This window comes from Corvus moneduloides, chromosome 23, assembly GCF_009650955.1.
Source record: "Corvus moneduloides isolate bCorMon1 chromosome 23, bCorMon1.pri, whole genome shotgun sequence".
NCBI lineage: Eukaryota > Metazoa > Chordata > Aves > Passeriformes > Corvidae > Corvus > Corvus moneduloides.
This window is the reverse complement of record NC_045498.1, coordinates 3,292,702-3,353,649: the sequence shown is the minus strand read 5'-3', so window position 1 is coordinate 3,353,649 and position 60,948 is coordinate 3,292,702. Positions and strand designations below refer to the sequence as shown.

The following is a 60,948-nucleotide window of genomic DNA, read 5'->3' as shown; positions in this document are numbered from 1 at the left end:
CTCTGGGCATCCTACTGAGCCCAGTACCAGCCCAGCCCAGCTCCAGGTGGGGCAAGGAACTAACATCTGCCTGACACAGCCTCATCCCAGGACAACCTTCCCCCCAGGCAGGGAAAGAGCCCACAGCATTGACTCACCTGTCTGCCTATTCCCGAAGCCCCAGCGCACCTGCAGGCAGTGCCAGCACTGGAGCACCTCTGAGCAGCTGCTGGGGCACCTGCCTCACAGCCCAGCCCCATCCGTGTCAGCCACCCCCCCAGGGAAGCGTCACATGCAGCTCCACAGCAGCAGAGACACAAACGGCCCTGTACAGCAATGGAGAAAGGGCTTGCGAAGCTGGAGATGTCACACAAGCCACCACTGCTCTCAGGGGACTGGAGGGCACAACTGCCACTGCCACACGTGATGTGAGTGGCCTCTGGACAATGGACCTGCAATTCTTGAGGCAGCATGAATCCATGGGGTATGTACAGACATCTCCGAGCGTGACACCAGGGGCCAAGGATGCTCCTGAAGCCACAAGAGGCACCTCTAAACACACTATCTTGTTCCCATCTCCATCCTCCTGCACCACAGAAGGATCTGCACACAAATTATCTACCAGGTCATTCAAGCCAACAGCAGTGCCAGAGAAATCACCACAGAGCCGAGCCCGAAGCTCATTTGGTAATTCTCTGAAAAAAACAATGGCCAAAGCTCCCCAGGGGGACAGACCCAAGGTAAAAGCAGGCCTCTAAGGCAAGTGAGCTTGTTTTGTAAAGGAGTGCAAAGAAAACCACAAGTTCACAGCAAGATCTAGAAACAAGACCAGTAGCCATCAGCACAGTGTCCACGTGTTTCAGAGAGTCAACCCTCACCATAAACATTTCCATCAGAGTGGAAATGAGAGAAGGAATTGTTTCTGACAGCTGTGTAAAAAGCATTTTAAACATACTGTAATCAAATCCTTCCAGCACACGAAAGAAGACAAGTCTCTCAGCACTTCCTAAATTACAGTGACTTTATTTTTCAAGGTATTTTTTAATATAAAACAATGTCACAACTCTAAGGGGCTTACTAGAAAGTGACTCTATAAAGTATTCTTGAAATCTGTATTCATGCACATATAAAATCCAGACAATGAAGGAGTCAGAGCTGCTGCCACATCCACTCTCTCTGCAGACACGTGATCCTTCACCCGGGGACAGCTACAGCAGCCCTTGGCGCTTCAAGTCTTCGTAGGTCTTTTTATTCACCACATTCCCGCTGGAATCCTCATATTCCTCCTGGAACAGAACCAAGAGTTTAGAGATAGCACTCAAATTTAGCTCCAAGAGCAGCCACTGAACATAAGCACCCTGCCAGAACCTCTGTGGAGAAGGCAGGCAGTGGATCTGCCAGCAGGTTCTGGGAGAAGAGCTCACCCAGAGCCAAAGTCGTTACAGGTTATACTACAGATTTTACTTCCCACCATTGACCTGCACACTGTTGAAAAATGGCTTTGGAACAGAAGTTTAGGAAAAGGCACCAGCATAAGTGAGGACACTGCTTACACCCAGGAACAAAGGGTATCCATGAACACAGGAGTGGAGACACCGAATGCCTCTCACTGCTCACCTCTGTATCGGGCTGCCACCTCTCTGAAGCCTTCTGCTGTTTCAGCTTTGCCCACACTGCAAACACAAAGTTAAACAGGATCTATGCCACTTCCCTCGAGATACTTGTTTTTAATCCAGTAAAAAATATACACATGAGCTTTTTTCCCTCCCTTCTTTTGAAACACCCTCACGTCAGCAGTCCAGGAATGTATCTAACATTCATTACAAAGTTACTGTTCCACTGTGCGGCTACTGAAAGGCACTGAACTGCAGCAAACAAAACTTAAAACGAATTGTTCATGATAGGACAAGAGACCAAGATCCAAAGCCACTCCTTCAGGAAAGGTAGTGTTCTTTAACATGTTTCCTGTTCTGCCATCACCACTTACACGAGACTGCATCCTCAATCTGTGTGACGTTGGCAAAGTGTGCTGTGTTGGGAATGCCCAGGCACCGCATTCCATGGGCATGCCTCCACTCCTTGGGGAAAGAGATGAGAATCAGTGTGAGAGGGAACATCACATCCTCCACAATGCCAAAGAGCACAAAAGACATTAACATCTGAACAGGGTGCAACACATACTATCAAAGTTCAAATCTACCAGTCCTCTACAAAAATATTATTTTTTTGTCCTGTAGACAGTTAACACCATACCAGCCATCAATAGGCACCCTGTACCCATCAGACCTGAGCACTGGAATGGGTGATCAAATGGGCAGGGATGGTACAGCATCAGCTGTATGCCCAACACAATCTCTGGGTCCTGCTGCATAGTCCTGCAGCACCAGCTCAGACCCACACCGCAAAAGTGCTGCTCGGGGACCCTAGGGACTCACCAGTGACTCATTACAATGACTGTCTGAACCCAGCAGGGCTGTTCCTGCAGTGAATGTCACTTACTGCAAAGTGCCGCTGGAATGCCTTGGGCCCTCGGTAGGTGTAGTTACCACAAATCTCACAATTGTAGTTGATGTTCAAACCATGGAGTTTATACAACCAGTACGGGATGGGCTGCAAGCAAGGAGACATGAGGATTAGGTCGCATAGCAAAGCAGCTCAAACAGAGGAGCAGTGTGGAGTCAGTGACCTCTCCCACTTCTTCAGGCCTGATAGTCTCAGTTACCTTCCCATCCCAACCAAGAGGCAGATTTTTAGGATTATAAATGATTTCATTTTCTTCATCTTCACTTTCACTCTCACTGATCTGCTCTTCCTCCTCCTCCTCTCTCTCCTCCCCTGTCCGTGCCTGCTTACGCTGCACGTTCTCATGGGTGAGGTGTCTTTGCTCCTGGAGTGAGAGAAGAGAAGGAATTGTCCACATACCATTGATGCCATGAAGATTTTTTGCCTTTTCTTTTATACCCGTTATACCTTTTTGTAACTTCTGTATTCCTAGTGCTTTTTGCCTACATTCTTGGACTTGTTTGTCAAGCTGAGAGACTAAACATTTTAGAAGCTTCGTGGCTAGGGATCAGTGTGTCCCAGACCCCAAGGTCCTCTCCAGAACACATTCTGTAAACTAAGATAGAACCATCCAGGGGAAGGCTCCTTGGGGAGGGGGGCTCACTTGAGCCTCTCATTGGAATCTTTGATAGATCTGCTAATTAGTAACACCTAGAATGTTATACCCGATCTATTGTGTGGGTGCATTGCAGGGTGCATTTCGGTGCATTCCACCTGGACGTGTGCACCTAAGGATCCTTAAAATAAATACCAAGGTAAAATCCCTTTTCCCCTTCTAACCGTGTTTGACTCTTGATTTTAAAACCAGGAAAAGGCATCACCATGACAGCAAAAGTCAGGTCAAACTCTTGTCGCGAAAAACTTCCTCAGTGTACAGAGGGAGGAAACAGAAGACGAGTGTGAAGCAGAGAATTCCCACCTTACTCAGCCAAACAATTTCAGTTTTTAGTATCCTGACATCTCCTATTTGCAAAGAATGAAACCTTGTATGACCTATTAGCACTTCCAATGTTACTACAGCAGCAGCCATCCTCCTGAAAGCAATCCCCCAAAACTGAAGGCAAGGAGCAAGGCAGATCAAGTAACGGTTTGCAATACTGTGTGACTTACGCACAAAACAGATGTGGTGCAGCACACTGATGTGCTGCTGTCTATGAAAGCACTAGTTAAAGATTAGGACAACCTTCCAGTCACTATTTGACAGCTCTGAAATAAAAAGCTCAAAACCAACACAAAATCCTTACCCCGAGAACTTCCACATACTCATAAATCTGAGCTTCCAGGAATGCAAGATCTTTATTTCTTTCAGTGTCTCTGAAACAGATGAGGTATCTTCATTAAACGCACAAGTTCAGCTCTGATACCTTCCATTTGGTTCAGCACTATTTGGTCCAACATGTAAAGCTTCTAATACTCCAGAATCTCTGTCCTAACTACACAAGAGTGGTGACTACAGAACACTCCTCATCCAAGAGGAGAGAACATTGCCAGCCTCAGAATGACCTCTAAGAACTCACCTTTTGCTTCCTTTTGTCTTTGGATTCTTAGCAAACAAGGAAGGATCAAGTGCTTCCAGGGATTTGCCTTTAGTGCTAAAAAGCCTCTGAGCACGCTCCTCCAGAGTCCTGCAGAGAAGTAGGGAGCGGATTAGTCTAGACCACAGTTTTACATTTCCTGAGAACTATTTGAATTCATGCAACAAAATTCTAAATGTAGCTTTTAGGAAATCATGAGATTCCCTTTATCTTTGTCTTCATTCCTCAAGTCGAAGTCTACTGTACCAGAGACTCCCATACAGGACCGGTTCAGAGCACCAGATCCCACTGCTTGGTTCTTAAAGTTCTAGCTTTCAAACAGCACTAAGGTAATTCTAGTACAACAGAGAACCACACAAGTATCCCAGAAAGAAATGTGATACAGGAAGACCTCAGAAACTGAAAGGAACTCTACAAAGACTGCACCTTACCCACCACACTTCAGCCCAAGAGCCAGCAAAGCTGATTTTAACCTGTCCAGTCCCAGGGAGGCCAACTCCTGTTCAATTAAATAAACTACTGTAAGAGACAAGCTGTTCAACACATACACTATGGATTTAGTCCACTTTAGCTTATTAATGAAGAAAAAACCCTGGTGAACAGTATTCAAGAAAGGACTGTCAACAGTGTACCCCTCCTCCCTGGAAAATGACGGATGTGACAAATCTAACCAGGTCTTTCAAGTTACATCCCCCAGTGGGAGAAATGACACCATCAGCACCATCAAAGTTTTACTCAGAAAGCACAGACACAAAGACGAAAACAGAGTACTAAAATTACACAAAAAACCCAAATGACTGAACTTCCACCTGTTCAAAACGTGGCAATAAGTGCAGAGCACTGGAAATGTACCTCCCAGGAGGAGAAGGCTGAGAGGTCCAGGTGGGCACCAGCATGGGTGAGGGCACTGCTGGTCTCTTTCTGCCAAAAAAAAACCACATGAAAGAGCTGCATGACATACTACAACACTTCTGGCCATAGAATATTTTAACCTCAAGAAAAGCAGATCATTTCACAGAGAAAAATCCTCTTAGTAAACTGAAAATGGAACAATAGTAAACATGCAAAATAAGCCAACCTGAAACAATGCACGCTTTAAACTGTTACGCTGGGTTTTAAATTCAGGTCAGTATCACCCTGCACCCTGGTGACACAGAGCTGCAGCCCTCACTGTCATGATCAACAGTGACTACACAAATGACTCACACAACCCCCTCACAAACACAGGAGCATCACCCAGGCTCAGGCTACTCACTGGCCAGCCCGGGAATGTGCCGTTCTCCCACTTCTTCTCAAACTCCGTCTGAATTTTCCCAAAAAGTTCATTCTGGTCCAGTAATGGTTTCACTCGATCTGTGTAATCTTGCAGGTACTCAAGGAGCATTTCAAGATACCTGGCAGGGGAATCATGAGCACAAGTAATTCACTATCACCCTCTAACCACATCTTTGGACAGTCACTACCCTCCAGTACTGCAGAGGGACGTGACCAAGGTCAGGCCAGTTTTTCCACACAGGATTTCTTAACATAGCAGTTCCAAGGGTACATTAAAGCTCTTCCTCAGAGCCAAATGTGGCTCTCCACATCTCTGCTGCGCTGCAAGTTTTCTTGGGGCTCAGACACATGACTGAGCTCAGGCACCCAATTTATGTGAGTTAAGTTTGGCTGTTAATTATAATCTTAGCAGCTGAACACTTCAGAAGCAAATTCCTTCTCACCAAGTGCCATGAAGGAAGCAGGCAGGCACACAGGCTCACCTCTTATATTCAGCATTTTTTCTCTCCTTGGGAATATCGAAGAGTTGGTCAAATGTGGATAAGTAAGTGATATAATCCAATTTCTAAGAACAGAAGGTCTGAGTCAGAGTTCATATACAGCCAAATTAACATCCAGTTCCCAGAAAAGAGAACCCTCAGCCTCTGCAGGGCCTGGGGATCCCTGGGCCCTGACGTACCAAGTACTGGAGGTGCCCACACACAGCAGCCACTCACCTCTGATGATTTCAGGTTAATGTACTTGAGGTAACAATCATGCAAATCCAAGTATCGTCCGTACCCTTCCTCATCTGTGAACTCCACCAGATCTGTAGGAAAGATCATGAAAACCTTTATTATGAGCTTAGTATTCCCTGCTTATTATACAACTGTTTTTGAACTGGAAAAGGATTAGCTGTAAAGTCATTTATGCTTAAGGAAAGTGCTACAATGCCTTCGATACTCATTGAACAGCCCCAACTGCTGCTCTGTCCACAACATTCCTCAGGAACAGCAGCCTCACTGGGGAACAATCCAGGGACTGCAGTTCAGAAGAACTTAGATGACAGAAGAGTTTTCAGAATTCTTTTAGTAAAAGGGGAGGTGAAGCCCTGAAACATGCAAACCAGATCAAACAACCTATTAAATAATGTCAGAGCTCAAGCAAACTACAAACTTACTCTGAGCTTCTTCACTTGGGTTGTCTCTGGCCTTCAGCAGCTCCTCAAACTCCACTGACATAGGAACACAGATCTGCATGGGCAGATACAAGCCACACAGTGATTTACTTCAGCTCCTGTCCCAGAATAACTAATATAAAATCACACAAGGTGGCAAATAATGAAACTGCAAACAGAAAGGAGACTCAAAGCTTTGTCACCTTTTTTTCCACACAAAGGCAAAAGTGTGGCTTTAACCAACATGAGAAAGGTGAGATCTGACCCCAGCTCAGCTGAACATTCCCTTGCAAGGAACAGGGCGAGTGTCCTGCACTGCTCCCTCACATGTTGCCTGACCCTGAGCAGCTGTGCTTAAATGACTGCTGAGTGTTCTCAGTACTTGTGTGTTAAGGCTATTAAACTGGGGAAACAAAAGCTCTGTTATATGTAGGAATGAGATCCAACAGAGCACATCTCACCTGTTCCTATGGAGCAGGTAACTACTCACCTCATTTGGGTGCTTCCGGTGAAATTCCTTAATTTGCTTCAGTCTGTTGTAAAACTCCGCAAATTCATTTGGCCCGGAAATGGCACTGAGTTCTTCCTTACGTAGGCTACGAGTTCATGGGCAGCAACAGATTATGAAGAGAAGGGAAAACAAGGTGATGCTGACACAGCCTTAGTCCAGGTCTATGCTGCAGTGTCTAACTGCAGACCTACGAGTCATGGGGGACCTCGCAGCCCAGCTGGCTCAGGGCCTCCCCACAACTCGAACCACATGCATAACAAAATGTCCATCCAAGACGAACACTTCCCATGTGCATTCGGGTCCTGCCCTGCATTTAGTCACCACATCTCTATTCGTGTGTTATTCTTTAGACATTTACACTGACTTAAAACAGCCCCAAGCTCCTCACCAGCAGTACACGCTCAGGCACACGAGGGCCCCAGGCACACTCACCCGTCCTTGTCGTCGTACAAGTCCCGCAGGTTGCCGCTCACTTCCATGTACCTCTGCGGAACAAAGGAAAGGCCCGAGCGCCGCAGAGCCCGTTACTGGGACGGGCCCCGTTCGCTCCCGGGAGCCCGGCCCGCCCCCAGCCCCGCTCGCGGCCCCGGCCCCGGCCCTGGCGCACTCACGTCCTGCATGGCACGAGTCCGGTGGTCCGAGTTGATCTGGTCGCGGAGCTGCGGGGAGAGGCGAGGGGGTGAGCGCAGGCCCGGGAGGCGGCCTCCCCTACCCCCCAAGGCCCCGGGCGCACCGTGGACTTCTTGGTGAGCATCTCCTTCACCATCACGTCCATAAGCCGCTCCCGCTCCTCGTGGTACCGCCGCTGCTGCTCCAGGATCGTCTCCATCCCGCGCCTGCCTCGCGCACCGCTTCCACCACCGCCGGAAGGCCGCGGCACAGCCCGGGTGTGCCGGCGGGAAGGTTCCGGACCCGCCCGCGCCCCGCGCGGCAGTTCCGGTGCAGTGCGCGGTGCCCCGGGGCGGCCGGCAGGCGGCGGCTGCGGCCCGGCCGGGCCCTTTCAGCGACCGCTGCGGCGCGGCCTCGTCTGGCACCGGTGCGCGCGGGGCCGTGTCCGAGCGCGGGGCCGTGTCCGAGCGCGGTGTCCGAGCGCGGGGCCGTGTCCGAGCGCGGTGCTTGGTGGCACTGAGTGGCCCGAGATGCCGGTTTGGATTTGGGGCCAGGGCTGCCCCAGCCTGGAGGCACAACGGCTTCTCTGGGGTTGCCCGTCTGCAGCAGCGTTACCCGGTGCCGAGCCCCGGCCGAGCTGGGACGTACCGTGTGGGACGCGCCCGCAGCTCCCCGGGTCCGGTGTCTCGGTGCGGCGGCAGCTCAGACTTTGCTTTCAGCAATACGGGTGCGCCCGAGCGACACGATCGCGGTGCAAGTCCTCCCGCAGACACCCCGGCTGCAACATTCCACTTGCGTTTCAACTGCCTTCTTCAGATCCACCTTAAATCCAAGGACGGATCATACCCGTGCCTTGCCCCCACATTGCCAAATGCAAAGCTGTAATTAAATTTTAAGTCACTAATAAATTATTCGGTTTTTTCTGCCATGCACGATAAATTACTCTAAGCCAAAAGCAAGAAGAAAATTTATCTTAATTAATGGCAGACAAAGATGATCCTTCACTGAGGAGAGGATGATGCAGCAGTAAGAATACTGTCTTTAATTACTCCCTTGCACTATAGGCTGCCCCAAGGTACATCACCTTTCTTCAGGAATGCCTGTCTAAAAATAAAGACAGAGATAAGATTCTGAACTTAGTGTTCTTCCATTTCTCTTTGTGTGAAACTTCATCTCTGGGAAGGAAAGGAGTTGAAATCCAACAATGTCCCATCCAGCCACATGGCCTCCTTATTTTGGGCTGCTGGCATCAGGAGGATCGAGGTGGGACCTTGCATGACCTTCCTCCTCCTCACCCCACAAATGGCAGTGTACATAGGAGGAGGTGGGAGAAAGTAGGAGACGGTTGGTCCAAGAGATGCCGTTTCATTCCAGGGCAGCAGCACAGCCTGTCAGGGGCTGGGAGCTGAAATTCATAGAATCACAGAATATCTTGAACTGGAAGGGACCCATGAGGATCATCAAAGTCCAACTCCTGGCCCTGCACAGGACTCCCCAGTCAGTGACTTGGACCTGCCTATGCCCATCGGGGCTGCAAATGCTGTCCCTGATCCACAGTGGTGCAGGAGACCAAAGCTTGGGCAGATTTGGTCAATGCCAGGGTCTCTTTCTACCCCTGCAGTGCTGCCCCATGTCCTTAGCAGCTTCCCCACTCCCACCTCACCAGCACAACAGCCCTGGCCTGACCCCCCTCACACTGCTCCTTGTGCTTTATAAAATTTCCATGACTATTTCAGACCCACACTCCAGAGTCTCGGGGGATGTTTGTGCATGACATCACCCTCCCCCTCCTGTAAATCAGGCACTGGGCCATGTACAGCCATGACCCATTCATGACAGGGATAAAATCCAGATGTTCCAGTGCTACGTGCAGCTGGATCATTTCCTTTTTTGGCTAAAAACGTGAGGCTCTGGAGGCTGACTGAAAGAGGAGCCCGGGGGCCCTTTGTACAGAAACCTTTTGTGGTTAATCCCTGGAAACAGCACTGCAGAAAGCCCGGGTTGTGGTGCTGCCACTGGAGGACAGGCTCAGCTGGGAACCTCTGGGCTGGAGCTGCTCACTCACCCTCCAAGGCCCAGCACAGCAGCAGAGCCCAGTCCAGGTCACAGGGCAGCAATAGCAACAAAAATTGTGCTAGAACTCCATCAGCCACCAGAGCAGGAGCCTTTGAAGCAGCCAGGAATGTGTGCATGCTGAGCCACTGCCACGGTCCTACACAGAGGCACCCCCTGCATTGTGCCTATCCTGCCACTGGACCAGCACCCACGGGAGCCCAGCAACTGCGCCGAGGGCGGGGCCCGGAGCCAGCTGCTGGAGCCATAGCGGGCAAGTCCAGAGGAAATCATGGCAGCTGTTAGTACATGTAAAGGATCTGCGGAAAATAGTTTCATATGTTAGGGAATAAATGGCTCCCTGGCTGATAAACATGAGTAATGAGCATGCAGCACTTCAAGGAAGGCTGCAAAGAGAGACCATGGATACCCTGGCTGGAGGCTACAGCAACATCTACCCGAGCTCCCTTGGAATGTTGTGGCATGGCCAGGCAGTGCACACTCAGGGCAGGGAGGCTGGTCTGCACAGCAGGAATGGCTCGGTACTGCAGCGATCTGGACAGTCCCGCAGCCAGCCTGGAAGCATGGAGAGGTGCCCACTCAGGACCAGCACCTCGAGTGCTGCTGGGGCCTGTCCCGCACAACTGCCTGCCTGTACAGACAGCAGGCATGGATAGATGGGCACCCCTAGCCCCAGGAACCCACTGCAGCCACCCAGCAGGAGGAGAGGAGGGAGATGCTGTTCCTCTGCCACAACCACAGGACCGGCACAGCTGATGTTGGGCTGTGGTTTGGGAAAGCAAGCATGAGCACTGCAGAGGTTGGCTGTCCCCAGAATGATATTAGGAGTGCAACAGGGTTGAGCAGAGCCCAGCACCAACTCAGTGCTCTGCCCTGTGCCTGCTGTTCAAGAGACACAGAAGAGCAAGTGTCACGAAAACGGTTTATTGTATAAAGCAGTAAGAAATACAGAGGACGCTGAGGTTTAGGACAATTCGTTCTGGAGATGGCTCCAAGCTCCTCATAATAGCAAACACACAAACTGATTTGCTGTCATCAAAGCTTCCAAACAAGGATTCAACAAGGATCTGAACACAGAGTAATAACACCTCAACATGCATAACATTTTCTGTTCCTAAATGAAGCCCGGGCAGGGGGCTAGCCCCTTCATCCTGTAGTTGTGTACAAAATGATGGATATTCATGACAAATGAGTACAAAAGGGAAAAAGCCTACAAGAACAAGTTTTCAGAAAAGCATGTGGCTGACTAAGCAGGAAAGCAGGCTTGGCGAAAGTGCCCCAGCGAGACAGAAGCAGAAGGATGTAGAGACAAGGCAGGCATGAACAGAGGGGCCTTAGCCCAGGGCCAGCTCAGCCATTGGGCAAGGATTGGTCAAGGCCTCATGTGAGTCTGAGATGGCTCAAGATACCCTATTTTGCAGTTAGGGCCAACTGGGACCTGGGCAATGCAAAGTCCCCCCCCCTACAGGTGCCACCTTTGCTTTGGTTCTTGTTTGGGACACAGTGAAGGATGAGTGTGGCTGGAGAGAGCCACCACTCCCTGTCTACCACTGGGGGACACAGGCAGCCCTGGAGGAGCAGGTTGTGGACATCCTGCTGCCCCCTCAGCTGCTCTCTATGCTGTGCTCCTGCAGACCCTCTCAGTGCTCCTAGCAGCTACCAATTGCAGGCACAGTCTGTGGGCAATGCTCCCTTACCTGAATTAATGGAGGTCTCTGGTGTTTCCAGTGCTGCTGGCAGCTGGGCTCTGTATAGCAGTGCCCATCCCATGGATCCTCATGAGAGGGATGGAGCAGGAATAAAGCCCTGAGTGCTCACAGCCTTCAGCATGCCCTTCTCTAGGGCTCAGCCAGATGCATCTGAGCATCAGCAGGCCAACGCTCCTAGCTCCAGCTCAGCCACCCCAGCCATGGGAGGTCATGGCACAGGTGGATGGGAATGGGGTAGGTGTGGGTAGGCAGAATGCCCCATACCTACAAGTGACTTGAACTCCTCATTCACAGCTAAGAGAGCACCTCTGGCCTGCAAAGAGCGAGATGCTATAGAATTCCAGAGGTGGATCCCATCTGACAGGATATATGCTCTTCTCCTGGCTACATTCCAGCCTGGTGTCTCCAGAAGAGAGTGCCCTTCATGCCTGGGTCAGCTGTGCATATGGGAAGGCTGTGCAAAGCCAGCTGCAACACAGGCCAGCACAGCCAAGCTGCACGGCCCTGAGCTACTGCCTTGGGTCACACAGAGCAAGGGAAGCACATAGAGAAAAAGAGAAGTCAGCGCTGTGCTGAGGAGTGAATACATGCTGCCAGTGTGCAGGTCCAGCAGCCCAGTGCTGAACCCGCTCCTGCCCTTTGCTCAGCTGGGGCCCTGGGCTTGTGCCTGGTTAGACTGGAAGCAAAAAGAAAGAGTAAATAATGGGGGGTCTTGAAGCTCCTTTTTCAGCTTTGTTTAGCTTTGACTGCTCAGAGCCATAGCACAGCGTATTCTAGCCTTCAGGGAGGGGGCACAGGAACCCCCTAAACACACTGCAGTTTGGGCTCAGCCCTCATCTCCTGCGCCTTGTGTTCCGCCCCTGAAATTCTGCTGGGGAATCTGACACAAAGGCCCTGAAGAATAGAGGAAGCCCCTGCCCCACGGTGTCCTCGGGGGCTCATAGGTCGCTGCTGCAGTCGCGGCACAGGATCTCATCGTTGTCGGGGATGAAGCCTTTCCCCACCAGCGAAGTGCTGCAGCGAGCGCAGTTGAAGCAGTTGTGGTGCCAGTGGCGGTCCTCAAAGGAGACGTATTTGCCACCGCCAAAGCCTGTGGGAGGGACAGAGGGCAATGTCAGAGTCTCTGGGGAAACTGGGCTGAGCTTCCTGCACAGACCAAGTCCTGGCCTGCTCATCTCCAGGTCAGGTCTTCACACATGGCACTGGTGGTGGCACCCAAAACACCCTCCAGGATCAAATACATCTGAAATGCAAATCTCCACTCTTGTGGGGGAAAAGCACTAGAATTGCTTCAGAACAGACTTTGCAGGGTTGACATATTTGGACCAGAATCACGATTTTCTCCCCTGGGAGGAGCAGGGAGATGAGCTGCACCATCCCATGGATGAAGGCAGACAGAACTACTGGAATCCTGGGAAGAGCCATTCTGCCATCAGCTCAGGCCCAGGCTCCTGCAGAGGCTCCACAGGAGTTTCCTTCCTCTACTGGCAGTTGTTGGACTGGTGAGCTGTGACCCTCTTCTCCCCAGGACTGCAACAAACTGATAAGGACCAGAGGGGAAGTGGGTGTCCGGGAGCTGTCCTCAGCCAGAATCATCCTCTGAGTCACCAGCTGATGGAGGGCTTCTCCTGCCTTTCCAGCAGCAAGAACCTGGGAGTTGCAAGGGGGAAGGTCAAGCGGGGGATGGCAGGAAGGAAGCCAGACTCTCTTGGGGGTTCTGCAGAAGAGGATCCCTTACTTCCCCTGCCTTAGGCAGGTACAGCAGATCCAGACTCCCCTGCACCAGGCGCTGCTCTAGGCTTTCCCTATCTGTGAACAACCTTTTCACAGGACATGGCAATCAGTATCAAAAAAGGCAAGCTAGAGACATGAGATCATGCTTTCAGGGGTCACTTTGGAGCCTTTACCTGTGGGTAGAGGGAATTCCTCCCACAGGACACAGTTCGCCAGTTTGAAAGATGCAGACAAAGGGACAGAAGTAGCCCCAGGACTGCTGCATCAAAGAGCTCCTCCCTCATGGGGTTCCTCAGAGAGCTGTTCTGCTCACCTGTGATGGGCTTTGTGCAGGCGCTGCACTTCTTGGCATAGAGGTTCCCAAAGCACTTGATGCAGTACGGGTTGTCATCCTGGGAGGTGAACTGCTGCCCAGCCAAGGGGGTCTTGCAGCCTGTGCAGACAAAGCACTCCTTGTGCCAGGGCTCATCCCGGTAGGTCACTCCTCCCTTGGTGAGGGTCTGCAGAAAGAGAGCATATGCTGGTGACACACAAGTGAAGGGAAACAGCATAGCCGGGGTGCTGGCACCTGAACCCTCCTTAGATAGGGCTCAGGCAGGAGCAGGGAGTTCCCTATCCCTGGATCAGAGCTGGAGGCTCTGGGCTGTCAGGCCACACTTACCTTTTTGCATCTAGTGCAGCGAGGAGCAAACTTGCTCTCATAACAGGGGACACAGTAATAATCCTTCTTGTCTGGGATGAAGGACCGTGACCCAATGGGCTGCTGGCAGCTGCTGCATATGAAGCAATGCTCATGCCAGGTCTGTCCATTGTACTCCAGCTTACGGGAGCCTGCAAAGAGAGCCCTGCAGTGATAGAAGGGAGCAGCACATGTGCACACAGGGACGTGGGGGGCTGGGCAGGATGAACTGTGGTCCTGCACACCTGGCTCTATGCTTCCCCTCCCCATGGCAGTTCAGGACCATGGGCAGCTGGAGAGGGGGCCTCAGGCCCATACCACAGCCACAAGGGGAGGGCTGCAGGAACACGTCCCCAGCACTGGCACAAAGGCCATGGCACAGATGCTTGACGGCAGAGATGCCTGACGTAACCTACATCTGAAGATGGTGCCAAAGTAGCCAAGCAAAGACACACACACCTTTGCCTCAGGCTGTCTCCAGAGACACTCATACACCTTCAGTCATTCTGTCTCTTCTTGTCAGCACACAGCAGAAAATGCCCAGGAAACCCTTTGTTATCTCCACCCTCATTCACTTCCCCATGAAAAAAGGGAACAGACAGATGGGGCTGCTGTGGTGATCACAGCTTGGGATCATGCTGTCTTGCTGGACAAGCAAAGGACCTAGCACTCTCCATACAGTGACAGGAGGGCAGGAGAACAGAGATCCAACTCTCTTTCATGCTGTTCTCATGCTGGACCTGCAGCCCCAATTGACACCAAGGGACCAGGAACAAACTGCAATGCTCAAGTCCGCCTGCTCCTACCTGGCATGACGGTCTTCTCACAGGCGATACATTTGGAGGAGAACTCGCTGCAGTAGCAGTCATTGCACAGCAGCTCCTCGCCCTGGCAGGTGAACGGCTCATCAGCCAGAGAGCGGTCGCAGCGGAAGCAACGGAAGCAATGCTCATGGTAATGGCGATCCTCGTAGTACAGCTCCTGGGAGTACAGCCAGGATGAGGAGGGGACCAATGGCCCTGGGAACCGACCTGCTTGTCTGCAGGGCCCCTACTCACCCTGCAGTCATGGCCGATCAGCTCCTTGCACTCATCGCAGGTGTTGGCAAAGTGTGCATCGTAGCAGGGGATGCAGTATGGGCCACTGTCCATCTGGATGTACTTGCGCCCATATAAGGACTCCTTGCAGTTGTCACAGTCAAAGCACTCTGTCATGGTGCTGGTCTGAGGCCCTCTTTCACCTGCTGAGATCAGGGCAGGTGTGGGTCAGTGTCAGCTTACGGTGTCCCAGATGTCCCTGCACAACCCTGCCACCTCCAGAGGCCAAGGACCAGAGTCCCTGCACTGAGCCAATGGCTGCTGTCAGGAGTGTGCTCCTGCCCTGGGGCTGCATGCTCTTCCCAATGAGCCTGCAGACATTAAGGCCTGCAGTGAACCTTGCTTCAGGCTTATACTCCAGTTCACAGCTGGAGCACTTTGTCACCCCTCAGAAAACCTGGACATGTCAGCATGCCGCTAAGCTCCTCACTCTTTGCTACCTTCCTGGGAAGTGAAGCATAAGTGAGACCAAAAGTGAGAAATTTCCTGCATGAAAAGTTTTGGTTTGGCCATGTGGTTGTGTGTCCACTGTTATACCTGAGAGCCAGGCACCCTAAGGGAGATCTGTCTGCCCAGCTGCATTTCAGAGACCCACTCTCAGTCCTCAGAATGGTCCATAGCAGGATTCCTCCTGATGGCTGAAAGCTCTGCCTGAGGGGCTGCTAGCAGCTCAAACCCTGGAACTTCTCCAGAGGTTTAAAGCAGCTGCTCCATAGGGAAGCAGGAATCAGGCAATTTGCACTGTGCCTTGGCTGTGGAGCCTCGTCCCAGCAAACTGTTCTGCATGTGTTGCTCCAACTACACACACTCTCCAAGGAGAAGCTATAGGGCTAGGTGTGTGTTCCACAAGCACCTGTTGGGGCCTGGCATGAAGGAGACCTGACATCTCTCCTTGCCCCTTATCTCCCTCACAGACAACAGGTTTGTGGAACTATTTTGCTTTGGAGCACTAACTCCAGAACAAGAGTATCTTCCTCTTGTTTAGTTTAGCTTGGTTATTCCTAAACATGGAGTTTTTCACTGGCAAAATCACACCTTTCTTTAACCCAGGTTGCTGTCAAGCGTAGATGAACCCACTGAGTTACAGCCCACTGAGTTACATCGGAGCTGTCAGCTGCAGAGCACCCCCACTTCCGTGTTCTTCACGAACCCACCCACTTCAGAAAGCAATTACAGCTCAATCTGCTGTTAAGCATTTAATGATCAGGGAGCTCCCTACCAGCCCCTGCACCCCTCCCCATGGCCGGCTGTAGGTTGGGAGGCAGCCTCCAGGCCAGGAGCTGATCCAGACAGCTCTGACTCACAGCCCAGAGCTCCCCAGGGCTATTCTTGGCCAAGCCACACAGCTCCCAGCTGTTGTCAAGCCTGGTATGTGCCGATAGGACTGACAGAGAATAAATCCAGTGTTCCCACATGGCTACGTGACCAACCGAGGGGGAACAAAGTCCCTTTTCAGACACTCGTTACCAGCTGCCACCCAGGCCACTGCCCGCTCCATGCCCTCCAGCGTGGCAGGCCAGCGTGTGTGGCTGCGGCCACGGGAGCAGCTCCACAGCATGTCCCTGCGAGCAACGTGGGCTGGGGCCAATGCTCCACTAGGCCTCCCCCAAAGCTCCAACCAGCAGCTCTGTGTGCTGTCTGCAGAACAAGGCAATGTCCAGTCTGTTACTGGATGCAAGGCAGGCACATGGTGGTTTGCTGCAAGGTGTTGAACTGGACTTGCCCCAGTTTTGTTCCAGCTTGTGCTGGCCCCCCCCAGTGTCCCTCTCCTCTGGGGCACCCCAAGGCGCTCCCGTGACTGGGCAGCAGCTCCCCTGATCCCCACACAGCTCCTGGCTGCTTCTCACCCACTGCTGCCTTCTCTGCCACCCCACTTGCCTTCTCTCCCTGAAGCCACCTGGGACCTTTCTCTCTGGCAAATAATTAAATGAAATTTCCAACTCTCCTCCACCTCCTCCCAGCCCTGGTGAAGGGAACTTTCCAAGGTGTGTCTGTAATAAAAGGACCTCTAATGAGCACTCCTGGCCTGGGAGCTAAGGCACCGCCAGAGCAGGGAACTTCCATGTTTCTCAGTGGGCTGCACTTTAGCTCTGTGGTCCAGTAATACAGGCTCAGAGGACATCAGAAAACACAAAGGAAGAAAAAATGACTTGAATGAAGAAGGCTGGGGTTTTGCAAATGACAAGGAATAAGCCTCCTGAGCACCACTACCCTGTCCCTGATGCTGTCAGAAGAGGAAGTGAAAAACAAACCCTCCAGAAATGATATACCAAGGAGGACCCTAAAGTGGTGGGGCAGGCTTGCCTCCACTTCGAGTAGTTCCTCCCCAAAGTCTCTGTATGCCTGCTGCACACTGCGAGCTGAGTGCTGCTCCCCAGGCTGTGGGTGCAGCAGAGCCAGGCCCGGGAGCCTCACGTGGCCAAGGCTGCAGTCAGCACACATGGGAGCAGACTTTGCGCTGCCTTTTCAACAGAACAAGAACAGGCCCAGGAAGTTTGCTCGGAGTTATTTGTGTTAGATAAGCTGTTTGCTCCCTTTGTTCTGGTCTCACATGCAGAGCTGGGCAGGGGCATTAAAGCCTGGGCAGCACCAAAGCAAACGCAGCATCTTCGATCCTAAGATGTGGCACTGTGAGACCAAGCACACCAGGAAGAAGAAGGTGGGACAAAAGAAATGGAGTAAAAAAAAAATAGTAGAAAAGCCCACAATTCTTACTGTGATTGTAATGATGAACCTGGAAATTCCCTTCCTTATGAAGGAAAGAGGTAGAGTTTTAAAATGCATTAAAAATCCCTTTAATTGAAGCTCAGATATAGAAGGTACAATACAGGCCATTGCTCTTGTGCTAATGAGCATGTGCTCATCCTTTGCAGTCTGCACCACCCAGTAAACATCAGCTGTGTGTTGGGTGTGCTGGGCTGATGTCAGGAACACCTCAAATGCTAACCAAGGTGTTGCCCTATAATGATGGGATTGCAACTGCAAATAGTGTTTGCCCATTGCCAGATGGCTCAGGTCCGGAGGGACAAGGCTTGCTGAAGCAGGTCCCTTGTACAGGGTGATGGTGGAGCTGGATGTGGGATATTGCTCAGCTGTCTCACTAGCTGTTGGAGGGCAAAAATAAACACAGATATATGCCTGCCAGCTGCCTACTCTTTCCCTCTGACAGATGTAGTTGTGCTCACGGAGCAAAGGAAGTTCAGTTTCTCTCCTGTGCCCATGAACAAACAGCTTTAGGAACAAGAGCTCCACTCACAAACAACATTTAAAGTGCTCCAGGATGCAAATCTGATCAGTCTGGAGCAGAGCTCAGAATAGCCCCACATATGGGAAAGGTCAGCAATTTGTCAAGGACGCACAGCAAAGTCCACTTTCTAATTAGAGAGTAACATGCACCCAACACCACCCTGGTGTCATTGTCCGAAGCCAATGGCTTAGCAACAGCCCCAGGAGATTATTACATTAATTTTAGCACCAATAAACAGGGGATTTGTTATGCAAAGGAGGCAATACATACAGACCAGGGCCCAATCCACACAATCACTGAAGAGTTTAACTGGCCTTTTGAGACTGTTCCTCCTACAATGAACTCCTTTGGTGTAGAGTCTTGTGTGTGTGGTGAACCTGTAACCTCATCTAACTTCACACCAGTTTCTTGTTTGTTGTCAGGTCACAATCAGCTGCTCCACAGAGTCATCCTAGAGTAACCCAGGGGGCTGTTCCTAGCGAAACACTTCATCTTTCCAGGACACAGGAAGAGATCTGCTTCTGACTGCCTGTCAGGTCCCTGCCTATTCTCACCTCCCCAGGGTTGCCTGAGCATAAATATAAGCAGTTGCAGTTTACACCTAAACAGACACGCAGAAGAGAAAGCACAGGGGCAGGCAAGTATTCCCCATGTAAGGATGAAACCATTCAGGGACATGGCTTTGAAAGACGGTCCTCAAAGCACTCCAAGGTCAGCAGGGGAGAAGAACGCTTTTTGCTCCTGCTAGCTTTCCAGAACCATTATGGGTCCTGGAATCTGCATGAAATTGTTTCTGCCTGCTGCCGACCCTAAAAGGCAAACCAGCTGCTTGCTCTGAGGAGCAGCTCCAGCCCCTCCATTATGCTGGGAGTGCTTTTATTCCACGTTTCCTGACACCACTTCTGTGGATCTGCACAGGGTCACTGTGCACCCTGACCCCAGGCTGGCCCTGCCAGCCCAGGTTCTTCGGGAGTGGGGGTCCAGCTCCCTGGGGTGCTGTGGGATGGGGGTTCCTCCATACTTCCTCATGCTGCTGCCTACCTGTACCCCGTCACTCTGCTCCCAAACCCACCAGCACTGCTGCAGACCCAGTGCAGCAGGAAGAGCATCCCTGGGGCTGTTAGAAGAGGGCTTGAGGCAGCTGGGTAGAGGTCCCACTGCTCCTTCAGGGTGACCCAGCCTGCATGGGGCACCCTTGGGAGCTGTGTTGCATCAAGCCTTCACCCGCCAGCTTGCAGCACCAGTGAGTCACTTCCTGCCCTCAGCTCTCGCCTCCAAGCTGCCTTCCAGTCTCAGCCTTCCACGGGACAGCTCTGAAGTCTTAAGTAGGAAGGGGTGCTCCAGCATGGCATGGAGTAGATTCCTTGCAGGGACCATCAGGGCAGCCACAGGTCTCACACAGCAGCTTCCCCATCACTAGCACAACCAGAGGATGCTGCAGGTCATTTCTCCAACACACAGGGAAACTTTGGTTCTCACAGTCAGCCTCAGAGGCAGGAGATAAGCAGATCAGCTGGGTGTACAGATCAGCAGATAAGCAGATCAGCCTCCCTGCACCACTGGGGTGTTGTGCTTATGCATGTCCATACACTGAGCTCTGCTGAGCAAGCTGTACATCAGCCTTTTCCCCAAGCACGGGCAGGACACCCTCCTGCCCAGAGCAGTCACGGGTTGCTCCAGGCTCTGCAACAGATTGAGTGAAACAGCTGGCAGCATTGTAAAGAAACACCTTGCATGTCAAATAAAATAACTTGCTGTCAGCAAGGTAAGCAGCTTCCTGGAAATGCCCACAACTTTGTGAGGGAGAAGTAGCAGAATCTGTTAAAGCATCTCACAAGCCACAAGATGTAAACTGTTGCATGATTTGAATGCAGTCTTAGAATGACAAAATAAGGGTTTCCCGTTGTTCAGAAGGGATCTCTGAGGTGCCCCATCCAAAGAACAAAGCCGTATCACAGACTGCTCCTGACAGCTCTGCATATAGATAAAGGACAGTGCCAAAAACACACCTATCCCACAAATGTCTGATTGTACTCTTAAACAGAGTACAATCAGTAAGAAAATCACACCTGCTTCCAGCCCCCAACCTGCCTGGAGGTGCCTGCAGGAAACATTGTGCTGTTTGCACAGCTGTGATGGAGACATCACACCTGGTCCAAGGTGAACAACAGCAAACCGCCACCACCGCTGCGCTGGACTTGTGAAGTACCAGCAGCACAGGCAGAGGCAGAAGAGACAATTCAGCCCTTACTCTGGACTTACCTTCTTTAAGGAAAGCTAATTCTACCAGGGTCTGAGAAAGAAGCTGAAGAGTCCCTACTATGCAGCCATAAAATGAAAAACTCTACCTAGTAATAAAAGGAGGGAATGGTTTCAGAGTTAAAAATCTATCACTAAACATCTGCAGGGGTTAACTAACTATTTTAGGTTCTGAACAAAATCCTGGCCCTTCAGAGGTATAGCTAACAGCAGTAAAACTGTTTGGGAACACACAAAGCAGGCAGCCTATGTCACTCTGCTGACATTAAACTGGAATGTTTGCTCAAGAGATCAACTGTTAATCTTATTCAAAATGAGCACAAAGTAAGCAAATTCTGTGCACTCAACAGGAAATCAGGAATTGAAATAATTTGGGCAGTTTGGACCCATCACATTCCAACAGACCATTAATTGATGGAGGAAGTCTGAGAGCAGAGGAGCAAGATAGGAACACACCAGAAACTTCTGCCCAGCTCAACACAGACCCTTCTGTCAGGAAGTTAAGAAACCCATGGCTTAAAAACATGCCAGGAGAGATTCTGGCTTGTCTCTGAGGAGGCTTCAGAGAAAAGAGAGACAGCCTGGCCAAAACTCTACATGACAGGTACCTTTCCTGCCACATGCCAGTGACAAGCAGAGGATGCTGGCAGCCAGGCACAGCTACCACTGAGGCAGGTGACTGGCTGAGGGCAGCAGCTGCACACATGGTCACGGTGGCCATAAGAGGAAGAAAGATGCTGAAGCCAAGTTTCAGGGAATGTGACTGATCACAGGAGCTTCAGTATGATCAGAGGAGTAAGAGCTGCAATCCAGGGAAAGGACTGCATCTGTCAGTTCTTAAAAAGGAGCAAGGAACAAGGTCTGAAATTACCCTCAATAAGCATGTTGTGAGCATGTTACAATCTAGCACTGAAAGTTTAATTTTGGACTGAATTGGTTTATGCCCATGTAACCCACAGCCATATAAATGCCTCACTGCTTATCCAATTTAACAATCCGAGGACTTCTGGCCATAATGCTTTCAAAATCTCTTTGCCCCACAAAATAAAGGTCATATGCAGTACAACAGAATTCAAACATGATAGCGTGACAGGAAATGACTAACTGCACACTGAGGCCAACGTACCTTCATCTTGTATCAGCTCAGCAAACAAGAATCTTGCAACTCAAACAGACATCACAGCCTATATGCAGAAAAAATAATCTGACTGCTCTAGTTGCCAGTTCTTGGGGCCTGTGTATCTCAGCGTAGATATTACTGCAAAATAATGTAATTCCGCTCTATTTCCCTGAAATTCTCTCACAACTGAATCCTTACACTGTAGTTTGCACTTTTCCTTCCCTTAGAGCCAGCTGCTTTTTAAATTGAGGATGAAGCCAATCTTATTTCTGAGTTGATACATAATTTAAGTTAGTGTTTCCAAAGCTTTTTGCAGTCCTTAAAAAAATATACTTATGAGATTATACCTCTGTTTTGCCCAAAAAGGCAATCAAGGGACTGCCTCAATCATCGGAGGCAGCCCTAGTGAACGTGTTTTGTGCTCATGCTGAAAACCAACCTGTACAATTTGAGCCCAGTCCCCTACTCCCTGTCTCCCCAGCAAGCCTGAAAGCTCTTTTGCTGATTAAGGCTCTGCTCAACTTCATGTTTCTTTTCAATAAACAAAGCAACTTTGACTTCCAGTAGCAGGAAAAGACACATATGCCAGACATGCTTTATTTAATGCATGCCTATTACTTAAAGGGCAAAGCGAATTTTTTCACCAAATTTAGTCAAAATACTCCCTCTTCCGCTTTGATTCTTTGTCTCCCAAACACAAGTATTTGCAGTCGGTTTCTTTCATATAAGCAGATCAATTGATGGAGAGAGGTAACGTGTATCTGAGCCCTGGCAGTTTTGTGCCTTTTGGGGCTCTCTGAAATCTGCAGAGGGAAGAGAAAGCCAGGAAGGTGAGAGGAGATGCTGCAGTGACACTTGTGCACACCCCCGCTCCCACAGTCCGATCACTGAGGGCCTCTCCACCTGCACTGGCTCTTTGCCCAAGGAATATGGACAGTCTCCCTATAAAGCACTTTTTACAGCTGCTGGTGTCCCTTGCAAGCAAAGGCAATGCCGGCCCTGCAGCACAAAGCATGCGAGCAGCTTCTAATTCTGGGGGAGGACTGAATCCTGGCAAAGACAAATTGTCTCATGTTACCACCCCGGGAACAGCTTGACAGTTCTCCGAAACAAAAACTAGGATCATTTGTTGCCCGGGAGATGCTGTGTGTGCCAGCTGCAACCTTCCCGAAACAAGGCAGTGCTCTCAAGGGCAGCACAGCCAAGGAAAGTGCAGAATGGGGATAGATGGGATCGCTGAGAGGGGAAGAGAACATCATCCAGTCACTGCTTTGCCAGCATAGAAGTGAAACAAGTTCCCTTCTGTAGCTGAAGACTTCTCTGCCAGGTGATCAGGTCATCAGGTGTCTTAACCTTCATGATACAGAACTGGTTATCTTCAAACCATTCTCACTGACACCTTTAAAAATTACTCATTAGTACTGCAAATTTAAATAATAGAAGCCATCAGTTGCAACTGTCACATATTTCACACAAAATCTCTACAAAATAAGTCCTTGCAAGTACTAAAAAGAAATTTGCAAGATGCAAGATGTGCTCCTGTTTCTGCTGTGCAGAGATAATCTTAGGTAGCAACCATGAAGGGGAAAACTGCCACATCCAAAAGACTATGTGGAAACAGCTGTTTTAAAGGACACAAATACTCACAAAATGTATCAATGCCTTTATATCACGCAGCTACACATGGAGTTTCCACCCCCATGCCCCTGCCCACTGGACATGTCTATCTCAGAACTGGAGCTGCTGCTGGCAAGCAGCTCAGTAAACACGTGGACTGACTGTGCCTAAAAACTCAGAAAGTGAGGAAAAGTTGTTCCTTTACAGAAAAAAATCCCACATGAACAGAAAAGAAGTAACAATATCAAGAGTCCCTGATCCAGGTCTGTGGCTCCTTTACAGAACCTCATTCTCTCATTCCAGTCTGAGATTTACAAGGAAACCTACATGAAACACATCTCCCACAAGTTAAAAAGGGTCAGAAAGACCAGAATTTTCACTAACAGAGGCTCCTCTCTTGGCAACTTTCAGCTAAAAACCAAGAAGAGCTGCTGTCTCAGCCCTTGAAGCAGCAGATGTGAAGCAATGCCTCATTTCCACACTCATTCATGCTGATGGAAGCAGCAGCAACCTGCGCTCTGACTAGCAGGAAAAATTTCCTAAAGCTGTTCACATGCTCAGGCAGCCCGAGGGTCAGGAGCCTCACTGCAAGGAGACACCATCAATGCCAACGACCCTCCCTATGTTCTCGAACTGATCAGAACATAAGTGCTCCATTTACAAGCTATTTTTCCCAAACTGGAAATAAAAGCTCAGCCCAATTCTGTTACCTTGCATTGCTGAAAGCAATGGAGCAGCGTGAACCCAGCTCTGCCAGGGTGCTCCTCTAGCCCCCCACTTCACAGTCAGCTACAGCAGGTGCCACCAGCCAGAGACTCTCACAAGTAAATCATCACTTCACTAGCAAACACTCAAGTGCTTGTCCAGGAACAAAAGCAGTCACATCATAAACCAAGGGTGACATCAGCATGGGGATTGTATTTCCTACAGAGGTTTAAATGTCATTACTTGTGACTAGAAATCGGACACTTGCAATAAAAGTTACTCTAAATTTTCACAAGGGACATAATTCCAGTTTCATGTAGACATATTTCATTTCCAAAGCCTTTCTGTTGCTCAATGTCATGATGACAGAAAAAAACAAAAGAGAATAAGCAAAACTCCTAACATAAAGTGAAAAACGCATGAACACCATTATTAGCCTGACTTACCAAGTCAGGTGCTAACAAGGTGAACAGGAGAACTCTGGATTGTCACTTGAAAGGATCAGCGTGGCTCCAACAGTGTGATCTACTCGGGACCCCATATTCCAGGTCTCTGCATTGCCCTCTTCCATTCTTATTTAAAGTCTGCTCTACATCTTCTTCTAAAATTAAAACTCAAAGCTATCAAGGACCTGAAAGCATTATTTCATCAACTTGTAGTTGTTGCTGTATCACACAGCACGAAGCACAACACAATCTGTGCACCTTCACCAACCTGACATGCAGTTATGATTTCTCACACTCAGCTCTGGGCTCTCCAAAAGCAACACATCCAAGACTTCTACACATGCACATTGGATCAGATTTAATCCTTCTGTGCGTTATATGGTGTTTGCATAGAGTTGAGAAATAGTAGAAATAAAACTTCTCTTGGATGAGGTACATGCAACATGCTGTGCACTTTTTGCTTTTAGTGACTCTTGGTGAGTACCACTGTAGTCTAGGTATCCCAGACTGATCTGAGTTAGGCACACAGCAATTTTCTTGATGTGAACTGTTCACCAAGCTAAAAGGAGCCACTGAAATGCCTTTACATTTAATGCTGACTTTTCTTTTTGAAAATATCCATGTGCCAAGGAAAGAGGTAGATGAGAATAAATAATCCAAATTTAAGGACACAAACTAAAGATTTACCTGGGAAGCAGTTCAGCCCCCTGACACTCTACTGCCAGTAACACAAACATATGTGATGATCGAGAGCAAGATCATCAAGATGAAAGTCCTCAGTTTCTACAGAGCTGACATCCCACACTTCTCATTGGATTGTGGCTTTCTCAATTCCCTAACAGCTGTCAGCAACAAAAACATTATTTATCCTTGTAATACCTGCAGGTCAGGGAGTAACGTTATCTCCCTCCTGGGATTTGCACCTCAGAGGGTTCTGGCACAAGGCAAGGCCTGTAGAACTAAAAATGGAACCAAGATCCAAGTTCCATCTTTCTTCTCCTTCTGAGATGCAGCACATATCCCCGTCAGTGGAAACTGTGACACCCAGGTTTTACAGACCTGCATCTATTGATTACACAACCCTAACTCTGTGAGAAGGCAGAGAAAAGGGAGGAGGAGAAAGAAGCGAGAGACATGATCTTTAAGGTCCCTTCCAACCCTGTAACAGACAGACACAGTGCTGTACTGTTACAAAGCACAGCTAATCCAGACTCTCAACCAACACCATGCCTCTGCTAGCCGCTCCTGCTATTTAAACTTGGGGGTTTAGCAGTGAGCAGGCTGAGCTGGCAGGCAGAACTGGAATAGGACAGCACCAGGAAGTTATGCACCAGTTCAAAATGGGTTAGTTTTTATAAAAGGAAAAAGCCATGTTTTCCTTAAATGAGGGTAGTGGAATTCCAAGGTGAGGTCAAAAGTCTGGCAAAAGTCAGGAGTTTAGGCTGGTACTGGGGCTCATGATGCTGACAAAAGCAGTCCTTGCACTCAGGGACAGCTAAGGACCCATGTTTTTTGTTGCTATTCTTTTTTTTGTTGTCTTCCCATCCTGAGCAATATCCAGGAACAGTGCCATCAGGCGTGGACCTCAGAGAGGAATTTTTGTCTTCAACCATGCTGAAGGTTAGGCCTTTCAGGTACACATATTTTATATGATTCCCTTTCTTTTGTGTCATTAGAAGAACTACAAAAAGACATTTTTTACAAGAAGTCTGAGTGTACATGCTGGTTGTGTACGATCTGCTGCCACACAGACCTGAATCACAACAGAAATTACCTCTGACAACATTCACATGAGGGAAATCTTGTGGGCTTGGATCATTCAAGAAATAAGGTTGCTTTACAGCCACAGGAACAACACATGGCCAGAATTAGTTCTAAACAGGTAAGATACAGGCTGGAAATCAACCGCTGATTGTCTTTACAATTTGTATTTTATATTAAAAAACCTCCTTAAGACATTAGGAGGCAGAGCTGAGCCTAGAAAGGATTTTTATGGTTACACTGTAAACCCGAAAGCAGGGATCTAGAACAGAACTACATTACATCTCAAACCTTGATCCTGGGTTCTGCCTCAAGCAGCTGGGATTATTTCTCCAGTTAAGCAAATTCCTATTACTAAAACCCACTCTGATATTTAAATAAATTTGGAGAAGATGCTGAGTAGTCACTCTGCTTCACAGATGACAAGATCAGAACTGTATTACTTGATGGATTTCTAAGAGAACACTTGAAATTTGGGCAAACAAATTTAAAATACCAAGGTCATATTTACATTCCAGGGTAATAATTAAATACTTAATATCTTATGGTTCCACTATTCTAGATTTTTCTACACATCAAAATATTTAGTCATGTGAAACCATCTGTAGCAGCTGGAAGACATTCATTTGGCCTGCCAAGATTAATTAAAAATACATAAATAAAGTGTTCATTTTATTTCCGAAAAGCTGCTGTTCTTGGTTCTCTTAGGGTGCTGGTGATGAATGATTATGGAAGGTTCTCAAAAAGAGGCATCAGATGCCAGTTTCACAAATATCTGTTAGGTAAAACAAGGCCTGTGTTTAAGTTAATGGTCTTCTGGACTAACCCAACTCATTATTCACAGCAATATGAAAACCAGCTTGCAAACACTTCCATCCCTATTTTTAGTCTTTTTCCTATGCTCTCAAATACACAATGCTGAAATCTGCTTTTAAAAATTGATGAAAAGAAATTTGTCTTCAGGACTCGGGTTCAGACACCTGTGTTTAAGAATTACAAGACCTAAGTCTCCAAGCATGTCTTTTCTCTCCAAGAAGTTCCTGCATAATCTTCATAGAGCTTTTCAAAGTCAAGTAAACAAGAGGCACAGCTGAAACTGTAAAAAGGGTTGAATTTAGCTTAGTATCCACAGGGATCACTTCTCTGCCCAACAGCTTGCGAAGGGTTATTTCTTGGCTCATCATTTTTGTTTTGCTGGAAGATGCTGAAGTTTTAGTGAAGTTTCTGCAGAGCATGTAACAGCATTCAACATTTGCTCAGCTAATGAGTTAAGTCATCGCAGCTCTCCAATGGCTTGAAGATTACGGGTGTAGGAAAAGGGAATGCTCAGAGAGGGGAACTTTTGAGCAGTCACCACCAAACTGCGGTTAAAACAGACACCAATGACTCTGTTCAGCTCCCAAACCTCAGACAGTTTCCATTTTCTCAATAACAAAGCATTTTTGTGGAATGAGGTAACAGCCTCCATCTGCCAGGTCGACATCTCCACTAAGATTTCTCAAGAGTGTGGCTGATGAGGGCTGGCCAGCAGAGCCGGCATGGCATGAGAGGCACGAGAGTCCCTTTTGCCTGGGCAACACAGGGACAAACTGCAATGGGACAGATGTGGAAAGGAGCCTCTGTGGTACCATCACACAAACTCTCCTGGGAATTTGATTCACAAGCAGCCTGGAGCAAGCTCCACACACTGCCCAGCTGAGGAGGCAAAAGGCCCAGAAAAGGGTTGAGACTTGTCAGTATGGATGGCCAGAGACAGGCAGGAGGGAGCAGAATACAAATGGGTGCCACAGGTCCAACAGCCCATCATGAGCGGGACGAGCACAGTGTGTGTGATTTAGAAGCGAACGCAAGCCTGCAGACACACTGCGAGATGCGCAGTGCAATGCAGACATCCTGCTCCCTGAGGACAGCACAGCCTGTGGGACTGGCCACTCAAGCTGCGATACACCCTCCCACACCTGAAATGCTAACTATCTGAGGCAGAGCAGTTACAGCCTCAGAACACAGCCTGGGAGACTGTTTGGTTTTGTTCTTGCCTTGTTTCTTGAATTTGGCAGCCTGTATTTTGCCCTCTCACTTCCAGGTATGCTGAGCACCCAATCATTCTTTTGATTTCACACAAAGCCAGCTCAGTTCTTCTGAAAAGCAGACCTTCATTTAGATCCAGATGAAGATTCCAGCTCCTGTCAGGACCCCCTCATCTGACTCTTGCCTCCCTGTGAGTGGCCAGTTACTCAGCTCCCTTGCAATTTTGAGACTCTCGGCTCCAGGTTCAACCTCCCCCACATCTGGTTCTCCCATCTAAAGCAAGGCAATTTTCCAGTTGGTTTTCTGATGGCCTTTGCATTCCTGTAACACATTGTCCTGAAGTTAAGAAAACGTTAACACTAACCTCCTCACTCTCTTGTGTAATTCCAGCTGTGTGCCCAGGTGGATACCTGGTGAGCGGCACCTTCCTTCCTGGGCAGGACAAAGCATGTCCCAAACCCATTTTCTTCCTATAAGGAATGCTGCTGTCAAATCTCAAAAATCCACACTGCTAATACTAGCCTTCTACAAGGTCAGCCAGAGAGGACTTCCATCAGGGATGAGCTTTGCTGGAGAAGGCTCCCTAGGGATTATCAGAATAGTACAGTCAAGCCCAGATGGCCACAATGTGCTGAGCACATTTCCCGCAAACACAACGGAGAGGCAGAGGCCTCTGCAAATCAAAGTCCACCCTGATTTCTGCCATCTGCTAAACACCGAGGGCCAGGCTGAGGCCTTTGGGAAAGGTCAGGATAGTCTTACAGGCTCTCAAGATACTGCTTTTGTTCTCACTATTTGCTTCTCAATTCCTTCGTTAGAAGATACTAATCTCTCTTTACGGCAGTTACTTGGAGCCAAGACTTTGGATATTATTGCAAAACATATGCTTAAAAGAGACTGGAAATTATGTTGGCAGTGTTACAGAGGGGAGCAAAGCACAGCTTTGGGTCAAAATAAACAAAAAAAATCTAAGCTAGTAAGCAATTCCCATGCGATAGTTTAGGAGAGCCAGCAAAAGCTTCTTCTAGAAAGAAAACAATACTGTGAGAACGAAGCTAACGAGAGCTGGGTCTTGGAAAAATAAAACAGCTAGTAATGAGCCAGAGTATTGCCAACAGCACATATCCAAGAGAATCTTTCTGGGAAACCGACCCAAGCCATTACGCTGGAAAGCCCTGAGGAACTAGGGACCTTGAGGCTAAGAGCTGGCAAATTGCTTCATCAGTTAAGGTTGGTCTCAACGTTTTCTACTGTGCAAAAATAATTTGTTTTAGCCTACAGGTCTCTACAGAGCATTGGGTAAATTCAGGCTACTTCCTTTGAGAAGGGAAATGGAGCGTCTGGCAGAGCCCTGCCCAACGGGATATTTTCAGGGGTTTCCCACCATCACTGACAGCCCTCCAGCCTAAGGCTGGCCCAGCACACTAAGGCCATTGGCTCTGCTGTATTCCCCGTGCACCCGCAGGGCCCCTCAGAGCTGCTGTAGTGCACTGGGCACCACACGCTGATTACTGGGGTGGGAACATCCCCCAAGCTGCTCTGGTCAACGTTACAACAACAACACGATGAATGTGCCTTTGTAAAACCATCTTCTGGAGGCTCATTCACCCAAACTGGATGCAGTCAGTTTATATAACTGTTTTCCAGATATATATTGTTTTCCAGAGAGATAAGGAGAAGACCTTGTTCTCTCTCTTTCAGAGATTAGTTCATATACCCACCGGGATCTAGGTGCTGATACAGAGTGGCAAAGCAAGGTCTGTCTTTGCAGCCCACTTGTTCATTGCCAGTCTCCCAGCCATAGGACCGTACCAAAAGCACAAGACAACGAATGCATGCTCCAGCCGGGCTTCCACATCAGCAGAGAAAATCCCCGCCTTAGCAGGGGCTGTCAAGGTGCTGTCTAATGACTTTCTTTCTCTTCCAACTCCTCTGATTCACGTTGCCATCTTTCTTGCAACTGACCTAAATAACATGTTCAGGCAGCACTGGAAGTGTTTCCATCTCATACTGCAGTAACAGTGAGATCTTCGCATCTGGAAAGGGAATCTCTCAGGGAAGTCACACCACTTCCATTAACAGCATCCTTCTCAAGAAAGGAACAGAAGCACCCTGTCTTATCCCATCAGTGAGACTTCCTGGCTGCAGGAGAACAAAGGTTGCCCAGGAGCAGGGAAAACATACACTACGTCTGTGCCCAAGCCCCAGCAGATCTGAACAATGCAGGCAGATTAACTCAGTTACCTCATTTCCAGGTGTGCTGTCAGCATAAGCCATGACTGGCTTGGAACAAAAGAAGTAAAACTGTTCCTAGATCTGGACTTAGTCTGCATAATTTATGGTAATTATTGCTCAGTAGACATTAATTCTTTAATGCCATATCACACTCTCAGCCCTCAGCTCTCTCTAACCTTTTGGTCACCACAGACCATTCCACTGCAGAAGGGACTGAAGGACAGGGTGCAGGACCACACTGTCCCTCCAGAGCCAAAGGCCTCAGGAAGGGAAAAGCGAAGAAAGCCGCTGTAAAAGGACTTCAGTAGGTCAGCCCTCTCCAGACACACAGTGAGTATGTGTGCTGTTAGGCACTTAAACCAGCTTTATTCCCAGACAGTTACAGACCTCTCCAGCTCTTCACTGCCGCACCATCTGTAACTCTGGTGTCCAACAGCACTGCATCACAGGAATACAGGGGCAACCCCATCCCCGTTACTCCACAGTGATACTCTCTCAACCTCATTCTTCCCTTTACTGTAAGCTGGGGCACTTCCAAGAGACACATAGATATCTCCTATCCTTCCAAACTCTAGCAGACTACGGATCTCAGTGTTACCTTAGGTAATTGAGCTCCAAAACTTAAGCAGAAAAGCTGCCAGCAAAACTTGTGCATCTTTGTGCTACAGTTAGTCCATAACAACTAGTCTGCATGTGTTATCTCTAGTTTTTATTAGCTCGTATTTACTTTGGCTGCACATCCAAGCAGTCACTTAAACACGGTGAGAGAGGAAAATCTTGGTCTCTCAACAATGGCCAAGCAGTTTAATCTGCCACTGGGGACAATGGCTTGACTCCTATTGGCGTGTAGTGCTGGCAGGGTCAAGTGTAACATGTACTGAAGGAAGCACTAGGGAAGCAGATCTCTGACTGCTCCAACACCACCAAGCATTTCCTTGAGCTATTCAGAGGTCTCTTTGCCCCTCCTGTGTAGAGAAAACAGCTCCAGCTGTCCAGTCACCTGCGCTGGCTTCTCCACTCACTGGATTAATGACATTGGTGGCTGCCAACAGCTCCAGGTTAGATGCAGCACATTCCTCATTCTTCGCAGCTCAGATGTTCAAAGCTAAGTTAGGAAGCAGTCAAGATCATGTCCTTGGCATCAGCACCACATTGGTGCTGGAAGATAATTTATATTCCTGAGCAGAACTGGCACTGGGCAGATTGGCCATAAACATCAACAAACTGTTGTTGCAGCCATGATACCAATCAGAAGGGTCCAGAATTAATATCTATCTATGCTGCTGATTTAGAATTTTTTTTTGTATTTGAGAAGTTCAAAATACTTCACATAAAAGAACTCTGCAGTTTGCAAGTATGAGACAATCTACAGTAACATATTCAGAGGCAAATAAAAAATGAAATGTATTAATATTAACAATCAGATGACCACAGGCCAAATCAAGTCAAAGTGAGACTACACTAAGAACAAGAATGTAAATTTCAGGATTTTTATTCCATTGCTCTTTGGATTCTGTGTTAAGACATTTCTAAATAACTCTTGAGTAACTATTCATTTAGCCCTAATGGATGTGTCCTTCTGATTCCTCCCAGAGTAATATTATCCTCTTGACGGGCCCCTGTGAGTAAGGGCAGAATCATTTGTTAAAATTGTTCTCCATTTAGCAAATATCAACAGACACAAAGTGGTTACTCAGCACAGGCACTTCTGCTGGGGTGAAATACAGGAAGGTGCAAGCCATGTGGCATTTTTCAATTTCCCCCTTCCTTTCACAATCAGACCCTTGATATTTTCTTCAACAGGAAAACTGACACTCCGCCTCCATGTAAACTGCTGACAATTGTATTTTACACCTGGTAAAACCAGAGCAAAACGGAAGGAAGAGAAGAAACAAAGACTAAGGATTTTTCTCAGCAACTACATCTCCACAGAATGAAGTATTTTCCCTTCCCCACTTCAGAGCAGACAGAGTTCAGTAAACACACCTCAGCCTTTGTGGAAAATGCCCTGTCCTCACTGGCAAGTGGCTGCAGCTTCTCAGAGAGCAGCCATGAAACTAACACAGCCCATGCAGTTTGGCCCTTCTGCCCACAACCTCCCAGCCCTCACACTCACTTTAAAAGTGACCCTAAAGCTCTTGGTAGTAGTAATCTGAAGATTAAATACTACTCGTAAAGCTTTTCTGCCCCCTAACAACTGGTCTTCTCCCTTTTCTAGATACAGCTGGCATCTAGGATTATAGCTATCCACTCCTTTTGGAAAAAAAACCCCACCTGAGTAAAATGCTTAAATTGATTTTGATGACATCACCAAGGCAAAACATTACAAAGTTCTCCCTGAATTTGTCCATTCTGGCCATAAAAATTGCACCTATTTCAGCAGAAGCAGCCAAAGTCCCCTAAGGAATGAGGCGTAGCCACTTCCACTCTGAGCAAAACTGCAAACATCATTGGCAGCACCTTCCTGCCAGAGCACGTGGGCACCGTGATGGGCACAGGCAATCTGAGAACAGCCCATGTCAACCAAGGTTACTGAGCACTGAATGCCAGAGGAGAAATGATTTCTTACTTGAGCAATTAAAAGGAATTATGGAGCTGTTTGTCCAGGTAAGAGGTTTGGTTTTTATTCAGAGCAGCCACACCCCAGTTTTCTAGGTACCTTCTTTATCACGCAAAAGGTGTCGCAGAGCAACAAGGTTTAACTCCTCTCTCCTGAGGTTACTGCTGCACCTGCAGCTCTTCAAGCATAGCCTCATGCAAGCTACAGGCAGCAAAAATCCTGCAGACATCAATGAGTATCCTGGTGGACCACCAAGAAAATCTTGTGCATCAGTGCTGCAATTACCATAAAAGTCCTTTTTAAGGGAGAGGGCATTGGTAACACTTGGAGCACCGAGAGTAGTCAATTTTTTCCATCTTTCTGCTGGCATTTCAAACACCAGCCAGCCGTGTAACAGTACCAACTCAGTCGCAATTAGAAACACAGCAGAAAGCACTTTACCTCATCAGGCAAGCAATAGAGCAAGCAAGTCCTGGCTGGGAACAGAACTCAGTGCTTCCAAAGTTGGTGCACTGGGAATTTTGGTAACCTGCCCGCAGGGAAGTTTCTTCTGGCTCCATCAGTTAAGAGTTAACCTCAGTCTTGAAGTTGCTATGTCCAAAACCAGAAAATAACATAGCTGAACTCATACCCCTCAGAAATAAATTGACAACCAGTGAATACTGCCTACAGTCATACAAGGCACACTACAGACAAAAAACCATGTGTCATCATGGACACCATGATGACACCAGCCAGGAAAGAGACTCCTGCTTTTCCTCCCCAGGATGACCTGGGAAAGCTGAGCTATGTTGCTGCCAGCTGTGTTCTTGGACAGCATGGCTGTTCCAGCACCTGCTCTAAAAGGAACCACAGCGCAAACCAGGAGCTGAGCCGAGGGCAGATGTGCTGCAGGAACAGCAGTGACCTACTGTCCTCCCAAAGACTGGGGAACCACAGTGACCTTCAGCAATCTACTCACCACTCAGCTCTTCAGATGCTGTTCTGCAGGCAGGGGAAAAGGACAGATTTTACTCCAAGAGGCATCTCAAAAAATCCAACACAGAGACACAGGGATGCTCCAGAAGCTGAGATCATGGAACAGTTCAAGGGCCTCCTGCTAGGGAATTCTGGCTGTTTCTAAACAATGCCCTGCCTTAAGTGTGTCCCACCACTCCCTATGCACAGGTTTATGGAGTTCATATTCCAAAACATACCTTTTGCTGTAGAGCATCTGTTATAATTAGTGCCCACAACTAACCATATCACCTATATTTTTGTCTCCTGTGCTATGCCACCATTTTTAAAAGTGTACAAAATTACAGACCAGGCTGGGTAAGAATGAAACTACTGCTGACAATTCCATGCCTCAAAGGAAGTGGTCAGCAAGAAAAGCAAGGGAACAATACAGTCTCCATGTCAGGAAAAGGAAAGAGGATGGCACAGAAATAAGACAGGAGAAATGTAGACTTCCTCTTTCTGCTGTCTTGCCTACCATGAAGTTAAACCACATATTGACAAAGCAAGTTAGGGAAATAAGGTGGTTCAACGCCTGGGCAGCTAGGGGAGCCACAGATTTCTAATGCTTGGTAAAGGAGTCAGAAAAGTAAAAGGAATGTCCCTACACTCTTCCCTAGAGGCCTGTGCTGCCACCAGGATGCTGCATCCACCAGAGCTTCGCCCTTCCCTCTGCTCCTAGGAATAGGTTTTCTACTCTGGAAAGATTCCTTTATCATTTTCAAAACTGGGAAACACTGAACATAGCAAGTTCGGATTTAAGTAAAGAGACCTCAGTATCAAATACCGCCCTGTGAAGATACATAACCTTGGCACACACCATCTGTTTGTGTTGCAAGTCTGTGGAGAGAAATTCCTACCACCATGCTTCACCCAGGCTAACTGGAAAGTATATCCAACATCTCCATGAGTTCTCATGAAAGTGTCAGTGGTTAACATAACCACAGGTACAGAACTGGAAACAGATAAAGAAAACAGTAAGAAGTTACCTGTAAGAAAACAAAATCTGAAACATAACTGTGTGGAGGAAAGAAAATTGCAAGGATCTTGAGCTATTTTTTAATGTGAGATTCAAACTGTGACTTCCGAGTCTTTGTCTAACACACACACAAAGCAAGGCTTAGAGCCTTTTCCCATAGCTACCCTGAGATTGTCTGGAAAAACAGCAATCAGTCCGGAGGTGTTGAAAATTTTCTTGTGCTACATTTGAGCATTTGATTATAGTTTACTCCCGGGTCTGTTGGTTGGGTAAAGTCTCATTAGTCTCTTCATAAAGCATTGCTCAAACTCTCAAATTCACAGTCTGGGAAAGGGGCACGGCCCAAAGATTGTGGTTTTCTCCTTTTGAAAAGCGGTGTGCGCCGTGCTGCCGGAGCAGAGCTCTCCGGCTAGAGACGTCCCGGTACCGCCACCGTGACCCCGGTAGGGTCCCGGCGGATGCCCCGACCCCAGACGGCACCGAGGATACGGCGCCCTCCCTTCAGCCCCCCAAGGCACCCCCGCCACCGCCCGACTCGCCCAGGGCTGCGGGGACACAGCGGGCGGCGGTTCCCAGTCCCGGCTCGGCTCCCGCGGCCCGGCCTGGCCCGGCCCGGCCCGGCCCGACTCACCTGGTCGGCGTCCCGGGGCCGCGCTGCCGCCCTCAGTGCCCCGGCGATGGGCAGATTCGGCTCAGCTCGGCAGTGCTCCCCAGCCAGGAGCGCGGAGCCCGGCCCGGGGCGGGGCCGGGGGCGGCCCGGAGGTGGCTCGGGGCCGGCTCGGCCAGTGCCCGCCCAGCACAGCGCTCGGGCGCCGGGAGGCGCTGCGCCGCCGCCACCACCGGGGGAGCGGGACGGTCCCGCCCGCGATGCTCCCCGTGCGTCCGGCAGCGGGATGAGCCCTGTCTCGAGCCGGCGGCTCCGGCGCTTCGCCTCCCGAGGTCGAGGACGGGAGCTCCGCGGGAGGGCTCCGGGAGGCGGCGGAGGGACCGGCAGTGCCCGCCCCGTGGGGCTGTCCCGGCGGCGGCGGCCGGACCCGCCCATGCCCGGGGTCCCCGCGGGGTCAGGCGGGGCTGTGCTGGGGCCGCGCGCGCGTTCCCGCCGTCGCTATGGACACGGCGCCGCCTGGCGGGGGTGCGTGCGTCCTCTGACCTCTGACTCCGGGCCCCGCCTCTTCCGGCGCGCGCCCCGCGTGTCGCCGCGCGGCCCCGGGAGCGGCGCTCGGAGCCGCCATCGCAGCCATGTCGGCCGCCTTTAGGAAAGCCGCCAAGGCGCGGCAGCGTCCGCACCGTGAGCGGGCCCAGGTCAGTGCGTCGGGCTGGGTCCCGCCGGCCCCGGCCTCGGCCCCGGCCCCGGCCCCGGCCCCGGCCCCGGCCCCGGCCCCTCGCGGGGCCCTGCGCGCTCCCTCCCCGCATTCTCTCCCGCTCACGCGCCCCGTCTCTCCCGTAGCCCGCCGCCCGGACGAAGCTGGGCTTGCTGGAGAAGAAGAAGGACTACCGGCTCCGCGCCCAGTGAGTGCGGCCGCGAGGGGCGGGCAGCGCTGGGTGGGTCTCCCCGCGTCCATAGGGTTTCCTTGGGCTATCTTCGAGCGCTGAGCATCGCTGGAAAAGACTCGGCACCTCAGTAGAGGTGAACACGGAGAAGCTGCTGAACAGCTCGTGATTGTTGGCTTTATCCTCCCCAGTGACTACCACAAGAAGCAGAATGCTCTCAGAGCGCTGCAGAAGAAAGCTCTGGACAAGAACCCCGATGAGTTCTACTTTAAAATGATACGTGCAGAGGTCAAGGTGAGAACCTCCATTGCCTTCAAGCAGGATGACACTCTGTTGCTCTAAGTAGCATTTTTTTTCCCCTACCTTGTTTTTATTTAAATTTATGAATTTTTAGATAAATGAGAAAAATTGGTTTGGTGCCTGTAGAGGGCTTTGAAGAAAATGAGGGACAAGGAACAAAGTTCTTCTGCTGTTAGCAGGCCCCACAGTGCTCTCCAGGTGGGATGGGCTGTCTGTAAGTGCCATGTTCATCTGGTTGTAGGATGGAGTCCATGTAATAAAGCAGCCAAAGGACGAAGTGACCCCGGAGCAGATGAAGTTGATGAGGACACAGGATATTAAATATGTAGAAATGAAAAGAGTTGCAGAAGCCAAGGTAATAACTCACACTTTTAGTGTTTTCTAGTTTGCTCAGAATAGTTATTTTATTGTGTTGTTCTTATTGTTGCTGCTGGCTGTTGTGTTCATTCAGTGAAATCTGATTTGTACAATGCTGGAAAGGACAATGGAAGTGTCAGTGGAGTGCTGGATATAGAGCCTAAAGGTGTGATGACTATCAAAAATTACACTGTGTATTGTTATAAAATGCAGTGATTTTTATGTAAATTTCAAGACATTAAATATGTATTTCTGCTTAGCATGTTTATAGAGAAATCATGAAATCACTGAGATTGGAAGAGCACTCTCATGAAGTCCAGCTGTTCACCCAGCCACCACCATGGTCACCACTACCCTGTGTGTTCCCAGGTGCCACAGCCACATGCCTTTTGAGCACTTCTAAGGATGGTGATTCTACCATTTCTCTGGGCAGCCTGTTCCAATGCTTGACTACCCTTTCAGGGAAGAAATTTTTCCTAATACCAAACTTGAACCTCCCCCAGCATAGCTTGAGGCTGTTTCCTCTTGTCCTGTCACAGAATCACAGAATTAACTAGGTTGGAAAAGACCTTTGAGATCATCAAGTTCAACCTATGATCTAACACCACCTTCTCAACCAGACCATGGCACTGAGCATCACATCCAGTACTTTTTTTAAACACCTCCAGGGACAGTGACTCCACCACCTCCCTGGGCAGCTCATTCCAGTGCCCAGAGAATTTTTTCCTAGTGTCCATCCTAAACTTCCCCTGGCGCAGCTTAAGGCTGTGTCCTCTCGTTCTGTCAGTGGTTGCCTGGGAGAAGAGACTGGTCCCCACCTGGCTACAGCCTTCTTTCAGGGAGGTGTAGAGTGTGATCAGGTCTCGCCTGAGCCTCCTTTTTTCCAGGCTAAACAACCCCAGCTCCCTCAGCCATTCTTCATAGGGCTTGTGTTCCAGACTCTTTCACCAGGCTTGTTGCCCTTCTCTGGACACATTAGAGCATTTCAACATCCTTCCTAAACTGAGGGGCCCAGAACTGGGTGCATCACTCAGGGTGTGGCCTAACCAGTGCTGAGCATAGGGGAAAACACTTGTTACTTGAGAGAAGTGACTAACTGCCACCTGGCTACACTCTCCTGTCAGGGAGTTATAGAGTATGAGAAGGTCTCCCAGTTGAGGAGAATAATCTGAAGTGGGTTGTTGGAGTATGGTAGGCAGGCAATCCACAGAAATACGATCCTTTTCTGAAGATGTTGTATGCTCTGATGTTGATTCACAAAGCAGAATCATCACTGCAGATAAAAAATCAAAGCCAGCTTTAAACTTTCCTTCATGCTTTTGCTGGTGGTTCCATGGCAATCATTCCCCTTTGCCATACAGGGAACTGAGCTTTGTAGGTGGATGTGTGCACTTTGTCTGGGTAACAGCAACAGTCACCGTGACCCTCTTGTCTGGAAAAGTTGTGAAGGCATGTTATAAATATAGACTAGATGTGTTTTCAGAGATGAAAAAAGGAAGGAGTTCAGCTATATGTAACCTCGAGGAACAGACAGAAATGTCCTCAGGGGAGACTTGATTTTACTCGGTCCGAATTTGGCCAAACTTGGACTTTCCACAGAAAATCGAGCGCTTGAAGGCAGAGCTCCACCTGCTGGACGCGGCGGGGAGCGGCCGGGGCCGGCATGTCTTCTTCGTGGATACGGAGCGGGAAGGTGAGGCTTGAACCGGGTGACAGAACTTGTTCTGTCACGTGTTAATGTGGACTATCATAAAAGAAGGACACTTTTTTCCCCCAGGAATTCAGGTGCTCTAGAAATCCCTATTGGTTACTAACTGAGACATCACTTCTGCAGGAGCTGTGCTGCTGGGGCTCCTGTTGCTGACTGTAGCAACATGTTTGAAAGGTTTGCTTATCAAAGGAGTCCATGGGAGTTTATTCCTAACTTTTTTTTTATGTATAGTTCAGGAGTTTGATATTGCCACACAGCTGGACACCGTTCCTGAGCTTGTAGATAGAGTGTACAACCGACCTACCATTGCAATGTTGCAGAGAGAGACGGTGAAGGGACCTACTGATCCTGCCCACCTAAAGGTACTGCTGCGGTTTGTCTTACAGCGTTCTTCATGTTTTACATCTTTTATATGACAAGCACTAAAAAGGATTAATTGCACCATTGTGGAGGTGAACAAAATTGTTCTCTTACAACTTTTAAAGGTAGTAGTGGAAGTACTTAATTCAGTAGTGGAAGGCACTTAATCACCAAGTGCCTGGTGAGCCTGCAGTCACATCTTTTCCTGGACTAACACAGAGTATTCTTTCAGTGCATACCAGTCCACTGTGGGCAGACCACCATAAGTTGTGATGTACAGGCCAGAAAAGAGTGGTGTGGATCTGATTAGGCAGTGTCCCTGCAAAACTGAGATATTTCTCCTCTATAAAAGAACATATACCTATGGGACTATTGTTTCATTAGACTGCTATAGTTTCAAGTGTAATTTTTTTCAGCACCCACTGTTAAGTCTCCCCTCACACTTCCCCAAAACCACTTGCACCCCTGAATTAGGTATATAGGAAGAAGCTTATTCTAACACAGATGTCTCTGTTGCCGTATTCCTGATCTTACAGTATTCTTCAGTTCGGTTCTGAGCCCAAAGTGGCTTGAGATTTGTCTCCTCGCTTTCCTTCTTAAAGCCATTTACGCTGTAGTTTCACTTCCTGGCTTTTCTAATTTGAGTTGTTTCATGATTCTTCAGCGTGAATTGCTTATGCCATCAGCTTTGATTCTGATGTTTTAGTATCACAGCACTTTTGTCCTAGAAGTAACTACACTTGGCTTTACGGCTGTAGATTCTGCTCGGGTAATTCAGATCTGTTGAACAGTGTTCGGAGTATGAGTCGGTTGTGTGTAAGGTAAAAATAGCTGTCTTAAAATTGCCGACTGGTAAATTTGTAACCTGTTTTTTCTGACTCAGATGTCAGATAATAAACACCCTGTGGTCCCTTTCCTCCTGCCAGCTGTCTCAGTTTGACTTGTCAGTAAAGCAGTTGGACGAGTCGTAGACTGACTAGTTTTCTCCTAAATGTCTGAGTCATATTTTAAGCATGTTGGGATCTGTTCTCCTTAATTTAATTACTTAAATCACACCTGCAATAATACTGTTTCTGTGCTGGGAAAGCTATCCACTCTCATTAGGCAAACTTGACCCAACAAGTTGCATTTTGAGAGGCCTCTGCAGGCTCTGAGCACTTCAGGAATTGATCTCTGGTCTGTCCCTTTTTTTGTTTTCCCTCCTCTTTATAAAGTGGATTTTCATTAGGGAGTTAAATGTTCTCTTGCATTCGACATTGAAATTCAGAGGATTTAGACCACAGTGTCTTACTCATCTCTGTCTTAATACAGCTTTTTTTTTTTTGTTTCCAGAAATTAGCCCAGCAGAGGAAGAACCAGTATGACCTCCTGAGGCAGCGCATTGAGAGAGAGAAGGCCATGTTTGTCATCACACAGAAAATCCAGACACGGAAAGATCTTCTGGTGAGGGACTTGGTTCTGGTTCTCCAAGTCTGTTCTGTTAAGTCATTAGGTCTGGTATTGTATGTGTTGTATATGTTGTATTTGTTTCTTCATTCTGGTTTTATAATGACACCTCCAGATAATGCCTGAAGATAAGTAATCCTCTTTTAGTATGGAAAAAATAAGGAAATTAAGCATTTCAGTAAATGATATCTGCTATTCCAAGTGTCACCTTGTAAGCAAGGACTAAGACTCAGCTGTGAAGTGGTGGTCACAAGTCTTCTCCAAAACAGTGTCACTAGGAGTCAGAAGCAGGGAACCATTTCTCTAAGTTATGAGAACGTTCTTAAAAATCTGTAATTACTTCTCTGAATGGGACTCATGTTCTCTGGTGCTTGTGAGCAAAGCAGATTATGCCTGACAACCTGAAGGGGAAAAGAGCAGATAAAATGAAAATCCCTACCTAAACAGTGCAAAGTGACCGTTTTTCTTTTATGGTCAGACCCAGACAGGGACTCTTATTTACATGGGTGGGGTTTTTTCTCCTTCTTGCATGGCAGCAAATATTTGTACTTGTTCTTTTTTCCAGGACAAAACTCATAAAGTAAAGGTGAAGAAAGAAACAACAACTGGTCCAGCTATTTACAAATTCAAGTTTCAGCGGAAACGTTAGCCATTTCATTGAATAATTGTTACAGTCTTTGCTCAGAAAGGAGAAGGCATCTCCCTTGGAGGGCTGGTGCCAGCCTGCTTTTGACTGAACCTCAGCACTTTGTTATAACAAATTACTGTGGGCCTGTGGCAGCCATCAGTGTGTTTCATCTAATTAATTGATTAATCAATCAGAGTTTGTTCTCTTAATATTTACAGTGGGAAGCCATGAGATTTGCTTGAGTGTCCTGGTAAGATGCACCATAAGCAATCCATGAGCAGTCAAGGTTGTAGTGGAATGCTAGGGGGAGGTGGGTTGAGCACAGCCCAGGGACAGGGAAGATAATTGGGGATTGTCAGCTCTGGGGCTGAGCAGGACCTGTCCAAGTCCACAGGAGTGGAGGTCAGCTTTTTCAGCTGTCTTTTCAGGCAGGTTGAAGGTAAATTACTCTCTAGTCGTTTCCCCAGCATCCCCAAATCCCTCTCATTTTCCTATTTGCACTATTCCATTGTGTGCTTTTCCTCCAGAGTTGCTTCAGTTCAAATTGAGGCAGTGCCAAAATTCTCTGTAGGGAGGGACAATGCAGCAACCAAGTGTGAGACAAGAGTTTTGTCTTCTGGGTTTTCCTTGGGCCGGTTGCATTGCCACGGATGGGGGATGTGCAGACATATCCTGAGTGTCCTGGAGCGGCACAGGCATGTTCAGAGAAGCCTCCGTGTAAACATTCCTTTTCTTATCTCTCTCCATCGTCCTGTCGCTGCCAGCAATAAGCACATGGTCTGCAAGGGGGTAAGAAAAAAAAATGCTGTTCTCAGGCCCTACTTACTTTGGAGCTTTTCCAGCATCTTGGTGATGAAACACGATATTTTTACATGCTTAAATGCAGCTTCAGAGGTTGTTCTTGACATTGCAAAGATAAACGTGGGGTAAATTTTTCAGGGGAGCATCCACGGAGTCTGCAGAACCCGGAGTCTGCAGATTCTGTAACGGCTGTAAACCGCCGGGTGAGCAGGAGGGAAAACAAAGCCCCGTGTGTGAGAACGGTTCGGTTCGCTCGAGAGAAAGGCGCGCAGCCTTTTTCCCGTGGCAGTGGAGCAGCCGCAGTGCCGGGCCCGGCCGGCAGGGGGCAGCAGCGCCGCGCGGCGGGGCCGGGAGCGGGGCCGCGTCCCCGTGTCCGCCCTGGGTGTTCGGGACCCTTCAATGCTTTCACGGCGCACCTCGGCGTCCCCGCGCAACGGCCGGTGTCTGTGAAGGGAAACCTCTTTTAGACTGAGATTTAGATAGGTAAATATTTAATCCTTGCCCTTGATTAATTTTACCTGCATCGGGAACATTACTGAAAAGGATGGGAAAGAAAAGCAGCGATTCTGCTGGGAGACCCTCAAGGAATCCTGTGGTAGGAATTGAAAAGCAACAACCTGGCCAGGCCCAGCATTTGCCTTGTCCATCTCTGTCCCACTGCAGAGCGAGTGCTGGCATGGGCACAAGTGACCTATTCCCTGGAAGAAAGGCATCTCTTCCCGGTATGGAGTGAGGTATTATGGGACGCAGTAGGCAGCTGCAAGTCTTTCTTTGAGCAGTCACTGGTTGAGGGCCACACTGTTTGTCCTGGGGGTGGTGGTTGTCTGCTGGGAGCTGAGGTACCAGCCAGGACACAGTCTCGTGATCACAATATAGGGTCTGGGTAGCAAAAGCTGTGCCTGTTCTGACTTACTTTTCCCTGGGAAACCATGAAGGTCTGAACAAAGGAAAACCAGAGCATTGTTACATCCGTGGTGGTCACATTGATCGGGCTTCTTGCTTGACCCTGACCTCCAAAGTCTGGGTACAAATCCCATAGCCTGTGGAGTGGTTTATGATCTTGTGGCCATAACAGACTAAAAGGAGGTGCCAGCTCTTGTCCACAAACTTTTTTCACCTATTCCTGCCTGCAGTGGTGTGAAGGATTTGGTGGGTGCTGATCTCTGAACTTCTACCTTAGCAGATAGGACTGACTTACACCTGCAGAGTTCCCAATGGTATCCGGGAAAAAAATCCACACCTCAAAGACCTTGCTCTTTGACTCCCAAAGCCTTTAGCTTGGTATCCTCATCCTAAAGCACTGAAATGTTTCTGCAAGGGTCTGGAAAGAGCCAATGCCTTACAACTGAATCAAAACCCCAGCCCACTTGGCCACAGCACAGGATTTAAAGTGAGACATGGGTGGGATCGCCATCCTCTAGCTGGGCCCTCGTGGGGAAGGACAGCGAGAAAATGCCCACAGCTATTTTTTGTTTGTGATAATTATAGCATCAAAAGCTGAACCAACAGGTTCTTTAGCAAGGAGATTCCCTGCAGCTTGAAAGATACAGATATCAAAATACTCCGCAGATTCACAGCTCAGGTTTTAGGCGATTCAATAATATCATGCTGTATAATAATTTCATGTAATTCCTTGTTCAAGTCCTGAACAACTCAATTGATAATGATTGTCTGTAAACATTAATAGCAGACTACACTTGCAGGATTATCTCTAGGCAGCTGCAACAATATATTTTACTAGCAGAAGAACCATCACTAGCCCTTAGGCTTCTCAGCTGCTTTCCTGTAGGCCCCATTTTCCAAGTCTGAACCAGACTGGAGACCACAGTGGGGTGCCTGGGGCATGGCAACAGAAGCTGACTTGCTTGGGGAGGCTCTGGACCCCCCCTCAGGACAGCCACTGTGGGGTCTCCATCAGTGGCCATGTGCTGTGGCAGCCAGAGGGACCCCCCAGAGCCTCTGGAGGCCCCCCTGGCTGTGTTCTTTCAACAGAGAAGAGCAGGGAGGCTTGATCCCACCCATCCCACTGCTCACAGGTGCTGCCCTGCTTTTTACCGTCTGCTCACCATGAGCCCTCCCACCACTCACCCTCCAGATGCTGCCATTCCAGGGTCCCCAGTGGGACTGTGGACTGGTGCAGGGTTGCAGGTGTCTCCAGCTGCAGGACTGGCTGCCCTGGCCCTGCTGTTCCCTAGGACCCTACAGCCAGGTTCAGCTGAGGTGTCTTGCCCAAGGGCGCCAAGGAGAAAAGGGTGGTGAAGTTCCTCCACTCAAGCCTGAGCAGCTTCACAGCAGGGAGTTGAAAGAGCAGAATGTAAATCAGGAATGACTAATTGCTGCTCAGCATGGCTGCCCTAAACCTCTCTGTTCCACAGCTCCTTGGCCACCCGGACCTTTCCCCATCTGATTAGGAGCAACACGGGGCTGCTAATGTCTAAGAAGAGCCTGGGCACAGGGTACCATCCCTGTTCATGCTGCCACATTTGGACACAGCCAGCCATTTCCCTCCAAACAAAATGTTCCTCTCCAAATTCCATTACAGAAGGTTTCAAGTAAATAAATACATGCTGCTGCTTCTGTTGGGAGATGCCAGGCATCAAGAGTGGACCCAGGGCTGGGCAAGGTGAAAGCAGCAAATAATTGCTTTGCCATCTCCCAGTTCTGTACCTGAAGCCGTTAGTGCCTTGAGAGAACCCAGGTGAGCAGCATTGCTTTAAGCAGTCAGGAGCCCATTATTTAGTGAGAACCTATTCCCAGGATGTCCCTGGCTTGGCAGACCTAAAGACTGCAATAGTGAATTAGTGCATATAGATCATCATTTACTGAAATGCAAGCCCTGATGCACCTTTCTAGGGAAGCACTAATTTATTATGCATTGTTATTAGCTGCAGCAGGGCCTTCATTAGAGCTAGAGTTAAGGTCTGTTTTGGCTGCCTCATCAGCATCAGTGAACAGCGTCCCTGCGAGGTTTGATACAATTTAATTAACCTAATTAAAAGCTCTGATTGCAGAGATGATTGGGGTAGAGCCAGCAGCAACTGCATATTTATAACGAGCTAGAAGGTGTGGGACCGGAGCCAAATGATATGCATCTCTAATGAGCTGGTGCTATTGAAGTGTGGATTTGGAATGCTAACATTTATTTTTGGCAACAATGGCCAGTTTATCTTCATGATAGAAACGATCACAGATTGATTGGATGTAGCAGGGAGCTCAGCACTGTGCTCCCTGGCTTTCTCCAGGCCACTGGCAGGCCCACACAAGCACCCACAGCTTACTTGCTTGCCACTGATCTCCCCCCAGCACTGCCAATGCCTTCCCCTGTGGGCACAGCACCCACAGCTCGCCCTTCACACACAGCCCTGCGGGGAACACAGCATGGACAGCGTGCACCAGCCCCACACATGCACTGGCAGTCCCAGATAAGCCCTGAAAGATGCCAGCAAGTTTTCCCATCCCCAGCCACCACTTCCTTCAGCCTTTCCACGCCACCTTCACTCTCTCCCAGACCTCCTGCCTCACAGCCAGGCTTGGCTCCTGGTGCAGGTAACCCACCTCCATTACTTCTCCAGGTATCAAATACTTAATGCCCTGATATGCTGGGCACCAGGCACAAGTGCCCAGATAATATAAAGCAGCCTGGAGCAGCGATTGGCCCATGCCCCAGCACTGGGGCTTCAGGGCTGCTGCTGCCTGGGCTGGTGAGCACCAACACCTGCCCCTGGCTTACCCACTGCAGCCAGAGCCTCCTGCCCTCCTGTTTAGTGACAGAGAGGCTGCCAGCCCCTCAGCCCCTCAACCCTCACCAGCTGTGTCAGAACATGGGCGTTCCTGGCAGGCCAAGTCAGGGAACCCCTGTTTCTGGGTCGCAGCAGCTGTCATCTCAGTAGTGCCCCTTCTCTCCACATTTAAAGGCTACATGGTGCTATGGGGAGTTGAGGGTCCAGTGCACCCAGCAGCAGCAGTGGGACGTCCCAGGCATTCTTAGCAACCAAGGAACAGCAGCAAGTCTGCCGAGCCATTTGGAAAATTTGATCCATGCTAATTATGCTGAAAAAAGCTCTTCTGATAATGAGTATGAAATGGAAGTGTAGATAATACTCATCTCTGAGTGCCATTAATCTTTAAAACTGGAACAATAAGTGAAAACACTGCAGGGCATATGAAGCAAGGTGTGATTCACATCTGCTCCTCCATGGCCGTCTGATTTATTGGCACAAGGCAACTTTCCTGCACTGTTTCAACAGAGCTGCATTACATAACACCATGGACTGCTTTGCTTTGCTTGCCTTTCCAATCAAAGTATCTCCTCAGAGTTTTTAATGATTTCCTGTCCTTTCCTGGGACATCTCAGGAGCACAGGAGACAAGTCCTCCAAAGCCACAACTCTCTCCCAGGTCTTGGCCTCTCCAGAGATGCTTCTTTCCTCCTGGCCATGACACCCACTGTGGCAGCAGGGACACGGTTCTCCAGCCCAGGTGTACTGGTGGGGCAGGGCAGGAGGGGCTCCCAGGGCCCAGGCTGCTCTGTGCAGCAGAGGGGGCTTGAGGGGGGATGGAGACAGGGGGATGGAGGCTCCCTTTTCATCCCTGCTGTGACAGGTGCTTGCAGGTGCACCCCTCAGAAGCACCTGGGGTATCTGTCCTTTCCCTGCACTGCACAGACACTCTGTTACTAAACCAAAGCTCTCCAGGACTTCTGCCACTCAGATAGATGCATCTATCTTGCTTTTGATGCCTTTTATTTTCAAATAACTCTCTCTGGGACTTACTATCTTTTATTTAAATTGTGGATTTGCTGAAGTGACCTTTCAGCTGACTCTGAGGAGAGATGGGTAGCTCCTTCCCACTGCAGTGCCAGGAAGATGGCCGATCCCTGTGGCTTTGAACAGGTTCAAAGCATCACTTGCCTTTTGGCCATACCCCTCGATAGTGGCTTTGCATGGATTTTTCTCCCACACTCCTGAAAAGACATCATCAGGGACATTTCCCCTCATTGGCTCTTTAATATTTACAATGACTTTGTAAACAGATAATACATTCCACCTTTTTTTTAGCCTTTTAAAAGCACATGCTCCTTGTGCAGTTGGAGGAAGCAGTGGATGTGTGCCGGCTGCCTTTGAGGGTTGGGAGAAAAAACATCTGGGGGAGATGGAGATTGCTCTGAGCCATGCTCACTGCCTGCCCACAGCTCCTAGCAGTGTCCTGGGGCAGCTGCAGTCCTGGGGTGGCCCTGCCGAGTCCCACGTCTCCTACTGCAGAAGTCTTTAGAACCTTCCTCCCACTACTGACTTAAGCCCAAAGCTGATCATCTTGGTAGCTGGAAGACAATCCAAATGCAAAACAAAATGTTTCTAAAACCTGTCCCATAGATTGCCAAGCATCTTATAAAGCCTGGCCATGGGCTTAAATATATCAAAATCATATGGATGCTTTTTGTCAAAATCATTCTAAACCAGGAAGGCAGCAAGCAGCTCACAACCCAGAAGTGTCATAGACGCACTCGTGATGGCTTGTCCATAATTTTGTTTATTCCAGTCTGCAAGTCCAGGAGGGACTGTCAGATCCTGTGCTCTGATCGTCTCTATGCTGCCACCCACTGCACTTCACTCAGAGAGCCAAGACCAAGTCCAGCAGCTCCAGCTGGGTTTTGGTCCTGAGCAGGCTGAGCCACATCAGCCTCAGGAAGGAGGGCTCCTGTCAGATGACAGAGGGCTTCCTGATGGCAGAGAAGTGCTGAGGGGAAAGATGCCTCAGTGTCCCCAAGAGCCAAACTGTGATCTCTGGGGCAGAGGAAGGCAAGAATTCTATGGTCCTTGGCATTTTCACTTGGACATAAACTTCTTCCTTGCCTCGGACCTGGTGAGGTGAACATATAAACTACAGACACATGTGAGCAGAGCAGAGCCAGAAATGTCAATGGAGGCTTCAGGGAACCTGCGCAGTACTGCATGTTGGGTGAGCAAGATACAACCTCCTGCCGCAACAAAACACATCAGGCCAAGTGTTCTTTGGAGCAACGATCCTTCTTCACCTGCAGAGATGACAAGACTGGTGTTGAGGCTGAGGCTCAGGGGCTGTCCTCAGGGTGATGCTGGGCTGGGAGGCTGGCCTGAGGTAGTCCCTGAGGTGGGCTGGCTGTGGTGAGGCTGGTGAGGCACACAGCTGTACAGAGGGGCACATTTTTTCAGTCCATGTTGCCCTAACAAACAAATGTCCTGGGATACAGACAATAATGTTTTTATGAGACTCTAAATTCTAAACTCAAATGCTCTTTTAGTGGACTAATAGCCAACTTCATCTCATGCTGAACTTTTGTGGTCCTACAGGGGTAAAAATGGCCCTGGTGAGCACTTACACTGAGCACTTTGTTCTCACAGATTTGTAGAGCAAAGAGAATAATGTATTGAGACTCAACCCGTGCCAGTTTGGCTTCATTTGTCCTTCTGAACTTGCCCTGAGAGATAATGTTTCCTTCTAATCTGCTGCCGTCCACCTACAGCAGGGACCCAGTGAATAATTCTCCTAAACAAGCCTTTATTCTTAAAACTCTGTCTGGCCCTAACCCTTTCTCCCCCTTACAGAGTAATTGTTGTGTTCATTACATGCTAATAGCCTGTGCTGTGTTCCAGCCCACACTGGCTGTGGCCACACAAACAGGACTCAGGCTGCGCTGCTTTCAGATAATGCTGCTCTTTTGGCATTATTTGAAAGAATGTGCCAGGCCTCTGAGCACCAGGCATGCTCACTCCCAACCTGCCCGCCCCAGAGCACAAGCCAGGTGCAGAGGCTTCGCAGAAATCAGCACATCCTCCAAGGAGTGAGGCTTTTCTCTCCATGCATGATAATAAATGACTGTTACCCTCCTATGGGAAGAAAATGCAAGGAAGAGGAAACACGACTTTTAAGTTTCTGGTTAATGAGACAAATATATTCTATTCTTTTCTGTTCAGGTACCCTTTCACAATGATACTTTAATAAGACTTTGTAAGCTCTACAAATTGCCCTTTATATCAGCAGGACAAGGGAAGCTCCAGGGGATGAGCAATGTATACACTGAATATACAAGGAACCTAGCCTGCTCCTGGAAATCAATCTCTAGAGTTATCTGGAATGGGTGTCCCTCTGAAGACACCCAGGGGAGAGGTATTAGTAACTTCAGTGGTGGCTTCACAGTGCCTTTCAAATGGGACAAAGCTAAGCCGAGGTCAGACCCCATGATCAGGGACTGACAGGCGGCTTTGTTCCTCTAACCCCACTCCTGAGCTTAGGAAACGGCCAAGGGTCACTCTCTGATACCTCCCAGAAGGCTGCAGAGACAAAAGCCTTCAGACTGTACTGGTCTAAACCTTGGAGTTGGCTGATACAGTGTTCCAGTGTGAAGGGGAGGCTGTAGCAACTGTTACTTAGTGCCAAGTGATGGGTTTGTTTCGACTGACACCTGTCTCGCATGTGGGTGTCACATGGCATATGCCAGTGCTCAGGTGTGGGACAGGGAGCAGGGTGAACACCTGCAGGTGCAGGTGAGCTCATATGTGTGCACGTGAGTGTTTAGGAGCACTCATGCACAGGAATGTGTGCTAAATGCAATCTGTGTGGGCCGTTACCAAACTAGTCTATGCATGGCAGGGGGGTTTCTCTCCAGGAAATGTAAGAAAAAGCCCCTTTCACATGCAGGTTCACGAGCGTGTATATGCAAAACCAGGCAAGTATCTGCTGTACACATTCACCCACATTGTGGGGACAAACCCCGTACAGCTCAAAGCAGTAGAAAAACCAAATAGGCACTGACAGAGGTTTGGCTTCTCCAGCCTGCACTCAGGGGTATGCATTGCAGCCCCTACGCAGCCCTCCCTGCCCCAAAACCTTCTCCCCGTCCCCATGGCTCAGCCCCTGCCCTGTTCCTAGGGCTCCTGAGCTCACTCAGCCGGAGTGCAGTTGCCCCCCACAGGACAGTGTGTTCTGAGAGCAGGGACTCAGAAAACCTAAGCAGGAACGGCAGTATCCTTTGTGTATCATGAGCCTGGGCTCCTGCCAATTCCTCTGCACCCACTGCCTCTATTAAATGCGTCAATCATTTCTTGGCAATCCAAGCCCCAGAGAAGAGTGAGAGGCATTTCAGGCAGATCAGTTGCTTTCATTAAAAGGTAAAAATACATGCTGAGCAGGAGCTGGGAGCAGGACTGAGCTCTGTCTGCACAGAGAGCAGGGCTGCCAAACCCTCCCTGCTGAGGAAGAATAAGTGGCAGGAAACAACAGACCTTCCCATGGTCACAGGCTCTGTCAGCCTGTGAAATCCCCACAATGGCCACTGTTCAAGGACAGTTGCAGATCCTTGCATGTGGATCTTGGTCTTGTTGGGTGACTGGGAAAGCAGAGGGAGAGCGTCAAGGTGCAGGAGATGCAGCAATGCCCCTGCACAGATATCCTGGTGCAGGTGGGCAGGGGCTGGAGTGATCATCTGGCACCGCACCCCTGGGACAGCAGCCACTTGCCAGAAGGTGCTGCCTGCAGCAGAGCCACCAGCTCCTGCCAGTCAGCACAGGGCTGGAGTAGAACTGGGACCCAGCTCTGGAGCCGAACCCTAGGAAGAAACTGGGGTGTTCAGTTCCCCAGCCTCAAACAGCTGCAGTGGCCAGTGTGCTGGGTGGGAAGGTGCCCTTGCTGCGGGCTGGCACCTGGGCTACTGTGGCAAGGCCAGCAGTGCTGGCACCAGGGAGCAGCATGGCTGTTGGGAATAGAACAGGAAAGTCCAGGTGACTCAAATATTCCTGTCACAGGGCACAACGGGTCCCAGCTGAGCACAGTGGGAGAGAGGAGGACAAACAGGCAGCGACCCACTGAAGGAGTCTAGGCAGAGAACTGTGGAGCACAAGAGTGGGAATGAGGGGCCACCACCAAAAGTGGTCACAGGGAGTCACTGAAGGAAGGCCAGGAGGGGGCCAGGGCACCAGGTGGTGGTGGGTCCAGAAACGGTGACACGAGGAGCCACACTCTGCGTGGACACCGGTGTCCTGAGAGACTCACTCCCTGTCAGGAGCTGCTCTGCTTGGGCCACTGTGCCTGCTTGGCCGCGTCCACAGGGCTCCTGAGAGTCGCTGCATGCCTGCGCCACTCCCATTCAGGCAGCTCTGTCTCCTCACCTGCTGCTCTGTTCCTTCCCTTTGCCTTTGCCTGTTCACACAGTTGCTTTGATCTGCACTCCAGGGGTTCACTGTTAAAAAGTAATGTTTCATGGATGTTGCTGCCCATGGCTTGAAAAATGGCTTTTTTTCCCGCAGGTGGTGGCTCACACCAGCTCCTGAAGGTCTGTTCTGCTCCAAGTTAAAAAGACAGGCCAAAACCTCTTGGGTTCTTCATGCCTTGGTTTAGGGCAGGATGGGACCTGCTCCTGCCCAGTAGAGCTGTGCTAGAGGGAAAGCTGGCACCACATCATGGTGCCAGGCCATCTCAGCAGTCTCTGCCAGTCCCCAGAGCAGCCCTGTCCTCCTGCCTGGGCCCCACCAGCCCCGCCTGCTCCACCAGGGCTCACCTCCGCTGCCTCCTCTGCATTGGTGTGGACAGGCCTGTGGGCTTATTCCCCTGAGATTAGCAGAAGGGCCAGTGCCAGGTGGAGTGTGCTGTGCCCTCCATGCTCTCTTGAAGTGGCTTTCTCCCCAAGTTTCTCTACACCCAGGTTCCAGCAGTCAGCAGAAAGCACTGTTTCTCTGAGCTGGTGACAGAGAGGTGTGAACAGCAGTGATTCCCCCAGCACCACGAGCACCCTTGTCTCCCCTCACAGACAGCCTTGCCCAGGTTTTGCTTGTGGTGCCAGGGGCTGGCAGGGGTCCTGTCCCATCTCTCTGGCCTCTCTCTGTCTGGGAGGCTGTTCAATGCACTGCCTTGGCCAGACGCTGAGCCGAAGGCATGTTCGCAGCCTGTGGCGAGCACAGCCTGGGAACGGTACTCTCTTCTGTCCTGCTGGGTGTTTTGGGAGGGAAGGGATGCAGCGCCCGGGGCAGCAGGGTGGGTGCAGCAGGAAGTTGGACTTGCCAAGCTGGGTGTGTAGCATGTGGGGATGCTTGTCTGGGCTCCCAAAGCATTTTCCAAACACTTTAATTATAGTGATTTATATGGCAAAAGTGTGGGGGCGAGAGCTTGGGAAAGGCATTAGCAGGTTTGTTCTGAGGGCTCTAATCAGAGGTAGGCGATGGGGAGAGGGAGGGTACAGCACCGGGGCTGTACCTTGAACTGCAACGTCAGGACAGGTTTGAAGGATGCAAAGCTTCCCAGCTGTGCCAGGGATGTGCTGAGGGCATCCCTGAGGCCTTAGTACTCCTCTGGGAACAGCCCTGGCATCAGGACTACCACCAGATGTCCTGTGCCTGTCCCTGGCGCTGCTCCTGAGCCCAGGTCTGTGGTACTGGGTCTTCTTGCCCCACCAGGCTCAGACCAGCTCTCACCAGCCCCAGCCCCACACAGCTCCAGCACCACCTGTGCATCACCTGTGGAGGCAGAGCAGGTAGATGAGGCCACATGTGAACATGGCATACAGATGTCTTCACTGCAGTCACCAGCAAGTTATCACCAACTCAACAGCAACTCACTGTTCTTGTTTGTGTTATCTTGAAAATTAATAACCTTGTCTGGTTTTGTTTTGCAAAACATTGTTCTCAAATCCCCAGCACGTCACACAGAAGCACAGTCCCATGCGCGCACACAGTTTCCTGCAGCCCCAGCAGATGAAGAGCTGCCTGTCTCTGCACAGAGACAGAAGCTCCTCAAGCCCAGGAGCTCAGCAGTCCGGGGAACACTACAGGGCATCTGTGCTTGGTCCGAAATCTCAGCCCCTTCCAAGCCTGGCTTTCTCCGAGGAGACCGTCACTCCTACACAGTCCTAATTGCACCAGGGGAAGTGAGAGAAATATTGGGCTGCTCTCATGGCTGGTGGCACCAGGCTGGCCACAGGCACAGCATGGGGCTGCTGAGCTGAGCCATGGTAATCAGTGGTGTGGGGATGTGAGTGGCACTGCAGCGGTGGCTCTGACCCCTCCGAGCCACCACGGGATGCAGCCCTGGCAGCGTGGCCACAGCACATGTCACCACAGCTGCAGTCCTACTTTTTGGCCTGTTTTCTGATAAATAACCTTTTCCTGTCCTTTTTGACAGTGATGTTTATTGATGTCTGACATCCCTCACAGCCAGGTCTGGCCTCAGAGAGCTGTGGTGCCCTGCACACCCCATGGCCATAGTGCAGGGGGAGAGTGGCAGAGGCAGCTCTGCTTCTTTAACATGCCCACAGCCTCCCAAAAACATTTGCTTCCAGACATGTCAGGGTGCGTGCTGGCTGAGTCTCCTGGTGGGAACACTGAGCTGAGGACAGAGTGAAAACAGTGTTTTAAATAACCGTACCTTGGCTTCCTGGGGCGCTGCTCCTGTCAGGGAGTGCTGGGCAGCCCCACCTTGGCTCCTGCTGCGGGTCTCCTCTCCCAGGAACCCCAATGGCAGAGGGTTCACCAGGGCCTCACACCCCAACTCCTGCCCAGGGCACACAAACCTCTCTGCACTACCTGGGGATAATTTGCTGATACAGGGATAAGCAATCACTGCTCTACCCATAGGTTCATGTTATCACTTAATTGAATCCAATTGATTGAGAAGCTAAAAGCAGCCTTGGCTTACAGTACTGCAGATGGTGCCTGGGAGCAGGGCAGCATCCTGAACCCTTAAAAGCATTGGCATCAAGGGCAGACACAGGCTTGCTCTCCTAAAGTGTCTCATACTTTATGATGATCAGTAACCAGCAGCAGGGCAGTTCCAGGGAATATTATTTATCACACTTCAAGTCTGCACAACCAGCCTCTTATTCTTGCCCTTCTGCCCTCAGTGGGCAGACTCTGCTCCCACAGAGATTTCAGGGGAAGGAAGTGTGCATCTGCAGGGCGATGTGGGGGCAGCCTGGCTCTTAAGTGGTCTAACCACGAGCCCACACTGCTGGGAATGGAGCCCAGAAGACCTGCTGCCCAAACACAAGCTTCTGTGTATGAGCAGCTGCATGCAGGGCTGCTTGTGATCCTGCATTCCCCAAGCAGTGCTAGAGATGGAAGGACCCAGGAGCAGCCCTGTCACAGCTGTCCCCTATGAGGGAAGTGGGACAGGCACTGAGGTCCCTCCAGATGCAGGAAAAAACAGGGAGGGAAGCAATGGGCAGCTCCACCTTTGCCCATGCCTGAGCTGAGAGCAGGCAGGGGAGTCAGCTGAAAAGTCCCTGGATGCAGCTGGCACACTGCCTGAGGCTACTGGGGCATCTCCACACCAGATAACAGCGCGAGCTCCACAAACTGCTTTTCTGCTGTGATCCTGACCATGGGATATTACAGGGGTCAGGGATCTCTCCTGGGACTCTGTTTACAATGCTCCTGCCCAGACATTCTCAGCCTTGGCTCACCTTGCACTGATCTTTCTGATTTGATTGAATTTTCCAAAAATTCAAGACTGGCATTCCTGCAAAAGGCAGTGCATACTTTATTAACTATGCTGCTTTCTTGTCCACTAATTAAAATCAAATTATATCTGATGCACACAGCATACTTTGCAGTGAAAGAAACCTGCTTTCCCAGTCTGCTCTCTGAAGCAATTTATTTAGCCCGCTGAGCTGAAAAAAGTGCAGCCCTGCAAAGACCCCAGGGATGCTGAGGACCCAGCTGGCTGGAAATTCTCCTGGGCTCAACTTTTTGGTTTCATTCCAGGCTAGGGCCAGGGTTGCCCATGGCTGAGGGGAAGAGCAAGGAAAAAGTGATCCCAAGGGAACTGAGCCCAGCTGATAGCACACAACGAGGCTGTGTTGGTTTTACACAGCCTGGTTTTAGTGGGCAGGAGAAAAGCTGCTCGAAACTTCTATGTCCGGCACAGAGCCAATCGCTGAAGGCTCTGACAATGGGCAGGTTACTAGCCTAATTAGACAAGTTGGTAACGCCTCTGTGATGACATATTTAAGAAAGGAAAAACCACGGGAAACTCTTTCTTCTTCCGAGGGGGGGTGAGGCAGCCGCTGGGACCCATCCCGGTGGGGGGCCACCAGGGCCCATCCTGGCGGGGGCCGGCGGAGGCCTTCCTGAGGCCAGGACCGCGAGGCCAGAGCCCTCCTGAGGCCAGGACCACACAGCCAAAGCCCTCCCGAGGCCAGGACTTCACGGCCAGGGCCCTCCCAAGGCCGGAGCCGCCCGTGCAGTGCCAGCAGGGACCACATGGCCAGCAGTGAGAGACATGGCAAGCAATTCCCCGATGCAGAGCCTGGACGAGATCAACCTCTCAACTACAATTTACAGACACCAACTTTCTTCCAAGTCAGAGGAAAAACAAAAGTGAGGACATGTGAGGAAAACCAACATGGCGGCACCGAGGTCAATGAAAAAAAAAAGGAGAGGGAGGAGGTGCTCCAAGCATCAGAGCTGAGATTCTCCTGTGAGCCATGGTGAGGACTATAATACAACAAACTGTTTCCCTGTAATTCATGAAGTGCATGGGGAGGTGCAGAGATCCACGTGCAGCCTGTGAAGAAGAGTACTCATGCTGGAGTGCGTGGGTGCTGAAAAGCTGTAATCTAGTGAGGAACTTGAACAGAGAGAGATGACCCTTGCTTTTAGAGATAGAGGGAGAGAGCCTTCGCTTCCAAACTGGAACAGCTCATCCTTAAAAGATTAAACCCCATGAACCAAAATGACCCACGCTAGGCAGTTGTGGGAAGACTGCTTGGCCTGTGGAAAGGACTCACATTGCAGCAGGTTTGGGCGGGACTGCTGCTTGTGGAAGTTAAAATCATGATAGAAAAGTTCACAGAGAACTATCTCCCATGGGAAGGATCCCACAGCACAGCAGAAGAAACTCTTTTTCTTAAGCATACTGAAGAAAGGTTTTTAAGAAGTGAAATACTGACCAAACCCCCATGTTTTGTTTCCATGTGCAGTTGGTAGAAAGAGGGAGGGACTGGGAAAGAAAGTGTTCTGCAAGTTCGATTTGATTTCTCATTTTTAATTTTAATTTTAATTCTGTTAATAATAAATCTTCTTTATAAGGTTTAAGTTTTAAACCTGTTTCGCCTTAAAGTGTTTTGGGTTTTTTTTTCAATAATCCTTATCTCAACTCATGAAAATGAAGTTTTAATTTCCCCTCCTCTGCTTAGCTATAGCAGAGGAAAATAAGTAAATGGGGGTTTTTTGTGAGTGCCTGGCACTTAGCTAGCATCAAACCCTGACAGAGGCTCATGGGAAGGTGAGCAGCAGCAGTCACCCTTGCCCTGGGCTCCATTTTGGGTCCATCTGTCTCCTCTGCCATAGGCTTGGGCACCAGCACATGACACCAGCATGTTTGTCTGCCTGGGGAACAGAAGAGGATGAGTTTCCTCAGAGTGATCCAGTCCCTGCATGAGGGCACAGCGTGAAGGACACGGAGAGCACAAGCCCAGAGCAGCCCCCTCACGGGAGGGTCTCAGCAGGCACTGCCAGCCCTCCAGCAGCACTGCAGGATGCACCCACAAATGTCTCAGACCCTCTAGCTCAGGCAGGGTCTGGACAGACCCTGTCCCTCTGCCCAGCAGCACTGGCAGATCCTTTTGCCCACAATGCACTAAAATGCAGGTACTGGGTCCTCAGAAAACAGCATAAGGCTCAACATGGAGCAAGTCACATAGTAAAGAGGCTCAGGACAGATGGGCCAGCCCCTGCCCTGTGTCTCCTCAGTGAAGCCACTACTCTCAGATTTTTTTCCTTAGGGAAAGGGTAGAGTTTCTGCAAAAAGACAAGACTTCCTCTGTGGCCCTTGTGCTGGTGCTGGCAGGAGCCATGTTTGGAGTAATACATCATCAATGGAAGGTATCTAATGATGCATTGCCCTAATACATCACCATAGCAACAGTGCTCTAATGATGTATTATTCTAATGTGTTACCCAAGTGCCCATTCCTCCGGATGATGTATGGTTAGGATGGCTGTGCTCCGCCAAGCCCAGATGCAGCAAAGCTCTCCTGACTGCCAAGCACCTCTGGGAGTGCTGTCTGCCACTTCATGGGATGCACTGGCTACTTGCTCCCACCTTTGTGGGCATCCTCAGGCAGAGGTGCTACCTTGCCACCCAAGGGTGGGGGAGCTCCCAAACTTGGCGTACATCACAGTTCTCTGGCAAACACACATTTGAGCAACTACCACAACTGTCATCCCTTTCCTTCCCTCCCCACAGCCAAGCTACAGTGTCACTTGTGGAGCTCTGAAAGACAATTTTAAAAGCATTCCTTCCCTGGCATTTGGAAAATCCAGAAGGGGAAGTGACAGGCTGGTTTGTGCATTTCTCCAGCCCCCCTCTAAGGTATTAAGGCCACACAGTGCCCTGGGTTTGCTCATTAACAATGAAAATACCAGCTGGAATTCTCCTGCTGCCTGTGACAGGGACAGCATTGTTTTCAATTCACACTATCTTTTTGACCATTCAAATGCCATTAATTCAGTCACCCCAATGCGTAGGACAGTTATCTGAAATGTTTTCCCAAACAGCTTAGTGACTATAGAGCAACAATTCATGGAATTGCTTGGGGACATCTGTGCAAAGAAACGCTCAGTAAAGAGCTCGTGGCCAGCTGAATGCTCCCTGTGTGGACTTCAGATTCCAGAGAGGAGCAGGGAAGCTGGCAGATAGAAAGACTGCATGAATGGCAGGAGAAATTTCATCTATGCAAATCCATGCCAAGCTCTCAGTGCAGCTGCTGTCAGTGGGGAGCTCTGCCCCTCTGGACTGACATGGAAGAAGATTTTATTGCGCACTGAGACGCTCTCTCTGCCAGACCAGCAGCCACTCACTGCACAGGGACTGCAGCCTCTGGTGTCCTCCATGGCCACAAACATCCAGGTGAATCCTCCATAGCAAAAGCAAGGTCCAGTACAGGTTCTGTGGGATGACACTCACTGTCCCTGTGCTCTAAGATTCCCAGGTCTTAGAAGCCCCTAGAGTGGAAGCTAGCTACCACCTTGAAGCTAATGGCACCCATGGCTTATTCCTTCATGGAGGAGCAGCAGCACTGCCTGTATCAATACAAGTTCTGGCACAGGCTGCTCAGTGCAGCAGTGGAGTCACCATCCCTGAAGGCTGTGGGGGCAATGCAGCTGGTGTTCTGCTGGCTCATGCTTCCCCCACCACAGCCCTGTCACTGGGGTCAGCAGACATGCCCGGGAAACCACATATCATTCAGGTCACTGTGATATACCCACAGCTAATGGGACAAGGTGCTTCAGAGACCCAAACTGGTGACACCCCAGAGGGAGACTGCCTGGTACAGACCAGAACCCCAGTCTGGCCAGTGCAGAGCTTGAGATGTCAAGCCTGCTCAGTCTCCCCAGGGCTGTGTCAGACTGTCCCTCAGCTGTGGGCAGGCACAGCACAGCCCTCGCTGTAAGAGGGATGCAAGAGGCCTCCCCTCCCTGGACTGCCTCTGCAAGGCTCCCGTGCTGCACCTGGCAGATCCCAATCATCTCTCAATTTCAGCAGTGGCAAATTACAGGATCCTCAGCAGAAAAAAAGTGAAACAGAGTGACCAAAAAAGGAATGATTGTATTATCAATAATGTTTCCAGTAGCTGATGGATGAGGACACCCAAATGATTTTTAAGATTTCAGTAGAAACCCTCCAAATGGCAGCACAAAGGCAAAATGTGTATTAACCTAGGCTCTCCTGAGAAAATCCTCCAGGGATGTGCGCAGCCATGCCAGGCATGCGCCAAATGTGTGCTCAGCATCATGTAGCCCATTTAACAGCAGATGAGACAGGATCTTTTCCTTGTTCCTGCAGAGACAGGAGTGATCCTGAGAGCGTTCCAAGACGGATGAACAGACAGACACACTGCTCAATGGGACTCCTGCCACCCTTTTCCTTCCCAGGGCTCAGTGCAAATGCTTCCTAAACAGCTCTGGAAACAAGCAGCTTTCTGAAAGCTGCCCTTAAAGCCCTCTGCTTTCACTAACATGAAGAGTAGGGAACATCAAGAAAAAAATCACCTCCTAATTCTTTGGGGAACTGAATTTGCAGAACAGGCATCCTGTCTTAAACATACACAAACATTCCCCTCAAAAGGCAGGCACAGCCCTTGCCCTGTGCGTGGCAGGACATACAGCTGATGGTTTTGTGATGCCACATATCCAGCACAGTCTTGGAAATGCCATTGTGCTGGAAACATATTAGACAACATTGTCATATATTGAAAATTGGCAAATCTCCAGGCTGGAGTTTCAAGGGATAATTTGTAGATTGAATGTTAATAAATATTATTGTTGTTATCTTGCAAGGCTGTGGTGACTTCACTCTGCTGCCCATTGCACATCTTGATTTTTACGTTTTTTACCCCCATAACAAGCAGCATAGGCAATTCCAGCACAGCTGGTAAGTCAGGAAGCCAGGTAAAGACACATGGGAAAAGGTGATTCTTTCTGTGCCTATGTCACTGCCTCCCCGAACTCTGCTGCTTCAAACACTTGCTGACACAGGATCGTTGTTTTACTTGAGTCCTGTCTGTCCTTCTTCCTGCAAACTTACCCAGCCTCAGTAGCGCTGGCCCAGCCATGGCACATGGAAGTTAGGAGCAGGCATCAAGGGGATCCTCAACAGCATAAATCTTCTTTTAGCTCCATGGGGCAAGAGGTATGGAAGAGAAATACTGTCATTTCTTCAGCTCTGCACTGCCCTCAGAGCTGTGATGTGGCTTTGCTCTCAGGAGCTTTTTTGTGCAAAACATCAGAGCAGCACCTCACCTAAACATACCTGCAGTGGGTGCTCCAGTGGCACTCCCCTGGGAGTGCCCCCCTACATCTCCTGGGGGACCCTGCCCTCCCCATGGGCTGGCTAGCCCCAGGGGCCATTCACAACGCACTGCAGCCCACCATGATTTATGTGGCACTTGTACAATTGATGCGCTTTGTGCCTGGGGACAGTTAAATGGTAGCTCTGTCATTAGTTTAAGCAGAGGTTAAAGGTGATCAATAACAAGGGTTTCATGCCCAATTGATCACCTCTCACTATTTATTTCTGCCTTTTGCTTTCCATTCCATGGTGCTTTTAGAAATAGTAATTAAAGACATAACAAGTGTTCCACTAGGACGAATATCAAACACTCCAGATATTGATTAAATTCTCTCCCTCTTAATGACGTTGACCTGCACCTGTCCCCAGCACCAGCAAGGCTGGGCCAGCCTGCAAGGTTGCTCCCAGCAGCCAGGGTTGGGGAAGCGAGAGCCCTCCTGGCAGCAGAGCCAGCCCTGCCCTGGGCAGATGGAGAACTGCACAGTGTTCTGGGACAGGCAATATTTAGCTGTCAGGTCCAAGTCACTCTCTGGGCCTCACTACTTGGCCCATCCTGTGAGCCTGTCGCACAGACCTGGACTCAGTGAGAGGAGCACCATGGGGAGAGTACAAGGGAAGCAAGATGTCAGGCCACGTTTGACAACACTTTTCATCCCTTTGCTCCCAAATGCTTTGACACCTCAGCCCATGCCATGGCATGGAAAAAACATGATGAAAACTGTCCTGAACACTGAGTATTCTCAAGCTCCTGGCACTCTGCAGAGGACACAAAGGCATAAGGGACATGGACCTTAATCCTGAAGAAGAGAAATTCAGAGTTGCACCCTAACCCCCACCTGGCAGGAATGAGGGCAGGGGACAATGTCCAACACCACGGCATGTCATTGCTCCTCCAGACAGCTCTGCCAGATTCATACCACAGGCCATGTGCATAAAAATAACCCCATGCTGCTGCAAGTCAGCCAGGAGCTGAAGACACAACACTCGACTGCACTTGTCAGCATGAGCTGGAGCTCCATGTGGCTCCCAGCTGATGGGGAGTGTTCCAGCAGTAGGTGATGCCCTTCCACAGCACTTATCCTCAATGCCCAAAGCAGCCTATCCTGCTTTTCACAGCCCTAGGCAGCAGGGTTAAGAGCACTTTTCCCAGATCAGGAACATACCCAT

The 60,948-nt window shown here is 49.6% G+C and overlaps 3 protein-coding genes across 6 annotated transcripts; 1 reads left to right on the top strand and 2 right to left on the bottom strand.

Moving 5' to 3' along the window:
* Positions 1–982: 982 nt before the first annotated feature.
* On the bottom strand, positions 983–7,925 carry SF3A3 (splicing factor 3a subunit 3). Its single transcript, XM_032132556.1, has 17 exons — positions 7,752–7,925; positions 7,630–7,677; positions 7,451–7,503; positions 6,998–7,103; positions 6,511–6,583; positions 6,068–6,159; positions 5,834–5,916; positions 5,332–5,470; positions 4,929–4,997; positions 4,508–4,575; positions 4,059–4,166; positions 3,786–3,855; positions 2,702–2,866; positions 2,479–2,589; positions 1,967–2,057; positions 1,597–1,652; positions 983–1,265 (listed from the first exon to the last, which is right to left on the bottom strand). Exons 1-17 carry the CDS (start codon positions 7,845–7,847, stop codon positions 1,188–1,190), a joined length of 1,506 nt encoding a protein of 501 aa, XP_031988447.1. The 5' UTR covers positions 7,848–7,925; the 3' UTR covers positions 983–1,187.
* Positions 7,926–10,608: 2,683 nt separating this feature from the next.
* FHL3 (four and a half LIM domains 3) lies at positions 10,609–35,879 on the bottom strand. 4 transcript variants are annotated; one of them, XM_032131990.1, is made up of 6 exons: positions 35,504–35,879; positions 14,881–15,065; positions 14,629–14,803; positions 13,805–13,974; positions 13,457–13,643; positions 10,609–12,499 (listed from the first exon to the last, which is right to left on the bottom strand). In XM_032131990.1, the coding sequence occupies exons 2-6, from the start codon at positions 15,034–15,036 to the stop codon at positions 12,348–12,350; spliced, it is 840 nt and encodes a 279-aa protein (XP_031987881.1). In that variant the 5' UTR covers positions 15,037–15,065; positions 35,504–35,879; the 3' UTR covers positions 10,609–12,347. The 4 variants fall into 4 exon arrangements, with proteins under 4 accessions (XP_031987881.1, XP_031987882.1, XP_031987879.1 ...); XM_032131991.1 differs by having other exon boundaries at positions 14,881–15,062; XM_032131988.1 differs by lacking the exon at positions 35,504–35,879 and adding an exon at positions 23,873–24,002.
* Positions 35,880–36,035: 156 nt separating this feature from the next.
* Positions 36,036–42,046, top strand: UTP11 (UTP11 small subunit processome component). Its single transcript, XM_032131992.1, has 8 exons — positions 36,036–36,174; positions 36,320–36,381; positions 36,555–36,657; positions 36,905–37,018; positions 38,620–38,713; positions 38,963–39,093; positions 40,424–40,534; positions 41,103–42,046. Exons 1-8 carry the CDS (start codon positions 36,112–36,114, stop codon positions 41,184–41,186), a joined length of 762 nt encoding a protein of 253 aa, XP_031987883.1. The 5' UTR covers positions 36,036–36,111; the 3' UTR covers positions 41,187–42,046.
* Positions 42,047–60,948: the final 18,902 nt, after the last annotated feature.

Excerpts from the sequence above, each read along its gene's own strand:
- UTP11 (XM_032131992.1), top strand. The coding sequence starts at position 36,112 with ATGTCGGCCGCCTTTAGGAAAGCCGCCAAGGCGCGGCAGCGTCCGCAC. Across the intron at positions 36,175-36,319 it reads CGCACCGTGAGCGGGCCCAG|CCCGCCGCCCGGACGAAGCT; the intron begins GTCAGTGCGTCG and ends TCTCTCCCGTAG. Across the intron at positions 38,714-38,962 it reads CGTGGATACGGAGCGGGAAG|TTCAGGAGTTTGATATTGCC; the intron begins GTGAGGCTTGAA and ends TTTTATGTATAG.
- FHL3 (XM_032131988.1), bottom strand. Across the intron at positions 13,644-13,804 it reads GCTGCACTAGATGCAAAAAG|ACCCTCACCAAGGGAGGAGT; the intron begins GTAAGTGTGGCC and ends CTCTTTCTGCAG. Across the intron at positions 12,500-13,456 it reads CTGCACAAAGCCCATCACAG|GCTTTGGCGGTGGCAAATAC; the intron begins GTGAGCAGAACA and ends TCCCTCCCACAG.
- SF3A3 (XM_032132556.1), bottom strand. The coding sequence starts at position 7,847 with ATGGAGACGATCCTGGAGCAGCAGCGGCGGTACCACGAGGAGCGGGAG. Across the intron at positions 7,104-7,450 it reads TTGTACGACGACAAGGACGG|CCTACGTAAGGAAGAACTCA; the intron begins GTGAGTGTGCCT and ends ATGAACTCGTAG. Across the intron at positions 1,653-1,966 it reads GATTGAGGATGCAGTCTCGT|TGTGGGCAAAGCTGAAACAG; the intron begins GTAAGTGGTGAT and ends TTGTGTTTGCAG.